General features: G+C 41.3%; 2 protein-coding genes across 2 annotated transcripts in view; both read left to right on the forward strand.

Annotated features, from left to right (window-relative positions):
* The window catches only part of TBCA (tubulin folding cofactor A), a 110,289-nt gene extending 95,262 nt beyond the window's left edge, over nucleotides 1-15,027 (forward strand). Inside the window, exons 3-4 of the mRNA XM_079702370.1 lie at nucleotides 12,260-12,346; nucleotides 14,757-15,027. Of these exons, the coding sequence (XP_079558496.1) occupies nucleotides 12,260-12,346; nucleotides 14,757-14,837 (168 nt within the window). The 3' untranslated portion in view covers nucleotides 14,838-15,027. The remainder of the gene's footprint in view (nucleotides 1-12,259; nucleotides 12,347-14,756) is intronic.
* A 28,995-nt stretch (nucleotides 15,028-44,022) lies between these two features.
* On the forward strand, nucleotides 44,023-51,980 carry OTP (orthopedia homeobox; the record flags this gene model as incomplete). The annotated part of the gene is made up of 3 exons (XM_079702631.1): nucleotides 44,023-44,059; nucleotides 45,356-45,765; nucleotides 51,450-51,980. The coding sequence occupies 3 exons, from the start codon at nucleotides 44,023-44,025 to the stop codon at nucleotides 51,978-51,980; spliced, it is 978 nt and encodes a 325-aa protein (XP_079558757.1).
* Nucleotides 51,981-72,089: the final 20,109 nt, after the last annotated feature.

A 72,089-nucleotide genomic window follows, 5' to 3' on the forward strand; every position in this document is an offset into this window, starting at 1 on the left:
TTTCATACCACAGCAGCCAGGTTGATCTCTTTAAAAGGTACATCAGATTACTTAGCCCTTTACCTAAAATCCAGTGTCCAGTGCATTTGGAATAAAATCCAGATGACACTAGGTAAAAGGAGAATATAAAAGAGCTTATACAGATTATATCTCAAGACTTATTTTTTAAATCAGCTTTATGAACTCACAGTGGTTTTCATCATATAAATTATGTTACAGATGGTAATGCACACTTAACCCAGACTTTAATTAAGCAAAATTAATCACTTAAAGTGGATTTTTCTGTAGGTAGTTGCTTTCTGTTGTGCACAAGGAATGCAGTGGCACTTGAAATGTCTCCTTCTTCAGGTTATACAAGAAGAGAACTTTCTTATTTTCTTGAGCTTCCAGGAGAGCCTCCCTTCCTCTATGTATGATCTAGCAAAGGACATTCGTGTGTCAGATATTCTTAAATTGAGAGAAGATTTGTAAACAGGTGTGCAGATATAGTATGTCCCCCAAAATGTTGACTTTTTAAAACTAACTGCCCTTCATAAGGATTTACATATGGAATGTAACTTTTTGATTCTTAACATTATGTTAAATGCTTTTTTAACATATACTTCCATAAATATTCATATCACTTTTGTATCTCTCTCACTTTAAGGTACTCTATTTTTTTTCCCACATCTAGTGAGAAACATTATAACATAGTGTATCACTTATTTCACCCAGGTCCTTCTTAGACCCCATCTGGTTTATTTTCCCACTTGTGTAGTTAGTGACCTTGTTTAGTTTTTTCTTTGCCTTTTTCTTTTCATCACCAATAATGTATTTTAAAATAGTCCTATAGCTAGAATATGAGTTGTAAGTTACTTGGAATGGGGAATGTGTTTCCTTTCTAAATAAAATTCTACAAATAATGTCACAGATTATCACAGAATCTGTTTTATTTCATTTGTATTTATATATTGATTATCTTTCAGTAAAATTACTACTTGATAGGTAAGGATTAACTCTTTATTGAATCCTGTGTTCTAATTGTTACTTAAAGATATTAGCCACTCACATATATATGGAATCTAAAAAAAAGGTTCTGAAGAACCTAGGGGCAGGACAGGAATAAAGACGCAGATGTAGAGAATGGACTTGAGGACATGGGGGTGGGGGGGATGGTAAGCAGGGGCGAAGTGAGAGAGTGGCGTGGACATACACTACCAAATGTAACATAGATAGCTAGTGGGAAGCAGCCACAGGGACATCAGCTCAGTGCTTTGTGACCACCTAGAGGAGTGGGATAGGGAGGGTGGGAGGGAGGGAGACGCAAGAGGGAGGGGATATGGGGATATATGTATATGTATAGATGATTCACTTCGTTGTACAGCAGAAACTAACACACCATTGTAAAGCAATTATACTCCAATAAAGATGTTAAAAAATAAAAAACTTAAAAAAAATAAAGATATTAGCCACTTACTGGTTATATCATTGACTACATATGCAGATGTAAAAGGAGTTTGTTCAAAAACCCTTTCTAAACTCAACCATGTTAAAATTCTTTTGTCACAGTGGTCATGGTTTATAACATGATTTCCTAGATTCATAGTCAGCCTAGTACTTAAATGCAAGAATACCAACCCATATCTAATTACAGAGCAATAAATTTTTTTGTTTTCTGATATTCTCAACCTGCAGTGTATACAGTTGTCAATTGGAGTTTTGTTTCAGGGTCTCATGAAACCTTGTCTTTAGCCCAGCCTACATGCTTTTCTCAATTCCTTTTCCTAGCTTAGCTTTGCGGTGGCCAGCCTTACATGTTTTTTCTTATAGGGAAGGGGAGTGGCGTTGCCAGAAGCACTGCTCTTTTCCTAATTGACTGCTACTTTAAGGTCAGGAATTGTTTCGTGACATTTGCTGATGCCCCTTGTAAAAAATATGGAAGCCAAGTGCCAGATTTTGTGGGTTCTCTACTCTCCTCCCTGTATTTCCTCCTCTTCTGAGCTAAATGCCATTCCCAGTCACTGTGCACTACCTTGGCTTTTCTCTCACTTGGTTCCATTTTGCTTCGGCTTTCCTAGATCTTCTGAACCAGCCCTAATATTTTATGACATACACATACAATGCTGTCTCTTGGTCCCTGTCAAACTTACCTGAAGTTGATTGCCAAAATTGTTCTCTCTTGCACTGGGCTTAATTTTGGTTGTTTTAAAATAAATAACTAGGCAGAAGTTTCAGGACCCTAATAAGCCAAAATACCAGTCAAAGAGTTATTCTATAACACAACATTCAAATGTTGACTAAATATTGATTTTTAGCCTTCTGCTTATGATATTCCTCTTTTCCTCCAATATCCTCATCCCCCGATTAGGGATGGTTACAGAGGATTTTGCCCTCAACTGGTGAAGGTATTCTCGTCTTTTTTTGGTTTTTTTTTTTAAAGCCTATTCTGGAGCAGAAATGATTGGTAATAATGACAATCAAACATATCTCAGTTATTTTACCTAAGGCATGATGCATCTCTTACCTTCCAGAAGTAATATTAAAGGACAAGCTGGTACAATTTTCAACAAAGATTTCTCACAAAAACTTTACATTTATTACATATAATTGCAGTATTGTGAAATTTTGCACCACATTTTTTGTGATTTACTTGAAACATGAGTTAACGTTCACAATTTGATATTTCTTTTCCCTAAAACTGAAGGGGCAATTTTTTCATTAAATATATGGAAAATAATAGGAGGTTTCAGTCTACAAAGAGGAATTTGACCAAGGGTCTCTTACTAGGCTGCAAGAAACACCAGATTTTTTTTATCAATAACTAAAATTTTATTGTCTCTTGGTACATATAATCAGGTTTATAAATGGTGTTCTATTTATACACTTGCTTTTTTTGTTTTTTGTTACAGACTCACAGGGAGTTGCAAAAAATTTTCAGGGAAGTCTCATATACCCTTTACCATTCCTTTTATAATGTAGCATCTTGCATAATTATATTACAGTGTCCAAACCATGAAACTGACATTGGTACACCACAGAGCTTATTTACATTTCACTAGTTATACATGTACTCATTGTGTGTGTGTGTATAATTCTATGCAATTCCATTGCATGTGTAGCATGTGTAACTACTACACGATCATGATGGAGAACCATTCCGTCACAAGACTGCCTTTTGCTATCTCTTTATAGCCCCTGTCCTCTCCACCCCTTAAATCCTAAATAATTAACACTCTTTAAAGAATGTTATATAACATGGAATGGAATCACACAGTATGTAACCTTTTGAAATTGACTTTTTCACTTAATTTCTTGAGGTCCATCAAGGTCATTGAGTGTATCACTAATTTGTTCCTTACTATTGCTGAGTAGTGTTCCATGGGATGAATGTACCACATTTTAACCATCGAAGGACACTTGGATTGTTTCCAGGTTTTGGCTGATACAAAAAAAGCTGTTATGAACGTTCATATTCAATTTTTACGTGAACATAAGTTTTCATTTTCTGGGATAAATGCCCAAGCAATTGCTGGGTCATATTAGTACATTTTTTGTTTTAAAAAGAAACTACCAAACTCTTTTCGAGGGGCTGTACCATTTTACGTTCCTACCAATGATGTTTGAATGGTTTGACTTCTCCACATCCTCACCAGCATTTGGTGTTATCACTGTTTTTAATCTTAGCATCTAGCCATCACCTACATGATAAGTGTATAGTGATAGCTGGTTGTGCTTTTAATTTGGATTTCCCTAATAGCTAATAATGTTGAACATCTCATTTGCTTATTGCCCGTCTGTATATCCTCTTCAGTGAAATGTCTGTTCATGTCTTCTGCCCAGTTTCTAAATAGATACTTTATTTTTTTACTTTTTGAATTTTGAGAATTTTTAATATTTTCTAGATAAATGCCCTTTGCTGGATATGTGGTTTGCAAATATTTTCTTTTAGTCTCTAATTTGTCTTTTTACCCGCTTAACACAATCTTTTACTGAGCAACAGTTTTTAACTTTGAGAACACCTCATTTACAGCTAATGCTTCCTTTTGTGAATCATACTTTTGATCTCAAGTCTAAGGCCTCCTTGCCTAGACCTAGGTCCTGTAGATTTTCTCTTTTTTTCTAAAAGTTGTGTGGTTTTATGTTTTACATTCAAGGCTTTGATTGATTTTGAGTTAATTTTTATGTAAGGTATGAGGTTTAATTAAAGGTTCATCTTTTTGCCTACGAGTGCCCAGTTGTTCCAGCAGCATTTGTTGAAAAGGTTATCCTTCCTCCATTGAAATGCTTTTGTACCTTTGTCAGAAACCTGTTGGACTTATTTGTGTGGGTCTATTTTGGGGTTCTGTTCTGGTCCATTAATCTGTGTCTAACCCTTTACCAGTACCACACTATCTTGATTACTATAGCTGTATAGTGAACCTTAACACAGGGAAGACTGGGCCCTCTCAGTTGCTTTTCTTTTCTTTCAAAATTGTTTTACCTATTCTAGTTTCTTGGCTTTTCCATAAAAATTTTAAAATAAGCTTGTCTGTATCTGTAAAACACTTTGCTAAGATTTTGATAGAAATTGCATTAAACCTATATAGATCAACCTGGGGAGATTTGATATCTTTACCATGTTGAGTATTCCAATCAGTGAACATGGTAAGTCTCTCCAGTTTATTTAGGTCTGACTTGCATAAGTATTTTGTAATTTTCAGCATACAGATCCTGTACATGTTTTGTTAGATTTAAACCTAAGTATTTCATTTTCTTTGAAGCTATTGTAAATGGTATTGTTTTTAGTTTCAGTTTCCAATGCTGTATTTGTTGTTAGGTATAAAAGTGTAGTCAATTTTTTGTGTGTGGATCTTAACAACCTGTGACCTTGCTGACCTCACATATGAGTTCTGGGAGTTTTTGGTAGATTCCTTCTGATTTTCTACATAGACAATCATGTCATTTGCAAATAAGAACAGTTTTATTTCTTTTAAATTTATTTATTTATTTTTCACCCTTGGCTGCGTTGGGTCTTCCGTCGCTGCGCGTGGGCTCTCCCTAGTTGCGGCGAGTGTGGGCCACTCTTCGTTGCGGTGCGTGGGCCTCCCACTGCGGTGGCTTCTCTTGTTGAGGAGCACGAGCTCTAGGCGCATGGGCTTCAGTAGTTATAGCACGTGGGCTCAGCAGTTGTGGTTCGTGGGCTCCAGAGCGCAGGCTCAGCGGCCGTGGCTCATGGGCTTAGCTGCTCCGCAGCATGTGGGATCCTCTTGGGCCAGGGATCGAACCTGTGTCCCCTGCATTGGCAGGCGGACTCTCAACCACTGCGCCACCAGGGAAGTCCCCAGTTTTATTTCTTTTAAATCTGTATGTCTTTTATTTCTTTTCTTGCTTTGTTGCACTGGCTGGAACTTACATTGCTGTGTTGAATAGGAATGGTCAGAGTGGACATCCTTACCTTGTTCCAGTCTTAGGGAGATAGTTTTTAACATTACATAAATATTAGCTGTAGGGGTTTTGTAGATGGTCTTTTTCAAGTTGAGGAAATTCTCCTCTATTCACAGTTTTGCTGACTATTTTTGTCATGAATGGGTGTTGGATTTTGTCAAATGCTTCTTCTGTGTCATTTCATAAGATCACATGATTTTTCTTCTTTGGCCTGTTGATACTGTGAATTACATGGATTAATTTTCAAATATTGAACCAGCCTTGATTGTGTTATATAATTCTCTCTTTTTTTTTGATTGTGTTATATAATTCTCTCTTTTTTTAACATCTTTATTGGAGTATAATTGCTTTACAATGGTGTGTTAGTTTCTGCATTATAACAAAGTGAATCAGCTATATATATACATATATCCCCATATCCCCTCCCTCTTGCGTCTCCCTCCCACCCTCCCTATTCCACCCCTCTAGGTGGTCACAAAGCACCGAACTGATCTCCCTGTGCTATGCAGCTGCTTCCCACTAGCTATCTATTTTACATTTGGTAGTGTATATATGTCCATGTCACTCTCTCACTTCGTCCCAACTTACCCTTCCCCCTCCCTGTGTTCTCAAGTCCATTCTCTACGTCTGTGTCTTTATTCCTGTCCTGCCCTTAGGTTCTTCAGAACCTTTTTTTTTTTTAGATTCCGTATATATATGTGTTAGCATACGGTATTTGTTTTTCTCTTTCTGACTTACTTCACTCTGTATGACAGACTCTACGTCCATCCACCTCACTACAAATAACTCAGTTTTGTTTCTTTATATGGCTGAGTAATATTCCATTGTATATATGTGCCACATCTTCTTTATCCATTCATCTGTAGATGGACATTTAGGTTGCTTCCATGTCCTGGCTATTGTAAATAGAGCTGCAGTGAACATTGTGGTACATGACTCTTTTTTTTTTTTTTTGTGGTACATGGGCCTCTCACTGTTGTGGCCTCTCCCGCTGCGGAGCACAGCCTCCGGACGCACAGGCCCAGCGGCCATGGCTCACTGGCCCAGCCGCTCCGCAGCATGTGGGATCCTCCCGGACTGGGGCACAAACCCACGTCCCCTGCATCGGCACGTGGACTCCCAACCACTGCGCCACCAGGGAAGCCTGGTACATGACTCTTTTTGAATTATGGTTTTCTCAGGGTATATGCCCAGTAGTGGGATTGCTGGGTCGTATGGCAGTTCTATTTTTAGCTTTTTAAGGAACCTTTGTACTGTTCTCCATAGTGGCTGTATCAATTTACATTCCCACCAACAGTGCAAGAGGGTTCCCTTTTCTCCACACCCTCTCCAGCATTTACTGTTTGTAGATTTTTTGATGATGGCCATTCTGACCAGTGTGAGGTAATACCTCATTGTAGTTTTGATTTGCATTTCTCTAATGATTAGTGATGTTGAGCATCCTTTCATGTGTTTGTTGGCAATCTGTATATCTTCTTTGGAGAAATGTCTATTTAGGTCTTCTGCCAATTTTTGGATTGGGTTGTTTGTTTTTTTGATATTGAGCTGCATGAACTGCTTGTAAATTTTAGAGATTAATCTTTTGTCAGTTGCTTCATTTGCATATATTTTCACCCATTCTGAGGGTTGTCTTTTTGTCTTGTTTATGGTTTCCTTTGTTGTGCAAAAGCTTTTAAGTTTCATTAGGTCCCATTTGTTTATTTTTGTTTTTATTTCCATTTCTCTAGGAGGTGGGTCAAAAAGTATCTTGCTGTGATTTATGTCATAGAGTGTTCTGCCTATGTTTTCCTCTAAGAGTTTTATAGTGTCTGGCGTTACATTTAGGTCTTTAATCCATTTTGACTTTATTTGTATAATTCTCTTAATTGCTGAATTAGATTTGCTAATATTTTGTTGAAGACTTTTGCATCTAAGTTTATGGGAGATAATGGTCTGCAGTTTACTTTTTTTTATACTGTATTTGTTAGGTTCAGAAGTGTTCTCTCTTTTTTTTTCTTGAAAGATTTATGTAAAATTGGTGTTAAGTGTTTAAATATTTGATAAGGTTGTCCAGTGGAAGCATCTGGGCTTGGAGAGTTCTTTTTCAAGAACTTTTTAATTACAAATCCAGTTTCTTTAATAATTATAGAACTGTTCAGTTTATCAGTTGAGTTTTGGTGGTTTGTAGTTTTCAAGGAATTGGCCCATTTCTTCTAAGTGGTTGAATTTATGAGCATTATGAACAATATTATAAAATCACTTTCAGTATTTTTTCTCCTTTTGTTGGTTGTGGGGTCTGTATTGACATTCTGTATTTTGTTACTGATACTGGTGATTTGTGCCTTCTTACTCGGTATTTGTTAGTCTTAACTAGAGGTTTATCAATTGTTTTTCCAAAATAAAGCTCTTCGTTTCACTGCTTTTTTCCCCTCTGTTCTTTTCCTGTTTTTAATTTCATTGATTTCTGATTGTGTATTTATTCTTTCCTTTCTTCTGCTTGTTTTAGGTTTCTTTTGCTCTTCTTTTTCTAGGTTCATGAAGTAAAAACTTAGATTTTTAATTTGAGATCTTTCCTCTTTCCTAATCTAAGCAGTTAGTGCTCTGATTTCCCTCTCAGCAGTGCTTTAGCTGAATCTCACAAAAGTTGACATGTTGTATTTTCATTTTCATTTATCTATGTATTTCACTGTTCCCTTTGAGACTTCTTTGTTGACCCATCAGTTATTTAGAAGTATGTTTAATTTCTAAGTGTTTAAAGGGTCTCCTGCTATCTTTCTATTATTGATTTCTAATTTTATTCCATTATAGTCAGACATGTTCTGTGTGTTATTTCAATACTTTTAAATTTGTTGAGGTTTTTGTTTGTTTTGTGTTTGTTGGGTTTTGATCCAGGATATAGTGTACTGCAGAGAATGTTTCATGAGTGCTTGAAAAGCGTTTGTATTAATCTTTCATAGGTAGAGTGTTCTATAAATGTCAGTTAGATCTTTTGGTTGATGGTGTTACTCAGTTCTTTTATATCTTTGATGATTTTTTTCCTCTAGTACCTCTGTCAGTTGCTAAGAGTGGCGTATTAAATTCCTCAACTGTATTTGTGGATTTGTTTGTCTCTCCTTTTAGCTTTATCATTTCTTGTTTTATGTATTTTGAAGCTCTTTTGTTTAGTGTGTACACATTTAGGATTACTGTGTTTTCTTGGTGGATTGATCATTTTAATATCCTTCTGGGCCCCTCATAATTTTTTTGCTCTTAAGTCTATTTTATCCAATATTAATATAGCCAATACTGCTCTTTTTTTAATGTTTGCATGATGTATTGTTTTTCCATGCTTTTTTTTTTTTAACCTGTATTTCATTATTTTGAAATGAGTTTCTTTAGACTGGTTTTTAGCTGGTAAATTTAGACCATTCATATTTAAGTAATTATTGATGTGTCAGGGCTTAGAACCCAGATTATTTTTGACTCATAGAATTCTTCTTACATCCTTAACCATTCATCAATAACCACAAAACACAAGTCAAATGAATTTCTTTGTTTCTTTTTCTTTTTTTCTTCACGGCATGGTGACTGGGTCCTAAGAGAAGTGTTTCCCAAAAGTGATCAATCCAAGAGGCCCATGTGGAAGCTACAAGGCTTCTTAAGACCCAGCTTCAGGTCTTCAGTCCCAGAATGCCATTTATGCCACATTCTGTTGGTCACACAGTGCCAGACCAAATTCAGTGTGGGAGGTGACTGCACAAGGGTAAGAATACAAGGCGGTGAGGATCATTGGAAGCTGTCTTGGATACTGACTGCCACTACCACTAATTCACATGCTAGAGTTGAAATCAGAATCATGGACTATAACTCACCGGTTAGCTAGCTAATCACTTTGGGACTCAACTTTATCATTTGTAGGCTGAGGAGGCTGGACTAGATGACCACTTATGTCCCTTCTGACTTTATAATTCTCTATTTCTAAGAGTATCTTTATATCTTTTTTCCCCAGTTTTATTGAGGTATAATTAAAATTGTATATATTTAAGGTATGTAGCTTGATGGTTTGATATACATATACATTGTGAAATAAATATTCACCATGTTCAAGCTACTTAACATATCCATCACCCCACATAGTTACTGTTTTCTTTCTTTCTTTCATCAAATGGATTTCTTAACTTGTTTATTATCACATTACCATTTTGCCACCATGTAAAAGGAAAGACTTAACCATTGTTCCAGTAATCTCTGAACTACTCTAGATCTCAGTTTGACAAACTAATGCGGTTACCATTGGTTCCAGAAGCCGCCAGTATCTAATATTAGAGTGTTTATAGATTATTATAGGTATAGCCAGGCCTGGGTGAATGATCTGGATCACTAAAGAAGCTAGAAACCTTATCCCAGTTGATCAGTACCAAAAGGACTTGACATTGGCTAGATTATTTCACACACTCTTCTTTCTGAAAAAGTAAAGATCTGCCAATAAGACTTTTCCTTTCCAATGTATGTATGTTTTGATTATTAAAAAAAATTGATCATATTTTAGGTCAGTAGTTTATTCATTGCTATAATGAGCTTTGCTAAGCCTCCCCCAACATCAGTTTTACCTGAATAACCTGCCCCCCAAAAATCATAACTTGTTTTAAAAACAGTAAGATATCAGTAGGACTGCATCCTGTTGTGTTCTCCTGAGTTCCTTGTACCTGCATATCGGTGCCAAGATTCTTACTTAACCTCAGTCCTGTCGTAGTAAGCACTAGAATGAACTGACAGTTTATCCAGATATTTTAAACAGAGGCCCCATTCATTCGAATGACTCCTTCCCAAGGGGAACACTTTGAATGATAATACTTTATTTTAGTTTATTCAGGTATTTTGAAGGGTGTCCTTACTGTATAATCACACCTTATATACTGTCTTTTAAAATTATTCCTGACAGTTATAATTCATTGTAGGAAGGTAAAGTATATGATTTATGGCCTTGATTAAGGTGTGGTTTATGGATTCCAAATCATAGTTACCACTGTACTGTATGCCTTTGGCTCCCTGTGGCATGATCTACTTGAAGCAGTGTTAAGTGTTTATTTTCATGTTTATTCTCCCATATGGATTGGAGGATGAGACCTCTTTTTCGTGTTTATATCCCCTATACCTGGCATCCTGCAAATATATAGTAAGCTTATTGTATGAAATGAGGCTGGTGTATGGGACAGACTGAGCTTTGGCCCTACTTAAGTCAGAGTCCTGTTTTGATAGACTAATTGAGGAGTTTTGCTCTATAATAATGGATAGAACAATAATGACTAGAAATTATTTTGGACAGCATTGTTTAAAGTTCATTTCAGTGACAACACTAAAGCTTGCCAAACAAATTTTACAAGTGTACCTTTTGGCTTATCATGTGTTTGACCAAATTCTTTATATTCATTTCATCTTGTTTAATTCCTATAAGCTATTTTCAAGTGGAGTCCATAGGGGAGGAAATATGAATCGCTTACCCAATGAAACGTCCCTGTCACTGATTTTTCACATGTATTCAAACTAACCAGTTACACAAAAATAAATTAGTGGCAATGATTGAATATTTAGGCATAGGATGAATAGCTGTAAAATAAAGTCCTGATCCTGTGTTTGAAATTTTCAACATGTGCCTTATTAGTAAAAGAATTACAAGTTCAGCAATAGATTTCACCTGAGAAAAGAGATGTGGATAGAGAGCATCCTTGTATATTATAATTTTGATTTTTATTTACATTGTGAACTATGACAAAACTTTTGGGAAAAGGAAGAGGTAATGGGATTTATTAAAGTTTCTATTAGAATGTAGTATGATTACCATTAAATTATGTCTTTTGTTTTTATGTGAGCTAGGTAATAAAGCTTCTAGGTTAAAGTTTAGATTTTGCACTCATTTAACCAAACATTACTTTTTGGAAATGTTTTAATGATTACTGTGTCTCTTTCTGAGACTAGTTTAAGGAAATAAAGCTTCCTACTTCCTTAGAAAAAAGACTTATTTGAGGTCTGACATCTTACACTAATGTATTTACCCTCTTATTGATTGGGTTTCCCAGTCATCTCTTTGATTTTTTTTCTTTTTCTGTGATTTGATATGTTACAGTCCTTCTTCAAACGATGGATTTTTAAGTCCAGAAATATCCTCCAAAATAAAGATTCCTGTTTTTAATCCTGTAGTGTTTGTGTTCAGGAGGAATAGACAGAGGTAGAAGTTCACATTCAGAGGGGTGCCAGGTTGGTAATTTGGATCAAACTGCATGGGGAGAATAATCTCTCTCCTAAAATGAAGCACAAGGATAAGTAATAACTTTTTATGCATGATAAGCATCAAAAATATGAGCCTGCTGGTCTTTGCTTTTCATTTTTCTTTACCTCTGTCTTTCAGTGAGAACCTCCTGCAGTGTGCGCACGATGTGATCAATAACTCAATAACTTTTTTCATGCAGTAATTATCTCCGTGTGATATTATCTGAACACTGTTTTTCTTTATTACTCAAAAGATGCAGGAGATATTTATATAACCAGCTGATCCCATTTTGGATAAAGGTGCTTTGTGACAGCAGGAGAAATAGTTTATTTTAAATAGCCTTTTTAAATAAATGCTCTATGAAAAGCTTTTCGAGTTAATTTTTGCTTAGCATGAGAAGGTGATTACCAAAAAGGTTTAGATGTAAAACTTGTACTTTGTATATTTTACATTATGATAGTCATTCTTTCTAACTTATAATAAACACAATTAAAATTAAAATATTGAACAATTTAACATAACAGTAATTTTTTTCTGATTCCTCTAAATCATTTTATATATTTTCAGAGGTATGAGCTAAATGCGTAAGTTCTACCATTTCTGCATGTCTCACAGAGATTCTCATTATAGGCAGAGATCCTGCAAGAGTCCCGGATGATGATCCCAGATTGCCAGCGCAGGTTGGAAGCTGCATATACTGATCTTCTGCAGTTAGTAGTAAGTAATACTTATCTGTCTTATGTTTCAATTTTTTTTCAATCTAATACACGAAAGGCCAAAATTTTAAATGTTTAACACTGAAAGCTAGTTGGTGACATTTTGTTTACTTGCTCAGTGTACCAGTTTATTTTTAAATAATTAATGGAGTTTAAGTGGTGTTTTAAGTTATACCTCCAGTAAAAGTTCTGTGTCTAACATGTTTATTTAAACTTAGTTAATTAAATATATTTGAGTTATCATGGTAGGTATTCATAGTACTAATACTGTCCAGCAATATCTTAAATGATTTGGTTTTCACACATAAAGATCTTTTTTGACACATTAAAGGTGAGTAGTCTGTTTGAAATTTTAAAAGATCCAAATGTTTCAAATGAATTTGGGCTCTTTTAAGAAGGATTTGGAATTCTTTCCAATTCAAACCTAAATCGATTTGAGAGAGTAAAGAAAACCCTGTACAGTAATATTTAGGCAGTCCTCTCATATTAACTTGGAGCTGTATAACACTCTTATCATACTTGCTGGTATAAATGTCTTGTGATACAGTGGCAGAATCATTTTAAAAAGCGTTCTAAGAAAAATGCGAAGTCATCTTCTTTTTTATTTCTTAATAGAGATAAAAGCATAACACTATATACCAGCCGATTATTATTGCTGTTTGATGATAATTTGATGAATTCTATCATTTCCTTTATTAACCTCATTTTATGTTTCTAGTTCTTGAGCTAATATCAATTACCAGCTACATAGCTGTCTCCTGATTCATAGTTTTCCCTATATAACAAAAGTAGTGTGAGGCTTTTTCAGTATGATCATGTATATGTATTCTTGGAAAGAGTGACATTTGTTTTCCCACCGAAATAATATTAGGACTAAATCTGTAGGAAAAAAGAGAGGAATACTTACATTTTACTTTACTTTTGACACAGAACTCATATTTATCTATAGGAACATTTTAAAAGCAGGAAAACTCTCTTTAAAGCCAAAAATGAAGCTATGGTTAAAAGACAGATGAAATAAAAGATAGATGAAAGCAGGAAATAATTACTCTATTAAAATATTACCTAAAACAAAAGCATCATTTGTATTTCCTGAAAATTGAAATGCTTTTTTCTCTCATGAATGTAGTAGCTGAGAAAGTAATAGAAACTGCTTGAAAAAAATAATATTGTCTTTGGATGATATATTTGTGTGTGTGAAGATATATTCAGCAACGTCTGTACCCTCGAAGAGCTTATATATATATAGTTTTTGGGTTTTGTTGTTGTTGTTGTTGTTTTGCGGTACGCAGGCCTCTCACTGTTGTGGCCTCTCCCGTTGCGGAGCACAGGCTCCGGACGTGCAGGCTCAGCAGCCATGGCTCACAGGCCCAGCCGCTCCGCAGCATGTGGGATCCTCCCGGACCGGGGCACGAACCTGCATCCCCCGCATCAGCAGGTGGACTCTCAACCACTGCGCCACCAGGGAAGCCTGAAGAGCTTATATTTTCTGACAGAGAACAAAGACATAGTTTAGGTGTAATACAGAAGTTTAAGAAATTCTTACTTGTAGTCTTAATTAAGCAAATCCTCAGTCTTTTTTGCTTTAAAATTTCATACTAAATACATATACACACACTTTATTCCCTCTGCCCTGTAACTGTTTGTATATATCCATCTTTTATTGCCTTGAATTGCTATCGCTTTATTTATTTATTAAAAAATCAAAATTTGCTATGCACAGTGACTTAGATGATATTATTTCATTTCTCTGTTACTGTTACAATATGTTAGTAAAAGTTTTCTGTATAAAATACCAAGGAAAGACTCAATCTTTAATTGAGTCTTCAATCAGAAAATGAAAGCTGTCAGGCTGTTTCCTTGTAGTAGTGTATATAGTACTCAATACCAAGCAGACAGTTCACTTTTCTGCTTCAAAGATTGTACTTAACTCTGGTGTGACACCAGTAGCCTTCTTTGTCATTGTGAGTAGTTGGAGGATTATTTTGGTCTGAATGTCATCATATATGTAACACACTAGTAAATAATTTTTTACTTTTTGTGCATTACTAATAATAACTCCATTTGTATGGTGGTGTGTTGACAAAGTGAGAATACAGTGTTTTAAAATTTTTTCTGAGGTTTTAATTTAATTACTTAATGCCAGTAGCTTTAGATGACCGTGTTTTTCACTTATTGTATGAGTATATACAATGAAACAAAAGCAAACCTGTTATTTCCTCCCTTACCTGTAATGAAAGAACAGAATTGTTCTTCAGAAATCTGTGGAATTATACTATATTTAGGTGAGGCTTGGGATCCGTTTTGTTTTAATTTTTGAGCTGCTTATGTTGATGGTTTCTAATATCTGAGTAATTAATGTACTGAAGTTCGAGAAGAATAAACCTAATTTTTATTATATTTAATTTCAGGAGAGTGAAAAAGACTTGGAAGAAGCTGAGGAATATAAGGAGGCACGTTCAGTACTGGATTCAGTGAAGTTAGAAGCCTGAAGGTTTTCTATACAGGGTGTTTTTTTGCATTAAGTCCTGGGATCCATTCCACAATTCATTATTTTTGACCACTGCTATGTGTTCAAGTAGTATGAGAATGTAATTCTTTTTGTGCAGTGCATATGTTTTTCTTTGCCTGATTTAATGTGTCAAATAAATGAGTTCATCTAATAAAATTGCTTCTTTCCTACTTTACAGTGTATTTTAATGAACCTTTTATCATTAAGTCATAGCCATTTTTGACAGAGAATTAAAATCTGTTAGGTCCTATTTAAAGTCTAGATATTTTGCTGCTTAAGCATGGATTAAGTTAAAAATAGGTTACTTTTTTTTTTTAAGATAAAAATCCAAACTTTGAATATTTTATTCTGAGTAGGATACAACTCCCAGGTAAGAAAGTAAGAAGCTCTCTGTGGATACAGCCTTACATATTTATTTCTTCACAGTGAAAGTCCAACATTTCCATCACTATGAACTAATGAGAAACATATAAATCCTCTTTCAGAAAGTCAGATTTATACAGAAAATACCAACCATTTAGAGCTTCAAGAATAAGATTCTTATGAACAATAAAGAATTGTATTTTAAAGGAATAATGGCTGTTATCAGTGGTGTGCTGGGAAATGTTTAATGCCTTTTCAAAATGGGAAGGGAACCTCTGGTTTGTAGCTTTTGCTGATTTCTGTAGTGTAAATACTCTCACTGTGACTGATTTCAAGCGACTGATGTGACATCAGCCAAACAGAGCTGGGAAGATACAAGTCAGCTATAGCATGCACTGGCCATAGCCAAACCTGGATTGTCTTGATTGACAAGAAAAGGGTATTGTTGCGTCACAAAGCTTTTTCCCAGTACTACTGTAAATCCATAACCTCATCATTTGAGTTTATTTCCCAAAAATAAATGACGACTTTAGTTTTCTTATATTTCTAGAAAATGTATATGAGCTTTATGTCACCAACCTGAGCCATGATCTAATGAACCAAACTAGTAATAATAACATTTAAACTTTAAAGCTCATAATTGAAAAAATAAGAGAACTTGAATTTTTGCTGCTATAAAATACATTCATGTAGTATGGTGGGTCTGATTTTGGAAATTGCAAATGATCACTAGAAACTATAACATTTCTTGAATCTGTCCAAAAGATCAAAGAGAAAAATACTACTATTCTTTCCTAATGTTATTTCCGAAGGCTACTCTGTTTTAAAACACAGAATGTATCATTTATAAAATAAAACTTTTACACATTCAGAAAATTACTTCATCAGAGAATAACATATCTGAAGCATTTCTAAATTGAAATGTCATCATTTAAAAACATGTTACAGGGGGCTTCCTTGGTGGCGCAGTGGTTGAGAATCTGCTTGCCGATGCAGGGGACGTGGGTTCGTGCCCCGGTCCGGGAAGATCTCACATGCTACGGAGCGGCTGGGCCCGTGAGCCATGGCCGCTGAGCCTGCACGTCCAGAGCCTGTGCTCCGCAACCAGAGAGGCCACAACAGTGAGAGGCCCGCGTACCGCAAAAAAATAAATAAATAAATAAATAAATAAATAAAAACATATTACAGGGATAGAGACAGTGGGAGGGAGACGCAGGAGGGAGGAGATATGGGGATATATGTATATGTATAGCTGATTCAGTTGGTTATAGAGCAGAAACTAACACACCATTGTAAAGCAATTATACTCCAATAAAGATGTTAAAAAAAACATATTACATGCCATTTTTAAAGTATTTGAGGTAGAAGAGGGGACAAGTGAGGAAATAAAAATTATAATTACAATGTAAAATTTTATACTAAGTTTCACTATTAGAGATTTGAGTACCAGGAGAATTGAACTCTTCAGATTTAGATTATTTTGTGGTTGGTATTAAGAACAGAACAGGTGGGCCTTTTCTGGTTTGTGGCTTATTTTTTTGTTTTTGGCATATTGAGTTTTTAAATATTTTATTATTTTTCGGGCCTCCCTGGTGGCGCAGTGGTTGAGAGTCTGTCTGCCGATGCAGGGGACACGGGTTCGTGCCCCGGTCCGGGAAGATCCCACATGCCGTGGAGCGGCTGGGCCCGTGAGCCATGGCCGCTGAGCCTGCGCGTCCGGAGCTGTGCTCCGTAACGGGAGAGGCCACAACAGTGAGAGGCCCGTGTACCGCAAAAAAAAAAAAAAAAAAAAAAAAAAAATTATTATTTTAATGTAAAATATCTCATTTCATCCTTCTGCCAAATACATGAATATCATATATATTCATAGCAAATGGTTTCCTTATCAGTTAAAACTTGAAGAGAACATATCTCCCTCCTGAGAAAAGTAATACTGAAGGGTAAGTTTTGCAGCCATGACCCAGATCTTGGTTACTGAAAAAATTATTGTCTTGCCAAAAAGCCTAAGAAAGAAGAAATCAACAAGGTAGATGAAAAGAAATATATCGTTAGAGAATTCCTATCTCAACTACTATAGATTTTATACTGGCTCTCTCCAGGTATTGATGAGAAGCAGCAAGAAGCTTAACATTCTGGGAAGGCTTATTCCTGAGAATTTTGACACATTCCACTTGTTTTTGTGGCCAAGAGGCACATTAAGAACAGTTATAATCGATTTAGCATTGATTTGTTTTTTAAGCTTTTATTTAGAACCTTACACTGTGTAACAATAAGTAGAAATTCCCTAAAGTAATGTTGCCCTTTTTCTCCCTGTACCAATACCTGACCCCCATTAACATACAGCAGTTGCTCAATTAACATTTGTAGAATAAGTGAAAAGCAAAAACATGTCTAACTTCTAGAGTGAGACAAAGAATGCTGTGAAGGATTCCATCTCATCACAAACAAAATACATTTAATACAATGCTTTTCAAACTGTTTTGACCACAAAGCATGATAAGAAACACATTTTTTATTGTGACCCAGTGCATATATATATGGGGGTCCATATATACATAAAATAAAAAGCATCCTTAATATGTACAATTCCTCAGATGTTTTCTATTCTCTTTCATCTGATCATGACCACCTGCTACTGGGTTGCCTTAATATAATAAAGTAATATAAAATTTATATAAAATTCTCATATATATAAACTCATATATATATATATATATATATATACCATATAGATATAGATATATAAAAACTTCTTTGATATATAGCTATCAACTTCTTAGGTCTCAGAGCAGTTGTCTCAGTGAATGTGTGCAAATTTACACACATTGCAGGCATGAAGTGTCATGGTAATATGTAATTATTTAACATTTGTTAGGTGCCCTTAGTCCTTGCACAGACCAATACAATGGCATCCATAGATTAGACAGGCAAAACAAAGACAAATGGCAGAATCAAGTAGTAAACCTAATTTTTCTGTTTTTTTTTGTATAGCAAAGGTCACATCATTTCTAAGTAAGTAAGAATGTACATAGGATAAACAGACATAACATATGGAATGAGTAAAGTGACCAAATCCAGGCTGATTTTAATGCCATTGGGAGGATTCCCAAGTTTCGGCATTTTCACTTGGACATGTCTAATAGGGATTCAGTCCTAGTAAATCAGAGTACTCTCCCAAAGTCCTGGAGCTTTCTGGCTGGGTTTTTGGGACATTCACATTTTGGATGAGTATTAACATCTCCAGAACTAGATTGTCCTTCCTTTATCCTATTTTGTACCATCTGGATAAGTCATGTAAACAGCTACTTGGGAGGATTAAAAAAAAAAGTGATAAGCACGTGTTTATGAGTAATGAAAGCTGGTTATAGCAATATATTGAAATGTTCATTTCACTTTTCTTGAATTTCTGGTGAGGAACAATCAAAGCCTAATATTTAAAAATTGTCTGTATGCCTGTACCTGTGCACTGAATCACTTCCAAATTGAGCAGTCAAACCTGGTTAATCTAAATTACTTTGCAAACTTCATTACATTACTTGGCTTTTAAAAAATCCTATCAAATTTAATAAGGACATATCCTACAGCTGGTTATCACTTTAATCTTATTATTTGGTCATTTAAATAAACCAAGGACAGATTAATCCTTTCCTTGATGGTGAGTTAGGGCCTTTAAATGTCAGTGTAAACTTGATAGTATGTGAGCAAGAGCTGTGAAGCATTTGACATTAAAGGGTTAATCAGATAATTTAGTCCTTGAGACTCGTTTGAGTGCTTTAGCTGGAAAGAAATGGAATGGTTTAGAAATGGTGCAGTATGAAACAAGTTTTAAGTATTAGAGTACTTGAAATTTTCAAGAGTGCTTCTACATTGCACTTCACTGTTAGTCTTATTGCTCTTATGAGAGGTATTTGTTCATGTATTAGACGGTTGCACAGAAAGCTATGATTAATTTATGTTACAGTAGATCTACACCCTTATATTTTTTGTGCTTTCTGTTGACTGTTGGATAGGTGACAAGGTGCTTTCAAAGTCTTGGGGGCAATATATGTCACCAAAGATTAATATTTTTAATGCTCAAAAAGACTTTTCAAATTAATAAGAAAAAATTCCTAGTACAAAAGATAAAGGATGAAAACAGAGTTCCCAAAAGAATAAGTGCGAATGAATGGGGTTTTTTTAAAGATGAATACCTGTTGACTACGTATGATAAGGTACTAGCCAATGAGCTTAGATAAAAGGATGAAATAAATAAATTGGAAAAGAGGCATTATTTACATGATATGCAGTTGATAAGATATGTATTGATACCAGGAAAACACAAGGACATGATCTGTAAAATAATTAGAAGCATTGAGGAAATTAAAGTGGGTAGCTGCACAATGAATATATAAAACTGTAATGGGTTGAATTATGTGCTCCAAAAAGATACGTTGAAATCCTAACCCCCGGTACCTCAGAGTATGACCTTATTTGGAAATAGGGTCCTTGCAGATTTCATCAGTTAAGATGAGGTCACACTAGTGAGTAGGGTAGGCCCTTAATCTAGTATGACCGATGTGCTAATAAGACAACTTGAAGAAACAGTGAGAAGGCCACATGACAACATAGGCAGAGGGTGGAGTTATGCAGCTACAAGCCAAGGAATAGCAAGGTGGCACCAGAAGATATGAGAAAGGCATGGAATAGATTCTCCCTTAGATTCCTGGAGAGAGTATGGCTCTACCAACATGTTGATTCAGACTTCTAGCCTCCAGAACCGTGAGATAATAAATTCTGTTGTTTTAAGGCACTTAGTTTGTGGTACCTTTGTTACAGCAGTCTTAAAAAATGAATACATAGAACCCAAAAGCTTTTCTATATGCCAGCAATAACCAAACATAATGGAAAAATAAATCCCTAAGAAGAGTCATAGAAGATGACATTTTAAAAAATGACTTGTACTACATATGGAAAGTTGATATTGTCAAAATGAGGTTTCTCTCTATGTCCATCTGTAAATTCAATGAAATAAAATACAACATGGTTTGGAGAGAGGAGCGGAATGTTAGGAAATGATTCTAAAATGCAATTAAAAAAATTTTAACAGGAAAGAATATCTGGGAGGGGGATATGAAAAAATAGTAATGAGGGAAAACTAGCTCTGCTCAATATTAAAATTTACCAAGTTGTGATAATTAAATGTATGGTAAAAAATCAAAAATCACAGAGAATATAGTCCAGAAGCAAGCCCAAATATATATATATATATATATATATATATATATATATAAATTTAGTATATGATAAAGGATATTTCAGACTTATCAGAAAGATAGATTATTCAATAAATCATATTAGGATAACCAGCTAATCATTTGAAGGAAAAATAAAGCTGGATTTCTATTTCACCTCTCACACCAAAGTAAATTTCAACAGATTCAAAACTTTTAATATAAAAAAGAATGGGTGAAACTAATAGATTAACAGAATTTTTAATTGATACTAGGCAGTAAGAGTATAGGGAAATAGAAAATCTAATACGCTGTTGGTGAGAACATTTTAAAGATGGCAATTCGCCACAAATTAATATATAAATGTAATGTCACAATTATCAAAATAGAGAAAAATAAATGGTGAGACTATGCAAGAAAATCTTGAAAATTGAGAATTGCTAAGGGGTAGAGGGGATAAGTGTAGCAGGTAGTGCAGTTGGATATTGAAACTTAAAATGACTGCATTTGAAACAGTGAAACCAGCACAACGTTAAACTGTCAGTCAGTAGAATAGACTAGAAAACCCAAACCCACCCTAAGTATGTGTATCAATACATAAGTACCTGAGAGAGGTGGCATCTCAAGTTAGTGGTAAAAGGATGGATACTATATAAATGGAATTAGGAAAGCCTGAGAAGAATAAAAATCGATTTCTGTCTCATTCCACACAACAAAATACAGCTTAAATAGATTAAAGAATTAAACTTACCTAACAAGCATTTCTTGAGCCTGTACTATTAGGCACTATTTTGAAGCTAGGATGCCATGGTGAGCAAGACAGACAAAGATCTCTGCTCTTGAGGAGCATACAACTCATGGATACTGACAATAAGTAACCAAGAAAATAGCAGTAATGTGTTCTGTGCATAGAATTAACATTAAATGATGCGCTAGAGAACAATTGGGTGATCAGGGAGGGCTTCCTGAGAGGTGACATTTGAGCTGAGCTCTGTATCAGAAAATCATATCCCAAGCAAAAAGGAACAACTAGTGTGAAACCCAAGACAAAAAGGTGCTAGGGGTATTCTAAGAAGAGAACTAGTGGGGCAGGAGCCAAGTGAGTGATGGGGAAAGTAGTAGAAAATTTTGTGGGGCTTTGTAAGCTAAGGAAAGAAATTAAGGTTTTATTCTAACGAGAGTCCACCAAGATTTTAACCCAGGGAGTGACATGCTTTAATTAGTATTGTTTAAAGATCTTGTTGTTCTGTAGAGACTGAGTCATACGAAGCAAACCAGTTTCTCCCCGGACTTCCCAAGTGTGCAGATCTCCCAGCAGGCTGCTGACAGCGCCCCCAGCTGGGCAGATTCCAGGGAGAAGCGCACAGCTGGCCTCTTCTACCCACCGAGGAATGTGGCTGTCAGCCCCACAGCCTCCCTTCCCCATCAGAAAGCCCCGAGGAGATGTAAAGCAGGGCCCCTGTAGGTGCTCTCATGGGTGGCCTCCTTTTTAAAGATTTAAGCTGTGAGTATCCTAGACGTGGTCACTCAGCCTTGGGTTGGCCTTGGGATGTCTGTGGCCTACTCTCCAGAGACTTATCTCAGCCTCGCAGGGCAGCTGGCACCACTGCGCCGATTCCTCCACCCTCCCCTCCCTCCAGACCCTTGGCAGAACATAGTTTAGTGTTCAGGTTAATTCCAGTTAGGGGTTGCTCTCTTCTGAATATCCACCTTTCACATCCACTTTCACCAAAGACAGAGATGTGGACATCCCAGGGATGGTGGGAAAATTATGATTTAGAGCCAAAGCTGCATACTTCTGTCAGGGGAAAGGCTACATTGAAAATGAAAGTATTGCATTGTTTATAAATAGGGAATTTAGCAAACTGTGTGGAGAGGAAATAGCTGGGCCTCTAGACAAAATGAGAGCAGTAGCTGCACGCTGATTTGTAACACGGGCACAGAATTAGAACCTATTCTTCATCCATTCATGACACAGCCATGCACTCAGCACCTGCTGGGTGCCAGGCACCATGCTAGGCTCTGGGAACGCAAAGTTGAGAAGCTCATGATCCGATAACTAATCCTTACAGTGTAGGGGACCAAGTGCTGTTATAAAGATCAATGTGATATTGAGATTTATAATAAGAAATACATATTCAAAAACAAAGTCATAGAAAAAGAGATCAGATTTGTGGTTACCAGAGGTGAAGGAGGGTGGGAGGTAGGGGTGGGGGAAGAGAGAATTGGATAAGGACAGTCAAAGGTACAAGCTTCTAGTTTATAAGATAAATCAGTGCTGGTGATGTAATGTACAACATCATTAATATAACTAACATTGCTGTGTGTTATATATGAAAGTTGAGAGTATATCCTGGGAGTTCTCATCACAAGAAAAAAGATGTTTCTATTTCTTTAATTTTGTACTTGTATGAGATGATGGATATTTACTGGATTTAGTGTGATGGTCACTTCATGAAGTATGTAAATCTCATGCTGTATATCATAAACATATACAGTGTTATGTGTCAGTTATATTTCAATAAAACTGGAAGGGAAAAAAAACAATCATTGTTCTACCAAAAAAAGAAAGGTAGGAGGGAAGGGAGAGAGAGAGAAGGGAGGGAGGGAGGGAAAGAAAGAGAGAAGGAGAGAGAGAAAGAAAAAGAAGAAAAGAAAGAAGAAAGAAAGAAAGAAGAAAGAGAAAAGAAAGAAAGAAAGGAAAGAAAAAAAGAAAAAGAAAGAAAGGAAAGAGAAAAAGAAAGGAAGGAGAGAGGGAGGAAGAAAGGAGGGAAGGAAGAAAGAAAAAGATTTATTTGGTCTTCCTCCTGTTTCTGGCACAGAGCTCCTGAAACCCTTGTAATTCCCTAAGTGATAAGAGGGATAATATTCATAACAAGCCCCTTTCAATCACACCTGAGTTTGTGTTACTGCAGTGATTTTTGGAAAGCACAGACAGATGGGGCTGGTGCCAGGGGAGCCAACTGTGTGATTGGACAGTTGGAAATTTAGTCCCAACCCCTGACTTCCAGGGTGGTGAGAGGGGCTGAATGATTTAATCAATGATGCCTGTGTAAGGAAGCCTCCATAAAAACTCAATAGGAGGAAAAAAAAAAACTCAATAGGAGAGCATTCTGAGAGCTTCTGGGTTGGTGAGCTCTTGGAGGTTGGGGAGAAGGCATGGAAGCTCTGAGCACTTTTCCCATACCTTGCCCTATGCATCTCTTCCATCTGGCTGTTCTTGAGTTAGATCGTTTTACAATAAACCACTAATGTGGTAAGTAAAATATTTCTCTTAGTTTTGTGAGCCACTCTAACAAATTAATCAAACCCAAGGAAGGGGTTATTGGAACCTCCAATCTACAGTCGATTGGTAATAACCTGGGCTTGCAGTTGACCTCTGAAGTTCTGGAGTGGGGGCAGTCTTATAAGACTGAACCCGTAACCTGTGGGATATAATGTTACGTCCAGGTAGATAGTAACAGAATTGAGTTGAATTGTAGCACACCCAGCTGGTATCGGAGAACTTCTTGGTGGTATGTGTGGGGGAACCTACACATCGAAACTGGTGCCAGAATCGGAGTCATAGAAGGTCTTATTGGAGCCCAGAGGAAGGGACAAACAGAAACCTTTCAGTCTGGATTTTGTTTACTACACCACAACTATCCAAGTCATCTCAAGCAGGAAATAAAATGAAAAAACTGAAGAGAGTTTTCAGAAGAGCCCTGGGTCACATAGCATGTGTTCAGCTGCCAGTAACAGAACACCTGACCAATATTGATTGAAGCAATAAAGGTGATCAAGAGTCCCACACAACTAGAAATCTCGGGGTAGACGTTTCTGAGCTCAGAACAGCAGCTCAGTGATGTGATTTAGGGCTCAGGCCATCTCGGTCTTTTTGGCTTTATCATTTTCAGCTGGTAGGTACTGTCTTCCCTCTGGTATCAGGATGGGTGCTGTCACCCTGGTAAGCAAGTCATTTAAATTTCCTGGGTCTCCATTTCTCCTCTATCAAAATGAGAGATGTGATTAGATGATGAATAAGATGCCCCTCCCTTTTTTTTCTTGGCTGTTAACTTTTTTTTTTTTTTTTTTTTTTCTTTTGCGGTACGCGGGCCTCTCACTGTTGTGGCCTCTCCCGTCGCGGAGCACAGGCTACGGATGTGCAGCCTCAGCGGCCACGGCTCACGGGCCCAGCCGCTCCGCGGCACGTGGGATCCTCCCTGACCGGGGCACGAACCCGCGTCCCCCGCATCGGCAGGCGGACTCCCAACCACTGCGCCACCAGGGAAGCCCTGGCTGTTAACTTTTTAAATTTAATTTTTATTTTATATTGGCATATAGTTAATTTAAAATGTTGTGTTAGTTTCAGGTGTACAGCTGATTCAATTATTTATACACATATATCATTTTTTTCAGATTCTTTTCTCATATATGTTATTACAGAATATTGAGTAGAGTTCCCTGTGCTATACAGTAAGTCCTTGTTGGTTATGTATTTTATATATAGTAGCGTGTGTATGTTAATCCCAGACTCCTAATTTATCCCTCCCCTCCACGTTTCCCCTTTGGTAACATACATTTGTTTCTGTGTCTGAGTCTGTTTCTGTTTTGTAAATAAGTTCATTTGTATCATTTTTTTTAGATTCCACATATAAGTGATATCATATGATATTTGTCTTTCTCTTTCTGACTTACTTCACTTAGTATGATAATCTCTAGGTCCATCCATGTTTCTGCAAATGGCATTATTTCATTCTTCTTCACAGCTGAGGAATATTCCATTGTGTATATATACCACATCATCTTTATCCATTCATCTGTCAACGGACATTTAGGTTGCTTCCATGTCTTGGCTATTGTAAATAGTGCTGCAGGACTTCCCTGGTGGTGCAGTGGTTAAGAATCCACCTGCCAATGCAGAGGATATGGGTTCAAGCCCTGGTCCAGGAAGATCCCACATGCTGTGGAGCAACAAAGCCCGTGCACCACAACTACTGAGCCTGTGCTCTAGAACCCGTGAGCCACAACTACTGAGCCCACGTGCCACAACTACTGAGCCCACATGCCTAGAGCCGGTGCTCTGCAACAAGAGAAGCCACCACAATGAGAAGCCCGTGCACCGCAACAAAGAGTAGCCCCCGCTCGCCGCAACTAGAGGAAGTCCGCGCGCAGCAGCTAAGACCCAACACAGCCAAGAATAAAATGAATAAAATAAATAAAATTTTAAAATATAGTGTTGCAATGAACATTGGGGTGCATGTATCTTTTAGAAGTACGGTTTTCTCTGGGTATATGCCTCAGAGTGGGATTGCTGGGTCATATGGTAGTTCTATTTTTAGTTTTTTAAGGAGCCTCCATACTGTTCTCCACAGTGGCTGTACAAGTTTGCATTCCCACCAACAGTGTGGGAGGGTTCCCTTTTCTCCACACCCTCTCCAGCATTTATTGTTTGTAGACTTTTTGATGATGGCCATCCTAACTGGTGTGAGGTGATACCTCACTGTAGTTTTGATTTGCATTTCACTAATCATTAGTGATGTTGAGCATCTTTTCATGTGCTTTTCGGCCATCTGTATGCCTTTGGAGAAATGTCTATTAAGGTCTTCTGCCCAGTTAATACAAAAATGGTCAAAGGCTGAGCCAGAGAGATAGAAAGTTATGGAGAAGCAGGCAATGAGGCAGAAGTGACATGGCTCTTGGTAGGAGTAGGCCAGAGCTTATAAAAACAAAGGTTAGAAACGCTCTGTGTTTGCAAAAACACTCATTGCAGTATCATCATGGATGGACGTAGGCAAGGTAAAATGTATTCGTTAGAGGTAGCTTCCTCATATAGCCAGGAGTCTGGAGGTACAGTGAAGGGCTGAGACAGCCACTCAAGGAAGCCACCCAGGGTCCAGGCACCCTGTCACTTCCTGTTCCACCAGCTTTTACCTGTGGCTTTTGTTCACGTGATAACAAGATCCACCTGTCTACAGGCACCAAGTCCAAGTCCCGAGCAGGAAGAAAGAGAAGGTGAAATGACAGAAGGCAAATTTCAGCTGACATTACCCCTTTTTATCTGGGAGACAGTAGCTTTCCTGGAAGTCCTACCTTATAGATTTCTGCTTACATTTCATTGACCAGAACTGGGCCACTTGGGTTTACCGCAAGAAGCAAGAGTTCTGGAAGAGGTCATTGTTCTAGCATTTACATTGCTGCCTCAAGCAACACAGAGGTTCTACTGGTAAGAACGAACCCATATGTGAATGAATTCTATTTAGCAGTGTCCACCAGAGAGGGAAAAAGAAAATATGAGCTTGTCTCCTTCTACTATTTGAGACAAACCATATAAAGGATTTAGCACGATGCTTAGCTTAGAGTATGTATTCAAAAGAAAATAAATTTGCTGCTTCTTCTGTTGCTACTCGTACTACTAACGTTAATAAAACGTATTACTTCATCATCTTGATTTTTCAGTCCCATTCATTCAACAAATGTTTATTGGACTTTTACAATGTTCAGTCTTTAGGAGCTGCGGGTCGAGAAAGGGAATAAAATCTGATTCCTGCCTTCTAAGAGCCTACATCTGTGTAGCTAAATGCACGATAAATTGAGGGAAAAAGAAAAGCTTCAGCAGAGACAGCCTTGGAAGTTACTGGAAGTGGATGGAACTTGTGATCACGTGGGTCCACATGAATCCCTCCTTTCACAGATGAGGAAAGTGGGAGCCCCCAGGGACATGATGGGCTGACTGCAGTCACCCTGCTCTCTGCACAGATAATCAGGCCTGAACCCAAGCCTCCTGATGCCCAAGCTGGTGCCCCTTCTATTACACTGCCCTGTTGGAAGTGATTTGAAAATGCAAAGCTGGATAAAGAGACTAGAATAACCTACCCTTGCCCTTTGTGGGGGCGGGCGGGGGGGATGGCCATGCCATCTCACGGAAGCGTAGCCCTTGGCCCAGGAGGAAGCATGACCAGCAGGAAATTAACTGAACTCCCAGGATTGTGATGATGTGTGTGTGCTGGCACGAAAATGAAGGCCCCTCTGAGCTGCAGATAGGAGAATTCCTCTGGGTCAAGACTTTTATTCACTCTGTGGTTTTTAATTAGCAATCCTGATTTTCCCAAGGATTGCATTAGATCAGCAAATGCTTCTTGCACAACTCTCTACCCACTGAACTACTATTGGACAGCCCAGGTCACAAAAATGTAGAAAAAGAAGGGAAATTTGGGATCCTGGTGCTTGATGCAAGATTAGATGAGGGAAAGAGCCATGAAATGTCATTCACAAATATTTTAAAGATGTTAAATGCACTCTGTTCACTACGATGACCACTGTATTTGTTTAATTAAAGAATACTTTGTCCTGCTTGGCATAAAGTATAGCACTAGCTTTTGCGGGGGTTGTTTTTGGCTGTTGTTGTTGTTATTTAAATGATGAAGTTAATGAAAATCACAGACTGCCTGCAGAAACAAAATAAAGTCACATCTGGAAACAACTGCACTAGTAATTAAATGGCATTTAATGTGACTAATATCAAAAGAGTAGGTTTTTCTCCCCCCTAGCATTAGGGATGCAAAATTCAAGCTTCTGAGCTGGTCTATTATAATAGTTTTGAGTCAGTGGGTGTTTAGAAGTCATTCTGATATTTATGAAGAAAAACCCCCAGTGAGCCACAGAAGGGGAAAAAAAAGGGACAAGATCTGCGCAGTTTGAATTTTGAAAACTGGCATAAATTTGACAGTATTTTTTTTTCCCCTAAGCATTCAGTGTTTCAGTTCAATGAAATAAAGGCCTCTTGTTTCCCATACCAATCAAGTGACCTCCTGCCTCGCTGTAATTACTGGTAAACTTCAATATGCAAGCTAAAAGACCACCTAATTAAAAAGTGTAATTAATTTACATAGATCATTCAAAATGGCTAGATTAGATAGCTTATGGAGATAATGTAAAACTCTTTGAGATGCTTTTATTGGCTTCTTTCCCTGCTGTTCCTCAGGTTCTGAGAATTTTAATGGGAATGAGTTTATCAAAGTGGGAAGGGCTTCGAGGTGATGGTTTTAGCTAATCACTGCTAAACGTTTAAAGCTTTGCAATTATTTTTATCAATTACCCAAATATAAAACAACCAAAAACGATGGCCTTATCTTCCTGCTTGGTGTTGAGTGGCCTAATGTTATTAGTGAATATTTATTAAGTGCCTATTGAGTGCTAGATGCCACTCAAAACACACAGTTATTTTAGAGCTTGCCATGATTAGCAATGACTCTTCTCTCTGGGCTAGACAGCACTTTGATTCTTCTGATCACAGTGACATGGCTGCAGGGCCCAAAAGAAAGATACTGGCCAAAGGGTTTCTCTCTCCCTTTACTCACAATTCACAATGCCAAGAAATGTCCTCTATCATCTACTCTTCAGTATAAACAGTGTTGGACTCCAGAGCTTGAGCAGGTCCCTGGGTGACAACCAGGCAGCTGTTCCAATGATGAGATAGATAGGAGAGTTCTTCTTTCCATGGTGCAGAAAATGGGGCCCTGAGGTGATATCCAGTTGTAAACTTCTCTCCTTTTACCTGAGTTACAAAGGAAGAAGTTTCTCCCCAATTTATGTATGGAGGCAATATATCAGAAAATTAATCCTGCAGGGGACTTCCCTGGTGGCGTGGTAGTTGAGAATCCTCCTGCCAATGCAGGGGACACGGGTTCAAGCCCTGGTCCGGGAAGATCCCACATGCCGCAGAGCAAATAAGCGCATGCGCCACAACTACTGAGCCTGTGCTCTAGAGCCTGTGAGCCACAACTACTGAAGCCCGCATGCCTAGAGCCCATGCTCTGCAACAAGAGAAGCCACCACAATGAGAAGCCCGCACACCGCAGCACAGAGTAGCCCCTGCTTGCCACAACTAGAGAAAGCCCGCGCGCAGCAACGAAGACCAAACACAGCCAAAAATAAATAAATAAAATAAATTAATTTATATTAAAAAAAATTGATCCAGCAGGGCTTCTAAACAAAGATGCTGCAGACAATAGATCTGTTAATACAGCCTGTTTTGTGGGGGAGAAGTCCAGGGACGTTGGCAGCACCTTGCCAAAGAACAACAGATACATCATCACCCTTTTAAAATTTCATCTGCTTCTCCTAGGAAGGAAAAATTGTCATGGCGTCAGATGATCTTGGCCTAACTCTACAGAGTTAACCTGAGTGCGTCTCATAACAAGAGCAAATGCTAATATTTTCCTCAATATACTTCACATGCCATGTCATTGTGAGATGAACTCTACTAAGTCCTTAGTATTTGGGGGCTTTGAGTCATTTGACGAGGAATCTTCCCCTCTCCATGAGATAAGATGTTGTATTATTCGTGTTGGGACCTGAATTCTATAGCTTGACTGCTTATGTTGATTAAATGTGTAGCTCCTAAAATTTCACCTTTCTGTTCTGTGTAAACATAATCCAAGTTCCACTTCTCTTTTCACCTCCCTCAGTTTCCTCATTATTATGCTTCAGATAATTGCATCATAATTAAGCATCTCAAGATTTTGACACAATCAGTTTCAAACATTGCTGCACGTAAAAATTTCCTGCAGGGGCTTCCCTGGTGGCGCAGTGGTTGAGAGTCCGCCTGCTGATGCGGGGGACGTGGGTTCGTGCCCTGGTCTGGGAAGATCCCACATGTTGTGGAGCAGCTGGGCCCGTGAGCCATGGCCGCTGAGCCAGAGCCTGTGCTCTGCAACGGGAGAGGCCACAACAGTGAGAGGCCCACGTACCACAAAAAAAAAAAAAATTTCCTGCAAAGTTTTGGGGAAAATATCCATATGCCCAAGCTGCCTCCCAGACCAATTAAATCAGAATCTCTGGGAGGAAGGACCCAGGTAACAAGATTATTTCTTGTGTGACTGAGCAATAAAAGCTTCTTGTTATATGCCTCTGAGTTTTGAGATGGTTTGTTATGAAACATTATTGTGATTGCAGCTCTCTGATACACCCACTCATTTGTTCCTTTATTCTTGAAATACTGATTGAGCACCTACTATGTCCCAGGGGCTTGCTAGTACTAAGGATACAGTGGAAAACAAGAATGGCCAAGATCCTTGCCCTAGTGCAGTTTATGATCTTGTGCTAAACAAAAAACAAATGATCAAACACATAACTATATAATATCATTTCAGGTATCAGTTAGAGCTGTGGTGACAAATACTTCCATAGCAATGTGAGATCAAGAAAAACAAAGTGTATCCATACCCCATATCTTACTCAGGGTAAATTCCAAATAGATTAAAGACTTCAATTTTAAAAATGAAGAAACCGGGGCTTCCCTGGTGGCGCAGTGGTTGAGAGTCCGCTTGCCAATGCAGGGGACGCGGGTTCGTGTCCCGGTCCGGGAAGATCCCACGTGCCGTGGAGCAGTTGGGCCCGTGAGCCATGGCTGCTGAGCCTGTGCGTCCGGAGCCTGTGCTCCGCAAGGGGAGAGGCCACAACAGTGAGAGGCCCACGTACCGCAAAAAGAAAAAAATAAAAAATAAATAAAAAGACAGGCTTACCCCTAACATTTGCAGGATTTGGAGCAAGAGCCCCAATAGGAGACCAAATACTATATGTCTAAGTATTTTAAAATTATCAATCAAGCTAACAAACTGTTACATGAAATATGTTCTATCTTCTTATCTTGACAAATATATCTGCATAACAACCTATGAGTTCAAGTTCAAATTTATAATTTTTGGAGTCTTAGCCCCCAAGCTCTGGGCTTGCCCTGTCCTCCCTTCCTACTCACCAGCTGCATCCAGTGCAGCAAGGGGCCTCCCACACGCACAAGCGGTCACCCTCGCCCCGTTGTCCAAGCTCCGGCAGCATCCCACCACAAACAGCTGCCCCTCAGGCCCGGGAGTGAGCATACTGCAGAGGGACTGGCATAGGAAGAGGCCCACACAAGACCTGGAAGCAGGAGCAGGACTGTTGGGCAAGGAATTCTTTAGCTCCAGGTGGTCTAGAGGGAATAGAGCAGGCCCTGCCTGGGCTGCGGCTGGAGAGGGTCCAAGGGGGCCATTGAAAGCCAAGGTCCAAGGCAGGGGACAGCTTCTTGGCCAGGTATAAGGGTGATACTGTAGGTGGTTCCTGAATGATTATTGTTTTTTAAAAAAAGCATCCTTCATGCAGAATCAAGCTGGGAACCAGGGAATGAGGGATGTGGTCAAGGTGTCAGAGAAGGCTAAACCTTTGGGACAAGAGTGAGGAAGAGTTGATAGATATCTTGGACTTTTTAACCTGAGAAGTTTACAAGTTTCTTAGATTCTCTGTGTTTATTTCTTCTTTGTTCTCTCGACACCTATAGTAAACTCTTTGAAAGTTCTATTCAGTCTTGGTTAAGGGAACCCAGGGAAAGGTTTCCATCTTTGCTTGAGCCAGAATATTTAAGGGAGCAGCACCATCTGGGGGGATGACAGGAACTCAAGTGGAAGACCCTAAAGAAGAAGGTGAAGCTTGTGTGTGTCTCCCAACCCCTGACCTCCACACACACTCCTGAAAATGTTCTTTCCAGCACTTACCTTGGAGATGCTAAGAAAAGGGACCCTTAAGTGCAGTGAGACTACTAGAGGCTCCCAGCGTCCTCTTCCTTTCTCTCTCTCAGTAACAGAACCCCAGTGTTACCTGGAACACTAGTGTCCAGTATAAAGACTCTGTTTCCCACCCTTCCTTGTAGCGAGGTCTGATCATTTGACCAAGTTCTAGTCAATGGGATTGAGTAGAAGTGATGTGCACAACTTCAACTTGTTCTTCTTTTTTCTTTTTTTTTGCTGTACGCAGGCCTCTCACTGTTGTGGCCTCTCCCGTTGTGGAGCACAGGCTCTAGACACGCAGGCTCAGCGGCCACGGCTCACGGGCCCAGCCGCTCCGCGGCATGTGGGATCCTCACTGACTGGGGCACGAACCCGTGTCCCCTGCATCGGCAGGCGGACTCTCAACCACTGCACCACCAGGGAAGCCCTCAACTTGTTCTTTTAAAGGAAAGAGGTTCCTCTCTTCTTCTTCCTTCTCCCTTCTTGCTGGCTGGAATGCGACATGGTGGTGGGCCATCCTGAACAACATCGACAAGGGGACACCCTAGCAGTCAGAATAAGAAAGAAGGAACTGGGTCTCTGACACCATAGACCTACCAGCACAGTCTTGGCTTTCTTACATCTGGACTACTAAATGAGAGAGAAATAAACTTCTATCTTATTTAAGCCACTGTTGGTTTTGCTGTTGTTGTTTGTCTCTTTTATAGTCGCTGAAGCCTCATCCCAACAAAGATAGTACTTTTACCACCTTTGGGAGGAAACAAATTTCACAAGTCTAATTTCCCCTGTATAAAGTACTTCCTTTTATTTGTCTTGAAGACTGTGGGTTGTCTCCTAAGTCATGTTTATTCTCTTGTAATTCTTCCTGAATTATATAGACTTTGATCACATCACCCCTCAGCACATGTCTTTCTCGTTGACATTCTTTGAGTTTTAGTCTGACCTCATGGAGAATGCCTCTGCATTTCCTAAAATTCGATGACTTCCATTTTATTATCTGCTTTCAGTAAAATGGTACCATGGGCTATTGTCTTTGGGCTGGAAATCTGGCCCAGAATCGACAAATGATTATTGAATTGAATTAAGTTGAATTGAACTTCAAAAAGCAGTTTCTCTTTAAAGAAACAAAATGAACTAAGTTCAAGTTTCCAGACTGCATAGTCCAGGTTTTCATATGCTATCTCAAGTAGACAACATGAGGCCATGGAAGGAATTAGGACATGGAGAAAATTCCTTTACAGGAACACTCTTCATCTTCTGCCCCCAGCCCACCTCCATTTCCTGGCTAATTCCTATATACCCTTCATGTCTCAGCTTAAATAGCACTTCCCAGGCTCCTAGACCGGGTTGCTTTTCTCTGTATTAGTATCTCATAGCCTCTGATACTTGCTCTTTATTATATAGATCATGTGTGTATTTATTCCTCTGCTGGCTATCATTTTTGGTCAACTGTAAAGGCATGACTACACCCATTGTGTCCATAGGTCCCAGCCCAGTGCTTGGCTCCCAGTCAGTGCTCAATAACAATTTGGGGGACTTCCCTGGTGGTGCAGTGGTTAAGAATCCGCCTGCCGATGCAGGGGACACAGGTTCGAGCCCTGGTCCAGGAAGATCCCGCATGCCACAGAGCAACTAAGCCCGTGCACCACAACTACTGAGCCTGCGCTCTAGAGCCCATGAACCACAACTACTGAGCCCACATGCCACAACTACTGAGCCTGCAAGCCACAACTACTGGAGCATGTGCTCCGCAACAAGAGAAGCCACTGCAATGAGAAGCCCATGCACCGCAACAAAGAGCAGTCCCCGCTCGCGGCAGCTAGAGAAAGCCCACGCGCAGCAACGAAGAACCAACAACAGACAAAAATTAATTAATTAATTTATAAATAAATAAATAAATAACAATTTGGTAAATGAATGACTGAATGAACAGCCAGTGAATGAATAGATGAGCGATGAATAGCATTATCCTGACTCCTCTCATACCCTATATCTAGAAGCAAATCCTGGGCTCTTCCTAAGAAAAACGTTTAGATTCCAACCACTTACCACTTTCTCTACTGCTCTCATTCTGGTCCAAGCAACCATCATTTCTCCCTTGGATTATTGCATTAGGCTCCTAACTGGACTCTACTTCCACTTCCTTTCTCTCCTCCCCTCCAAAACACACACCAATCTTTCAGTACAAATTCAGAGGAAGTGTGACGATGAGGGGCAGGTCATAAGTGAAGGCCATGTTGAAGACAGCAGTTATGTGCCTCCCAGAGCAGGAAACCCATAGAGCCACCTTTTTAATGTTTTAACTACTTCCGGTAAAGACTACAGTTCTCGGTCTCCATTGAGATAGATTTTGGTCAATGCATTGTAAGAAGAAGTGATAGATACATTTTTGAGCCATACCCTTTGTAAGGGTATGAACCTTCCTCTTCATCTCCCTTTCCAGCTGCCTGAAATACAGAGGTGATGGCAGGAACTGGAGCAGCCATCTTAGACCACAAGATGAGAGCCAAATGTTGAGGAAGACAGGACAGCAATAAAGAAGGCTGTGTTCTCAGTCTTTTGGAGCTGCTATATCAGCCTTGGAATGTGAGAGAGAAATAAAATTCCATCTTGTCTAAGCTACGGTAATTTGGGATGGCTGTTACAGCAGCCTAATACGTATCTTAACTAATACATCTTCCTTTCCCTAATGCAGCTGTTTCATGAGAGTGAAAAAAAGATTATGTTAGGAAAGTGTATATGGGAAAGTCAGTATCCCTTCTAATGGGTAACTTGGGGACCTCTTGAAAATTAAGGGAGAGGTGGAGAATAAACCCTTGCTCTAAAGCAGCCAGATGAGAACTACCTTCTGCCCAGAAAAGACTCTCTGGTTCCATATGTTAGCATCTTGGGAAAGTGTGGGAGGGCGGAGAAGGCAGCTCTGCTGCTTGGTTTCAGGCCCTAATGTGTAAAATGCCTTTGGGGAGTGAATAAGAGAATTAGCTTAAGCTCTGGATTCTGGGGCTTTAGTGGGCTTAAGACAGAGTTTTAATCACCCGTCACTCCCTGTGGTCCCAGCGTGTGAATTTTAATCACATTCACTTGCATCACCACCCAGGACAAGGTCTGTGTATTCATGACCCACCATTGTGTGAGGCTGCTGCCCTCCCCAGCCAGAGTGCCAGCTGCCCAGGACCTGCATCTGGGAAGGCAAGATGCTGCCCACAAGAGCTGCCCACCGACAAGGTAGTTTTCCTGACAATTCTCTACAACATGAAGACATTGTGTGTAAGTTTGGATTAATATCAACCTATATTTGAGTCAGATGGAAGATGTGAATTTGTTATAAAGTTGTTAAACTGCACACATCTGCCAACCAGTTGCGTTCTTGGAACTTACTGGTCTGGCAATTCATTTTTGATTCTTGACCCAGCTTCTCCCTAGGTTCAGATTTATTGATAGAACTCCTCTGGATACTTGTATTATTTCTTCTCCAAAAGTCTTAATCACAAATATTAAGGATTCACCTGCATACCACTCTTTCACAAACTGGGGCAACTGGGGGGCCTGAACCCCCCAAGTTGTTTGCAAATATATGCCTTTTAATGGGAGCCGGTGCATAGCTTTAATCAGATTCTCAAAGGGATCTGTGACCCGAGAAAAAATTTTCTTTTAAATGCAAGAGTTACCATCAGAGCTAGTGAGCTGATTAGGAAAGTAGTAATTTTGGAAACCCCCAAATCCTCCTCTCTCAAGCTTCCCACTACCACCAGACAGATATGGAAGTCGTTTATCTAGGCAATTTGCCCTGCCTTGCATTCCTCTTTTAAAATGGGAACATTCTATAAAGGGTATTACATTAACTCCTAACACCTAAGAAAGTTAATTTATCAAATTACTTTCTTCCTCAGGATCCCAGGTTCCTGGGTAGAAAAAGAATATTGATTGAGAAGGTGGGAGGGTCAGAGCACATTAAAACAAGCTACTTCTCGGGTTTACCTCTGCCTCTCACAGGGTGTAAATGCCTGATGGCCACAGTCCACCAGGGCTGAAAAACTCAGTGCAGGGAATGCTGGACTGTAAGCTCCACCAGGCCAAGGATGCATCTCTCTGTTCACCTCTCACTCCCCAAGGCCCATCACCGTGCCTAGCTCATAGCAGGTGCTCAGCAAATACTGGTTAGATGAATAAGGAAAACTGCCTCAGTTGCCTCATTAGTCGCTTTGTGTGGATAATGTGTTTCCTTGTCCAACTGAGAATGGTTCTAAATGATAAAACTGAATCAAGAAGGTTAACAATCTAATTAGAAATAAGTACTGAAGTATCACCGCTTCTGGACATTGGGAACATGCATGTGTACACACCTTGATGTAAAGAAGGAATTCAGAGGCTGTCCTAAACCTAATAAACCAGAAAGGTCAGAGCTACCCATTTAAGAAATCTTTGGAACAACTTATTCAAATCTTTTTTTTTCTTTTTCTATGAGGCGCTTAAAACAGAGTTGGTGCCTTTTCAGTACTTTAATAAAGTTTGGAAACAATATGGAGAGACTGAGAACCCCAAGGCCCTTCCTCGCCAGGACTCTAAAGTCGGTGAAGACGCAGCGTTTGCCGCGTGCAGACGCGCCCACGGTGATGCTCTCCTGCCCCGGCACACACGAAGTCACGTCCACCCGAGAGGCTTCTACCTGCGCCCACAGGTTCCCTGGACGGCGCCTCGGCCTCCGCTGCAGCCAGGGGCTCCTCGCTCCGACCGGCTCCTCCAGCGACCGTTGTCCTCGGAGCAGTTGGCGCAAACCCGGCTCCCGACGCCGATCGGGCCGGACAGCCGGGGCCTCGGAGCAGCCGGCCGCACCCTCACCTCGCACGGCCGCCTCTGTCCGCCCCGGCCTGCCCGACGGCACGGCGGGCCCGAGAGAGGAGGCCGCGCGGCCGGCGCTGCGCCCCCTGGGGGCTGGGCGGGACCGGCCCGGGTGCCCCTCCGGGACTGCGGGACCGCGGGACGGAGGCCGGGCTTGGCGGCGGCCACCTCGGGCGAGCGGGCCGGGCCTGCAGAGGAGTTGGGCTATTTTGTAACTGCACCATCCACCCAAGCCTCATTACCACCTCTTAATGAGACCCCTTTACTCCGTGACGTGCAACCGCTCCATCTCATTAAGGAAATCGCTCTTCAATGCTGATTATTTTATTTGCAGCCATAATTATATTTCTTTCAGCTAAATCACGGTTTAATCGAGCCCACATGGAGGGCAGCAGCACTAATTACGGCGGGGGATGCGGTGGCGGCGGTGGCGGACGCCGGCCGGCTTGGGGGAGCGGGTAGGGGGTGCCCGGGCGGCGGGCGCGGCCGGGGGTCTGCGGGCGGGGAGGGGCGCGGGCGAGGGGCGGGGGCCCGGGCGCAAACACAACAACTTATTACTTCTAATTCCCCAACTGTCACCAAATCACCTGCACGAAACAAGAATCTAATTTGTTAAGCTGGCATGTCTGCAGATGGAAGATCGATCTTCTCTGTAGATTTCTCTAATTGAGTGAATATAGACGCCCGGAATTAGCTGCACTCGGGCCGCAGGGAGGGGGCAAGGGAAGGGGGGGGGGGGTAGAGAGAAATGGGTGGGGGGGAGGGAGGGAGAAGAAAGAAGAGAGGAAGGGGAACAGAGAAAAGGGGAGAAAGAGAAAGGGGGAGAAAAAGTGCGAGAGGAGACTGAAGGATGGAGGCAAAGGGTGAGAGAGAAAGAGAGGAAGGAATGGGAAGACGGAAAGGTAGAGAAAGAAGAAAAAGAGAAAGGAGGAAGATAGAATAAGGGAAGAGAAAAGGGGGAGTAAAAGGAAAGAGGAAAAAGGAAGCAAAAGGAAGAGCAAGGCCAGGACGGTAAAGGAGGGAGAAGACCGAAGAAGAGAAAATTCTACTTGAAGAAGGCTCACTCCCCGTAGAATTGTATCTCCCTCCCCCAAACCTTCCCCCACCGAAGTGTAAAATAGCTAGAGAAGGCTTTCGCCGTGTTCGTCTTAGGTCGGGACTAGCTGCTTGTGAAAAGAAAAAGGTTGGGACGGTGGAACAGGGCGGGGAGAGAGTGGGGAGGGGGCGGGCCCCGGCGGCTCCGAGAAATGGCTCACAGAATTACATTTGTTTTTCTTGTGATTTTATTAAAAGTCACTCCTCATCTCCAGAATGCGTGAAAATATCTACTTTCCACTCAGATACACCGCATTAACTTGTTGGAGGCGAATTTGTTTGTTTGTCTATTTTATTTATTTGCTAGATAAGATTGATGCAGTCTTATTAGCGCTATATCTAGTTATAGAAAGAGATAAGGATGAGATGTTTTTCTTTTTATTCCAATTACTAGCCTTGTCACCTAACTGAATAACTGATATATGATTATTTATCCTGAGTAAATAGAAATCAGAAAAGCAGAGAACTTAACACATACAAACAAAATCTCTATGTCACTTATTATATGCCGTGTGGCTGATTGGGGCCATTAAAATTACAGGGCTAAAGGCAAAAAAGAGGAGATACGGAGTCAGGGGGCGGGTACTGATCCGTCATTGTTTTGTGCCGAGCTTTCGGCGTTGAGGGCCACGGATGCTAGTTGTTAGAAGGCAAAGATTGAAAAAAATAAGCAAGGGAGCGGTTCCAGCGCCCACGAAGAGTCATCAGGTGGACTGCATGGCTGTAGTTTGCAAACTCGAATGTATGGGAAACTGTTTACTGCAGCGGAAAAAAAATTATGTTGACTCGTGTATCGCCACAGGCTTCTGGGAAGGGTAGGAAATCAGACTCTTTGGGGGCGAGTTTTCGTCCCCTCCGCCAGCGCCGGTACAACCCGCGGTTCGCGTGAGCAGGCAGTGGGCACACACTGTCCACACAAACACGCACACAAGTACACGTGTCAAACACACGCAGCCCCCGCTCCCTATGCCAAAAAAAAAAACAATGAAGGCTGGAGTGTGGGTCCTTGGCTTTTATTTTAGCTCCCAGGCTGGGGAGCCAGGGTCCCGTAAGCAAGGAGTTTTTTCGGCCACAGGCTCCGTGGCGACATCAGTGGGACAACCCTGGCTGGAGCGGCCCGGAGTCCCGGCACTCCTGGCCCGGAGAGGACTGGAGAGTGCACTTGGGGGCTGGGCCCAGGTCTGTTCGGCTAGGGGTTAGAGGTGCTCACTCGGCCCCTCGGGAGCCCCGGCCCGAAGGCGAGCCGAGGGTGCTTTCGCAGTGGCTGGGCCAGAGTCCTCAGCCAAAGCCTCTGTGGCTGTGGTCTCTTTTGCTGGGGACCTCGAGAGTGTTCTTTTAGGCAGAGAAGTGTGGAAGCGCCTGTCACCTCTTCCCAGAGACTTGACTGCCCTCCCAGATCCTTTTCCTTCCACTCACCCCATCCTCACATCGACTCCCCCCAGATGAGACATCAAGCCGTCCCAAACCTCAGTGTGGCCAGAAGTGGACCACTGACCCCTTTCCGGGAAGGGGGTGGGGCGGTGAGGGTGAGGGCCGGCAGAGCAACGGTTCCAGGCACCCGGGGATGTGAAAGCTGTGGGAGAAAGTGGTCATCATTGTTTCAAGCACAGTGGACTCGAGAGCTTCCTGGGTTTTTTTCCTCGAGTATTTGCCCCTACTCTTTATTCTGTTTGAGGTTTTAAGGTAGGCCTGAGGAACACGATCTGATTTGCCATTGCGTTTGGGTTATTGCATATCTAGAAAAGTAAACAGGAGTGTTCAAGTCACTTGATTTGTTTTCTGTAAGCAAATAATACCCAAAAGCATGGCTGTAATTTACCACGAATTAAAATTGATTCTTTTCATCAGGCAAGAAAATAGGAAAATGTGAGATCGTTAATTATTGAGGGAGGCACTCCTCATTAAATGGAACAATGTTACAATTCAGCATTTAATAGCAGGAATGTGAATAATAACGCGCCATATTTCATCCCACTGTCTGCAAAGAGAGAGAGAGAGAGAGAGAGCAGTTTACAAACAGCTCAAGCAGCCGAAAGTTACGTTTAATAAACACCCAAGGCTTCTGTAAGTGGAAAAAGCAATTAGGGCACTGGGCACACTACCCAATTCTTCTGGAGCATCTGGTATATATTTTTATTCGCTCTGTGTCTCTACAAAGGATTTGCAATGAACACAGAAATACAAGTAGAGAGAAAAATCAGAATTACAAACCTAATCAGCATAAACCCATCACTAAAGCACTTGCTGCATGGATCTCCCATACCATCCCACCTCTCGATCCAGCCACCGTTATGTTTCTAAATCTTGCTCTGGACCAGGATGGCAAAGCAGGATGAAAGAAACCGATTTTGTAGTTGCTGTGTTTGTAGTTTACATAATCAGCCTTCAAGGTTTTGTTTTGTTTTGTTTTAAAAATATATATCTCCCAGAAAGCCGCCTTCTTTCAAAACTACAAAGTTCTCTGGCTCTGTCTGGGCACGCGGCCCGGCGCGAGTGGAAACGGATTGCCTGGCCTTTAAATGCTCTTTGTGCTTCGTTAAAAAGTAGAAGGGGGAAAAAAGAGAAAGAAAAAAATGATTTCCCTGTGCATTGCCCCTTGGCAGGCTCTTGTACAAAATTCAATCTCTATTTTTTATGAGAAGTAAACTGTCTAAATAAATTTTATTAGGGGCAACCAATATATTTTCTAGTAGTTCCCTTTGTTCCGCTTCTACGTGTGTGTAACAATCTAAAACCTATTTATTGAAGAAAAATCACTGGATCCGTCATAGAAAACCCTTCTACTTTGCTTTGAAGTGATTTCTGAAGACATTCTTGTCATTCCGAAGATTTGGGGGCCATTGCGCTGAAGCCTCGCCTTGTTAGGGACTCCAGTTCCCATGATCGTGTGGGAAATGCCTTAAATTATCAACAGCAATGGGCCTGACCGGCACTTTCCCGGCTGCCCGAGGAACGTGGGAAGATGACGAGGAATAAAACTCTGTTAAATACATCTCAGGCGCTGCCCAGGTGGATTCAGACATTGGCCAAAATGAGCTGCAGAGAGGGAACCGGGCGCGGGGGCGAGCATTTTACGTCCAGACTATTGTCATTTTCCTCGCCACGCCTGCTGGCAGCAGGCTCCTGACTCGCGGTCCAGCTCCAGCTTGAGCTCGACGCCCCCATAACACCCCCGTCACACCCTCCCACTCTCAGATTTCCCTCTTTTTTTTTTTTCTTTCCTTTTCCCCTCTCCCCCCACCCCTACCCCCAGATGCTTATGCTCTGAAGTCTTGGAAGAAATGATTTAGTTTGTTTATACTGCTATAAAAATCAAGACCAATAGAAAAGTCATAAAATGAAGCGAGCTATCAATCACGCCGCAACATTGTTATTCAGCGGTTACTAACAGAGATGGATAATCCTTTGATTTCGTCCCATTGTTATTACTCTGATGTGTCTTCACATTAACTATTACACATTTATTTATCGACTTGAAAGATGCAACAAAACAGAATATACGAGCGTGTGCGTGTGGGAGAATGCTGCATGGTCCGCGGCTGTTCTGGGGGCGGCTGTGGGATGAGGACACGAGCGCTTGTGTGCACACACGTGTAGGCCCCGCACCCGTCTCCTTCTCTCTCCAGGTGGCGGCCTCTCCTCCCTCCCTCCAGACAGGGTGCCCAGCCAAGGCTGTGCCGCCTTCCGCGGACCTGCCGGTTTGAAGGATCGGGGTGTTGCCGCCAGGCCTCCAGTCTCTAACTCTGACACTTCTCCCCACCTCTGCCCCTGCGTTCTGGTCTTAGATACCCCCAAGCCCCACCCCGGTGGGCACAAACCCCCTGCGAGTCCTCGGGAGCTCGCAGCCAGGTGCGCGTTCTGGAACCACGTCCAGGGAGCACGCCGCCCCGCCCAGGTCCGCTATCCTGCCTCGTGCCGCGCTCACCGCGAGCCGTAGCTTCTAGATTTGGGGCTTTGTTTGGGGAAGGGAAAGCTTTTATTGGAGGGACTCTATCTGCTTTAGGTCTAGGTATTCTCTTCCCAAGCAAAGCCTTTGTCGCTAGGACACTAGGAGCTTGCCGAACACCCTCAAGGCTCCCAAACTAGCCGCCGCCGCCGCTCGGACTCCGCCGAACCGCAGCTGGTGGTCCTGGAGCCCCAGTCCCACTTAGACCGCTTTTGCAGCAGCTTCGGCGGCCGCTGAAGCTCGGCCAAGAGCACAGCTTCGGCGGAAGCGGTCTCCGCTGCTCGGAAGGAGCCGCTGTGGCTGATTCCCGACACTCACACGTGTGTGTGGATGTGCGCGCGCGCGCACGTGTGTGTGTGCATGGGAGGAGGGGAGTGGGCTGCAGGAGAGAAGAGGAAGGAAAACTGCCCCAGAGTTCGCCTTGTCGCCTCCTTTGTCTCCTTGCTCGGTCCCTGTCACATACACATAGCTAAGGACACACACACACACACACACACACACACACACACACACACTTCCTCTCGCATCTGCTCTCAGGCAGCATTTCCAATGTTTTGTGTAAGTCAATTGGACGGCGAACAAAAAAAGCCATTTGCTCGGTATTATTTAAAACAGACTTCATAGGGCCACCCTTTTGTGGAAGCTTTATTTGCACTAAATGAATAATCTTAATTGCATCACTCTCGAATTAAAAATCAATGTTAATCAAGTTGAGAGTAGTAAACATCAGTTTTCATTGTGCCTGGGAAGAGGGCATTTTTCTTGTGTTGCAAATAAAAATACAAGTCAAATAACTTTAAAAGGGCATTATGTTCTGCTACAAATACAATTGAAACGGATTGTTTAGGAGCAGATCAGAAATGGTACAGAATTTTGCACTTAATTTCCTCAGTTATCATTTACAATAAGAACCTCCGGTCTTGACAGCCAAGTCTAAACAGTAGTAAATTAGTACAAATTTATACTGATTTTACTCTAATAATCGTAATAAAAGCTTATAGATTTGGCACTAATTACATAAATGCCTAATGATCTTGAAAATTACTCTGGTTAGAAATATATTACTAATCTAAACTTTGTTGTTGGCTGGCTCTGAAAAATCAGAACATTAGAAATGGTTCGCTTCACTTGTGCAAAGCACTTTAAATTGTTCAAGTAGTTTAACATATTCGAGAGGAAAATAAAGAGCATTTAACTTTATTTACAGCCTAAAGTGGAGTTGGGAGCCGAGCTGAACTCAGAAACTTTGACCAAAGGAGCGGGCTGTGGGCCAGGATGCAAGCGTGGGCCAGGCGGAGCAGCAGAAGCCGGGCTCGAAAGGCGCAAAGTGCAAGAATCGGCACCGCGCACGGGTCCTTGAAGCAGACATCGAGGCCTGGCAGCGCCGGGGGAGTCGACTGCTGTTTTGCTCTCTAGGCCCTGCCGCGGGGCTGGGACTCTGTAGGCCCAGGGTCCCAGCCAGGGCGTCTGGACCCTAGGCGCAGGCCTGCTGGGCGGCAGCGAAGTCTAGAGGCGGTCTGGAGGGCGCGGCGTGCCCTTGTTGTGCTCGGGATCGACAGGCCTGCGCCAGTGGCAGGCCAGTGTTGCCCAGCGCGCTGGTGGGGGCTACTTTCGGGTCACCAGGGGGTCATGCCCTGCTCTGTCCCCTGCCCTGCCTCTGCCCCAGGAAGACCCTAGCTCAAAGAGACAGAGCTGCGCCTTTGGAGCGAGCAGGGCGGGACGAGGAGAAGGAAAGGTGTGCCTGGAGGAAATCCCAGGGAAGAACTATCGGAGGTCGGGCCGAGAAGCCCAGGGCGAGGGCTAGGCGGCCGCCGCTGCTTTAGCAGCTGCTCCGGGCTGGAGCCGCCGCCGCCGCCTCCTCGGGCGAGCGCGGGCGGGCGGGCGAGCGCGGGCGGGCGGGCGGGCGGGCGGAGTGGGGGACTCTCCGGGCGCTGACATTTGCAGGCTGCCCTCCTGATTGGTCCCCTCGCCGAGCTGCTCACGGGTTCATTCAACTGTTAAGCACCTCCCCGTCTCTCTAAAGGACATTATAATGCAAGAAGCCCCCTTTTTAACCACAAACCGAATTTTCTTTCATTTAGGTGATCTATATATATCTATATCGTATAGCTTATAGCTTATATCTATTTTAAATAACTTAAAGCCGCTAAAATTTGGGGGGGAACAGCTTTCACCCTGGAGCGGTGCGCGATGCTGTCTCACGCCGACCTCCTGGACGCCAGGCTAGGTGAGTGCGCGTCTCTCGCCCAGGCAGCCAGGAGAAGCCCGGGCAGGAAATTGTCAATTTGTTCCTTATTTTACCTTAATGTGCCCTAAATGGACTAATTTCTTTAAAAGTAATTGTGCTGCATTAAAGTTTAATTTGATTTAACATCGTCTTTTTAAAAAATCTATGGAATATGTAGATCCAGAGGAGCTGGGAAATGTTGTTACTTTTTGTTTTTCTTATTTTCTCTCTTTCCCCCTCCCCCTTATTATTTTTTTTTAAGGGAACGACCTACCCCGTGATAATTTGTTTGGAGGCATTTTTCTTTCTCTCTTTTCCCCTCCTATTTGCGTTAATTTGAGATTTCTTTCTTCTTTTTCCCTCTCTTCCTCTCTCCCCACTACCTCTTTCTCTCTTCCTCTTCTGAGTATGGTTGAATTTGTAAAAATCGGGCTTGAAGGAGAAGCCGCTGCAGTAGAAGCGGATTTGCTAAGTGTGCTCACTGAGAAAGGAGAAAAGCCAGATTCATCCTCACGGGCATCCGGCCTGCAAAGGGACTCGTCATTGCCAGTGGCCGAGAGGAATGCGCCTTTTATTTCTCCGGAAAGAAAAGTTGAATTCTCTAAAGCTTGATTCACTGTTATGTCTAGAGAGTTTACTTGAGTTTCCTTAATGCTGTCTGGGTTACTGGGCTCAGGGTTTCCGGTTTGGGAATCTTTGGTGATGGATGTGACTCCATTTTCCAAACACTTTCTCTGATTTGAGGGGGAGGCGGAGCTGATTTGGGTTGATTTCGGGAGGTGGAAAGCTTGGAGACTTATTCATCTTCCGAGAAAGTGAGAGGGAATCAGCTGAGGGCCGGAGGTAGAGTTCGTCAGGCTGCCTGAGCGCAGGTGGGGCAGCAACGAAGGAATCGTTTAATTTTTCTTCTTTCTTTTCTTTTCTTTTCTTTTTTCCCCCCTGGTCGAAGGATGTGCTCTCGGGTTGCTGGGGCACCAGGGGTACGGTTCATGAAAGGGACTCCGAGACATGTTTCATTGCCGGGACTGGGAGTGTTTCATTGTGGGAGAGAAGAAAGCATGTGCTGTTTACTACAGGACCCCGCGGCGGAGAGAGGGGAAAGGGCCGGGAGACGGTATTACAGCCTGGCTGTCCAAATCCTGGGGAACCCAGCTGAGCATCTCGGGAGATTGCTCCGTAGGGCGACCGCGGGCTCAGAGGGAGCCGAGGATGGGGCTGAAAAAGGACCGCGCGGGGAGAACAGTCCCTCCTGGCATGGCCAGGACAGTAGTGACCACCATCCCCTTGCCTCCTCAGGTATGAAAGATGCCGCCGAGCTTCTGGGCCACCGGGAGGCGGTGAAGTGTAGGCTGGGCGTGGGGGGCTCCGACCCCGGGGGCCATCCGGGGGACCTAGCGCCCAACTCCGACCCAGTCGAGGGAGCCACTCTGCTGCCCGGGGAGGACATCACCACAGTGGGCTCTACGCCGGCCTCTCTGGCGGTGAGCTCAAAGGACCCGGACAAGCAGCCGGGGCCCCAAGGTGGCCCGAACCCCAGCCAAGCAGGTCAGCAGCAGGGCCAACAGAAGCAGAAGCGCCACCGGACGCGCTTCACCCCGGCGCAGCTCAACGAGTTGGAGAGGAGCTTCGCCAAGACTCACTACCCCGACATCTTCATGCGCGAGGAGCTGGCGCTGCGTATCGGGCTGACGGAGTCCCGAGTGCAGGTACGCTGGGCTTGGGCGCCAGGGCAGAAGACAAGGAGGGGGCGGGTGGACTTGGGCAAAGGAAGCAGGGTCTTTCCTTCCCTTGCAGGGGTCCTGGGCTGCGCTTCCTCTACCTATGGTTTCCTGGGTCAAGTTAGCTCCTCTGCCCGCAAACTGGCCCCATCGATGGACAGGCAGTGCCCCCATCTCCTGCCAGTATAGCCACATCCCCGCAGAAACTCCTCAAAAGCGAAGCCGGCGTCGTTCAATTGCTAGGTCTCTTCCTTCCTCCTGAGAAGGGAACCTCCGGGTCTCCCACCTTCTGTGTCTCCCAGGCGGCTAAGTCCAGCACGCGATTACACTCCAGCTCTCGTAATTGACAAGCATTTCATTATCCCCTAATGAGTTTGTGTTAAGAGTCTGGATAAATGGGAGAACGCAACAATTATACAGAAAACATGAAAAGGGAGAAAACAAGGCGAAATGGGCACATTTCAAAAAAGATCTACACCTGGGTTTTACGGTGTAGCTTTATTCTCCTGCTTATCACACTCCTGCTGCTCTCAGGCAAAACACCTCTAGCTTTGATGTTTACAAAGGCTTTGAACTTGGCGGCCTACCAATGCGCTGGGAGAGGCTGGAGCGATCCCCCACAGACTATGAGTCCTGGTTTTCCCTAAGGTAACTTGGGGAGTGGGGAGGAAAGTGGGCTTTCTTGTACATCTCCGATTTGAAGAAAGGACATTTGGGGCAGGAAAGATTGACCGGCAATAGACAAAATCCTTACTGACCCCTTGTTCTCATCCAACCCCCCTCCAAGTTGTAAATTACATGTGACTTAGAAAACCACACCTGTAAGTTTTTTGAAAATCGGGGAATAAAAGTATAAGTCCAATGCATCTCGGATTTTTTCTGCTTTTTAGAAGAATGAAAACATTATGTCAAATATTTTATGGACAGGTGCTGGAGCTGAAAGTACAAGACGCGCGCTTAGTCTTGAGCTATCCAGGGTTCTGAAAACCTTCCTTTCCTGTCTTGGACGTGGTATTTTCTGTTCCTTACCCTGGGTGTTGATCTCAGCTCTAGCTGCTTTTACAAATTTTAAATATCTTCGCTTTACAAATTTTAAACATCAAAGTTTAAAGATCTCAGTTACTTTACATTTGATCTAAGAAGAGACAAGAGTGTCCTTAATCACGGTGTTGAGTTTTTCTGTCTCCATTCTGCATTTTAAAGATAGTCTAACCTGGAAAAATAGCATATGCTTCTGTTTTAAATAGTCAGCAAAAACTGTCATTAGGGACTTAAAGTGGTCAAATTAATATAGTAATATTCAGGGTATAACATAGATTAACATTTTTACTCAGTGTAAGTCTGGGTGGTTTCCTTAGTGAACTCTGGAAACCCTGAATCATGGGCCATTGAAATTAAGCATCAAAGGCATGTTAATTGCATTGTGCAGAAATATATTACTAGTGCTCTTAAATTTTTTTTACCTCACACCTCTTTTAAATCTTTTGAAATTGAGTTCAAATCTTAACAGAAATATACAGTTTCAATATTTCCATTACCGTTCATAATAGTACTGGCTTGTTAAAATCCTGTCGGTTCAAAATTCATAAATTTTTTGTCACTCAAGAGAAATGCTATACAATAATTTTTATTTTAAAGACTAAAATGCTGTTGCTTAACCTAGGCTTACTAGTAATTAGTTTGAATTAAAATAGAACTTAGAACCACAAATAAAATATAATTGGACAACTGACTTTATGAAAAAAGAAAATGAGGTCTATTAAACTTTATTAGGTCTTCCAAAGGTTAATGGCAGTGATTCTTTTAATATAAAAAGTTGTAAATGAAATAAAACACAAACTATGTAATAGAAACAGTAATTTTCAAGAAGTACACAAAAGAATAATCAAGAAGAATAGAGACAAAGTACTTTAATTGTTCTAACATAATGTTCAACCGAAGATAATAGCTTGATGTTGCTGATAGGAACAATTTAATAGAATGGCAATTTCAATATTTTTAAAAATAATGTTCCATAGTTTAAAAAGTAATCAGATCAACATAACCTTCTTAATTAACATTTCAAAATGATTAACATTATGTAATGTAATGCAAAAATAATTTATGTAAAATGTATTTACTTCTCAATTCATTGTATGGTTGCTCCTTGACCAAATTCAAATTAAATAGTAATTGGTTTATGTTCTTATATGATGAGTACTTCATAGTTTTCTATATAGTTAACAGATTGCCACACATTCTTTTCAGTACGTGGGGCCACTGCACTGATTAAAAATGATCTAAACATTTAATTTATTGCAATTGTATGTTTTTAAAGATACTTTTTGATTCTAGACTAAATGATCTAAAATATGTATTTTTATCTATATCTGGCATATATCATACTTTTAAGTATTTATTAAAGCACCTCTACTCACACGGAGGCCAATTCCATGTCTGATATCGCTCCTCTTTTCTGGCTAGTATAATAAAACCATTCCTTTTATAGCATGCCATTATTAGAAACCAATTTCAGAATTATTTATAACCTGGAATGGCTTATTAAGCAGCAATGCGAGAATCATGCAAATTACACGATCAAATGCAATATAATAAGCATAATCATTAGTCTCTAGCACGGATTAATTAACTTTCAATATTTTATTTACATAAAAACCAAATCAGTGAAATAACTTCTGCACAGCCAGGCTTGCCTTTCAATATTTTATACGAACAAAAATAATGTGCTGTAATTCCATTGACCGTGTCCCCCAGAATGGCCCTGTCACCTGCCACATCTTAATAGGGGGACAAGCCAAGAGTATTTTCTAGTTTTCTAATGGAATGAGAAATTGCATTTTCTTCCTCTCCCAGCACTATTAAAGTGTAATGAATTCGGCCCAGAGTTCACGGCTGGCTGATCGAAATGAACCTGAGATCTAGGCTTTAATACAGCTCCCCAGATTTCCTCCCAAATCTTCACATTAATCATTTGCTGGATTCCAATGAGATCTTCATAAAGCATTTGCTTCGAGGGGGAAAAAAGTAATATTCTCTCTTTCTCCCTCTCTTTCTCTATTTCTGAGCCATTTATAGGTGGGGAATTAAACGGGCTATATATTTTAAAATACATTTACAGTATGTCTATATTACTGTAAGAGCAGATATCATGAAAGTGGATTTTTAAATTCCAACCTCCATTAGATTCTCACTGTTGTATTAAGCATTTTCTGAGAAGAGCTGCATTTCAAACTGAGTACAAAGTTGGCCATGGCTGCGGTTAATATATTTCCTGGAGTTGTCATCTCTGCATTCTCAAAATCTCCCTTAGGTTTTACCTGCACTTTAATCTGTCATGCTCTAGTTTTCAAGTGGAAACATTCACATTTTAAAAACATATGCATCATAGCTTGGAACGGAGGTGCTCAGACCCCATGCAGATTTTTTTCCCAACCGCAGTAAGCCATGAAACATAAAAAATTTTGTAGCCATTATTTGACTACTAACCCTCAAACATAATTGAGCACGATTTTTCGATTATTTCTATAATATTTAGTTCTTCAACAGCTGTTCTTTTCTGCTTGGGCTTGAGATTCAGAAACCTTTCTGGCAGGCGTGTTTTTTACTGAGATTCTTCAGGGTAATTTCTCCCCCCTTTCTTCTGCTTTTTTTCCCAGTCCCCCACCCCGTGCCCACCCCAAACATTCAGACATTTCGGGATTCACTGACATTAGCAGGGTGATAGGAACCGGTATTCATAGATATCTTTCAAAATGTATCCGGGTGCGGAGTGTGAGGTGTGGGGACCGTCTGGACTCAGACACCGTCCCTTGTCTAGGGCTCCATCCGGTCCAGCCTTGGATGGGTAATGCAAAGCGACCTCTGGCAGCAGTTCTCGCTATGCTTTCCTGGGCTCCTGCGGGTTGCTCTCCGCAGAAGGCCGCTAACAGCTCAATCCGCGGCCTGCCACGTTGATCCCAGCCTGCACCTAGGGTTCTGCTGCCTCATTAATCCGCCGCGCCACCAGCTCAAGGGGCTTTAGCAGGGAAAGGACCCAACATCTTTACCCAATCCGGACACTGGAGTAGGCGGAAACATGGGAAGTGGGGTAGAAACCAGAGAAAGATAAGGTGGTGGGCGACGGGGTAGAAAGGCCAGAGCCAGCCCAAAAGCGGGAGAGGATTCTAGATTGCAATGCCGTTCACATTGGTAAATAGAGAGTGCACGGGTGTGAACAAACCATTGTGCATAGCCGGTTTACCGGGAAAGGCGGTCAGGTACTCATACTCATGATGCTTTAGTTTGCGGAATAAACACTGAATAGCTTGGATTAACGCATTACCTTTTGGCCGTGAATATGGTGGTCAAATTGCGTTGGCCAAATTATGAGAAAATTCAATCAGTACCTGAGCTGTGTCCCACATCATTTATATTTATGCATAGTAAGCCTCCAACTGACTAATGTTAAACTGTAAACCTGCCAAGTGGGCATGCTGGTATTTTTCTTTAAATAAAAAGATCAAATTTAAATATGGGACAAGGGGATGTTATCTTGGTCAGGCAGTTTACTTGATATCTTTCAGGAAGAACCCTTCCTTCCCCTGTGGTGGTGAATTTGACATTCATAGACAAATTTGTCTGGTAAGGTCTGAACTTCCAGGGTCACTGTTAAGAAAGAACTAATAGGCTCACTTTGGAGTATATTTTATAAAACACATCTCCTTTAAAAAGACATCTGGGTTTGTCTAAGCAAAATTAAATTTGATTCATACCTAGTGTGAGCTTTACACTTGACTTCTTTTAGTTTGTAGTGGTCAGAAAATTTGCTTTTAGTTTATAGATGAAACGAGGGGTGGGGTGGGGCTGAGGGAATTGGAGGCCTTGTTATTTGGGATCCTCAGTAAGTTCCTGAAAATAATAGATTTGAAGGCCTTGAGGCTTAGGGCTCTGGCAGCAGGTTCCAGCACACTTGCTCAGCCCAGATAAAGGTACCCTTAGAGGGGCTTGAGAATGAGGCACGGACTTGTGGCAGCAGTACCAGTCGCTATGAATCAGAAGTCACGGTGGCGACCCAAACAACACTGTAACTCAGTGGCGCTCGCTTTCCCACACGGATCACTATATTTACCTCTCTGCTCTGTCATCCATGGCGTTAGGGGTTCTCCTTTGTCTTTCGATTTTGGAACTGGCTATGTCATCCACGGCCCTTCATCAATTTCCAAAGTTACAGCGTTTCAGAAAATTCTATACCCCATCATTGTTATAAGGCACGCTATTAAGCCACATGGGTACGCAAGTTTATCTTCATTTGTACACCTGTGGGTCCAGCCTTGACACATGCCTGCCTGCAGACCTGTGCATCTAAGCAGCGAACAGAAGGTGCCAGCGTGCAGGGGCGTGGTGAATACTGCGCATGGTATATGTTTGCACCGTGTGTAAGCGCTCCGGGGCACGATCACTCAGGACCCCGGGAGTTGGCGCCCGGTGGATGCAAGGGGCGCCGGTTGATTCCAGCTGGTGGAGAACCAGGGTCAACGGCTGGGTGCGGGGGCCGTGCCGGGCCGATGGCCCTTTTTCGGCCTGGAGCTGAGTGGGTGGACCTGACGCGGGTTTCTAGGGCTCAAGCCCCCGCCCCTCCTGGCCCGCCCGCCGGCTAACAGCGCCCTGTGTGTCTCCCGCCCTGCCCGCTCCAGGTCTGGTTCCAGAACCGGCGCGCTAAGTGGAAGAAGCGCAAGAAGACCACCAACGTGTTCCGTGCGCCGGGGACGCTGCTGCCCACGCCAGGCCTGCCTCAGTTCCCGTCGGCCGCCGCCGCCGCCGCCGCCGCCATGGGCGACAGCCTGTGCTCTTTCCATGCCAACGACACCCGCTGGGCGGCAGCCGCCATGCCGGGAGTGTCGCAGCTGCCGCTACCGCCGGCGCTGGGCAGGCAGCAAGCCATGGCACAGTCGCTGTCCCAGTGCAGCCTGGCGGCCGGGCCGCCGCCCAACTCCATGGGCCTGTCCAACAGCTTGGCGGGCTCCAACGGCGCGGGGCTGCAGTCGCACCTCTACCAGCCTGCCTTTCCCGGCATGGTGCCCGCCTCCCTCCCCGGCCCCAGCAACGTCTCCGGCTCGCCCCAGCTCTGCAGCTCCCCGGACAGCAGCGACGTGTGGCGGGGCACGAGCATCGCCTCCCTCCGCCGCAAGGCGCTAGAGCACACAGTCTCCATGAGCTTCACTTAATGCAGCCGCGCCCGGCCCGCTCCGCCCCCGGCACCGCCCCCAGGTCCGCCCCGAGGCCCTGGCGGCAAGCGCTCGGGCCCCTGCTCGGGCCCTGGCCCGGGCGCCCCGCCCCCGGCCCCGGCCCCGGCCCCCTGCTCCTTCCCCCTCCAGGCCTCTGCCACCTCTCGCTTGGTTCTTTCCCTTGTCCTCCACTCTCCCGGGCTCACCCCCAAGCCCCAGCCCGCGAGGCCGCCCCTCCGTCTGATTTCGCTCCCCCCAGCCTCCCCAAAGCCCCCTCCGCGTCTCACGCAGCTCCTCCCTCCTCCCGGTCTCTAGCGCCTCACCCCACCCTTTCCCGCTACCCGCGGCCTTCCCGCTCGCACTCTTCGTGCTCGCGCCCTCCTCACGGCCTTCTGACTGGCTGCATTCCCATCCACACCTTCTACACAACGCCTGCGGCCCATTCGCCCACCGCCTCCCGTCCGGTCCCTTCTTTGCCCGCACCTCACGCCCCTCCTCCCGCGCCCTGCAAAAAGCATCCTTCCCGTCATTTTACTTACCAGGGAGTAGACTCAGGATCTGAAATCAGACACCAATGGACTGGTTTGTGGGCAGAAATACACACACTCGCACTCTCGCTCACTCTCAGACACTACACACACGCGCTTACACACACATACACAGTGCACCTAGGTCACACACGGACGTGTTCAAGGGACAGCACAATGTTAGGGATTTTTGTCTTAAAGGAGGACAAGCATCTACTACCAACCGCCACATCTGAGGACCCAACAGATTACAATTTGATTTATCCTTGTATTCTTGCTCCGAACTCCTTTCTTTCTTTCCTCTCCCACCACCCGTTCCTTGCCCTGTGTACCCAGTCACATCCATGCAGCCCTGTACTGGCTTGCAAAAGAACGCTTTTATTTCATCTTTCTTTTATTTTCTTAAGCACAACTGTGTGCGGGTATTGAGGGAAAGGCTTCTCAGGAGGAACATAACAGTGGATTGGGTGGCTGGAGTAGACTAAAGCAGTCATGTGATGAAAAGGTGATCTTACCCATTTTGATAAGTCTTTATAAGGAAGAATAAAATAAACATGTAAGAAAAATTTCCTTTTGTAAAAGCAAAAGCCACATCTCTTTTCTGGATCCTTCAAGACTGGGGTTTGTTCGCTTCCTTTTTCCGTTTCTCTCTCCTCGCTGCTCTGTGCCCTTGGTTGTTTTGTGGTCGTCCTGTCGTTCCTCGTGCCCCTCGGCCACCCCTCCCCCCGCCCCGGCCCCTGCTGGCCGCCGATGGGTGCACTCGGACATCTACAACCCTGCAACTTTGTACAGAGAAAACACAATCAGCTTTTTCTGCATGTGCTGGTCAAATCCAAACCCAGAGAACAGAAGCGCTTTCGAAGAATGAACAAACATGTGAAATAGGATGTTTTGTGTAGATAAAGCATTCTTGTTACATACTGGTCAATTTGTGATATGTTTTAACTTATTGTCTGTGCTTATTTATGGAATCTGGTTTTCTTAATAAATGTTTGAGCTAATATAAAGCATATTATTTGACTTTTCCGGACAAGTTTATATCAACTTAAATGTAAATGGATAAAATAAAATCATTTTCAGTATGTGATATGGAGAATAATGGGCTTTGGTGTGACTTTGAATGGCGGAAGGGTCTCGTGGTGGGGGAAGGGAAGAGAACTCTTCCAGGAGGTTCTCAACTCGCGCTCAGTCGGCGGGATCCCCACTTTTGGGACGCGTCCTCTTTTCAGTAGGCTTGGGTTCAGTTCCCTGGTTGCCCAGCAGCCTAGGCAGCACGCACCCACACGGCGTTCGGCTCCTCAGGCCCGGCCTGGAGTCGCGCGGCCCGCAGGCCGGAAGTGAGAAGCCGCGCAGTGATCTCCTCACGCGAGTTCGAGGCCTCGCGAGGCTTCGGGTCGACCCCGGTGCCTCCCGAGCCCGAGATGGGCCTACGGGCAGAGCTGCCCGCCCTAAACGCAGGGCACGAGAGTTGATATGCTTCTGGCGTGAACCGTTTCCCTCGGACAAAGGAGCTGACGGCAACCCTCGCCGGGCTGCGTCCGGAAGGACCACCGTGAAGGAAGCGTGGAGACCGGGAGCTCTGCCGTCTGGCGTCGCCCAGAGCCGCGTGTGGCCCCAGGTACGCTGTGGACGAGAGAGGCCCGGGGCTCCTCCCTTGGCGCCTAGGCCTCGAGGCCGTCCGAAAGAGGCGGCCCGGCCCCTTTGCTCCCGCGGATCCAGGTGGGGGCAAACGGCATGGCGGGAGAAGGGTGTCCAGGGCGGCCTGGCAGCGGGTCGGAACTTCTCAGGCTTTCCCCTGCGAGACTGCTCTGGTTTTCTCAGGGTCCATCTTTGGGTCGAGCTAACCTCAACTTTAGCCACGTGCTCAGTTCAAACTAAGTGGTAGTGAAAAATGGCTTTTTTTTCCTGTATAATGAGCTGGAAGGTTGCAGGTGTGTTTTAAACTTGGAGGCGAGTCGATATCACAGGTTTTCTTTGGAAGAAATCAACCTTGTGGTGTGAATTTTAATGGTTATTATAGGCATTAGAATGCACCTTTTCCCATGGGAAGATTTCTCAGTTGGTTGCCACAGAATGGAAACCCTAAAAAACACCCTTGTCCTAGAATACAATTTCATACCATTGGGAGCCGTTGTAGTTGTTACTCAACTGTTTAAGGAACTGTTGTAATTGTTACTAAACTAAGAGAACGCAGTGGCATCTCCTAGAAGGTGAGGACAAAAAGGCATGATTTTCTATGGTAATGAAAAATCATTTGTTCATGTTACCTTAGGAATTTTAATTAGAGATATTCAATAAAATTGGTGGGTGGGTTCACAGAATATTTCAATTCTACATTTTCTAAGGGTATATTTAATATAATGTTAAAATATTAAAGAGGATAAAAACAGGCTCATTTGGGATTTCATATAAAAGTGGAACATTTCTATGTTTTAGAACTCACCCTAGATTTTAATTTAGCAGCATAATAACCAAATTTCTAAAATATCTGTAGATGAAAAATACTTTTCCTTGTTTTTACATTTTGTCATATTCTCCCTTGGCTTAGATTAGTGCTCTTTTTTTTTTAAACTTGAAATTGTGGAAACTGTAATCTCAAGTCCCATTTAAGAGGTCAGTACAAATCACAGATTGTTTCACCAGTGAGCATGGAAGGTTGTTTACAAGGATGCTAATTTTACAGCTTTTTTATGCTGCTATAAAACATAACTTTATGATGTAGGAATGCAATAAAGGATGCTAAGTGGGATCTTTAAAAATCGTATTTCTGAAAGGCAAGGGAAATGGGATCTTTCATTTGAAAAAAAAATGGGCCAACTCAGAACACTGATGAGAAGTTGCAAATCAACTGAAGTGATAGATGCCTTCAAAGATACTTATATTTCATAATATAGTGGTTATTTATCAATATTATAATGAAAGTATACAGAGTTTTTCACTTGACCTGACTCTGGAAATTTGTTTCTATGGCAATAGATTTTTGTATTAAGAATTCTGAACATTTTAATGTCATATATGCCGTTAGCATAAGGGAAGGCAACCTGGTCTAAATTGTTAAGGTTGACAGTTTAGCAAAGATAAAAAGCAGTGAGAATCACAATCACAAGCCTGAAAGATTTCTATATTTTGAGAGAGAAAAAAAATAACAACAGAGTGATGCTTCATATTACTTTTTTACTCCTTATCAGCAGCAATTCTGACTCAAAACTGTTAAAGTCATAAAAATAACTAATTACATTTAATAAGGTAATAAAGACAATAATGATGAATAATATCAGAGTACAGGGTAGATAAGTACAACATGTTAGATGTCCTGCATCTAATGAATTGTACTTTTTACTGAGTAGTCTTTTTGGCATTGAATACTGTCACCACCACATGCTAGCTAGAAAAAGTCAAAGGCTATTATGATGTAATTATATGATTGATTTATTTGAGTACACATTTTCATCCTTGTATCTTTATTTTCTCCTCAATATTGGTACTAAATATCATACATGGCATGCAAGGGATGTCATAGTAATGATGTTGCACTTAGTTTACCTTTTGTTGATGGTGGAAGAAATAGGTTATAGGAATTCAACCTACTAAAGATGATGTTAGGGATTGAATAGAAAATAGGATGCAGAGCAATTTGGGTAAATCAAGGTAGACATAAATGGAAAATATTGAGGAAGTTCTAACTTTGGGGCAGTTTATGTTTGACGTTGTCAATGACTGCTTACCCTGAAAATGAAAATGTTTTTAATTTGTGTTGTGGACTTTACGTATTAATTTTTAGGATAAAGAAAAAACTTAGCCCACAAAGATGTGTGTTCTAGTAATGGTAGTAGTTAACCTGTCAGTTGAAAGAATGTAACCTTCCTTTTCTCCCTTTCATGACATAAAGGTAATCTCATCTGAGGGCATTTATGTGAAGAAATAACAGCATGGCATAGTGAAACTACTGGCTCATTAATCCTGGCATCTACTTCCTACAGGCTTCTTGATTAGTTAGATTCATTCATCGGGCATTTCGGAGTTTTTGATTTGTCACCATTGGCTAGGTTCACTGACTTCAGGCTAAATTGAGCCAGAAGCAATGTTTATTAGTAATTTTGTAGTACAGGCTACCCTAATAATTCAGCCCAAATATCTCATCTGAAGAATATCCATTCACCCTCGCCTTTAATGTGGGTTGCAGCTGTGTTCATAAGGAATTGAAAGAACACAAGTGATTGGGCATGTATTTTCTAAATTAGTAATATGATGGCTAATAGCTGTAAACCCATCTTCGTATCCAGTGCAGAAATTATGATTCATTTTTAAAATGAAAGCAGCAACAAAGGCGGGCACCCCCTGCCTGGCTCTGTGCTAACTCTCATCAGTGCAGAGCATTTGGTACGGGAACCATGGCCTATTTACATGTGATCATTACAGAGAGAACAATGCTTTTCGCTTTTCCTCATGCATGCTCTATCAAAACAACGCATGGATTTATAAGACTTACTAGAAAATGCTTTTAAGGAATTTCAGGCATGAGCTACACAGAGGGCCCTCTTTTGATTTTGACGATGTCATAATCAGTCTATAAGGGGGCATAATTAGTTGTTTGTGCAGTTAAGCTGCATCTTCCATCCACATTATCAAATATCCGATATATCCAAGTTTCCATCTTTAAAGCCACCTTGGATTTGAGATACACTTGCTGCAGTCGCTCCTGCTGCCACAATTCTTCTTAATTCTGAGTTGAAGTAATTCACAAGTACCAGGAAATATATAATTAACCCACATGACACATGTAGTATATGTTCTTTATATCTTTCATTGAAATATCACAGGACTTTACATGCTTTTATTCACAGTCCTTATTGAATCTATTTAAGATGAACCCAAACAATGTCTGGTTAAGAACCCCTAGAAGCCCTTAGTAGTGAAAAGATTATATGTGATTCTTATGAAATTAGAAATACTAAATTGTAAAACAGAAAACATAGGTATACTAAAATTAAATAAGTTCTTTCTAGATTTTCTAATTGCAGAATTCTGAATGAGTTCATTGAAGCTGAATTGGTCTCTCTTTTTGCTGCCCTTGCTTTATTAGTTATCACATGCTTAGTCTGCCTAGTTAGGCAGCTACTCCAACACTGATTTCAGAAATAATGTTTTCTGATGGTATTTATTACTTTTCCTCCAGTATGTTACATTTGAACCCCATTTTTCAGTTTATAGAGCACATTATCTCATTTAAATCATCATGGCATCTTTATGAAGTAGATATTCTGTATTTTACAGATGAAGAAATTGAGACTCATAGAGGTTAAGTAACTTGCCCAATGTTACATACCTAGTAAGTGGGAGAGATCATTCTTTTAAGGTGGTCTTCAGATCTTTTAGCAATAATATTGTGTATGTAACATGTAGATGCTGCTCTTATTCTTAAGGGAAGAAACTAAATAACTTCCCTTACTTAGAAGTTTAACAATCCACCCTTGTAATTTCAACAGGACAGATGCTTTTTGATGGGACATGATAACTGCATTAAAATTAAACATGGTTTCAAGAGTCTAGAAACACTCATTTCCTTCTGAACTTTACCCTCTCTTTAGTGATTAATTCAAGATAGTTCTAGTGTGCCACTGAGAAGGCTCTTTATTGTGTGAGCAATCTTTATCAATGGAATTGTCTCCTTGTGACATGATCTCTGGGCTGAGGTGGTAAGAAACTTGAGAACTAGCTCTGGGAGTACTTTGATGTGGGTGGCATTGTACATGGAGAGGGGATGGTTTGACTGTTCACAAGGGAGAGGATCCTTGAATCCCTTGGTCCTTCAGATGTGTTTCTTGTCTGTCCCTGCAAGATTTTATGGGAGATCTTTTGATGTTGCTTCTATATAATATTAAGTAGTCACAACACAAGATAAGCTATTTCCCATTTTCATGTTCTCCACATATTAGAAACACTCAATCATAGAATTATAAAATCTTAGCATTTGAAGGGATCTTTGAAGTCACCTCATTCAAATTCCCTGACCACAGTTGTTCCTTTTTCACTTCTCACCAAGGGGACTGACAGATTCTGGTTGAACACAAAACCTCTATTATTGGTCCAACTGCCCGGAAGTACTTCCTTTTATTGAGCCTCGTCTGCCTCATGCTCTTCCTTCTATAGTCTTGTCTCAGTGGGGACTTTATATTACACCTCTTAGTGCTAAAATAATTTTTCTTTTTAGTCTTCTTTTAGTATATCAGTCAGTATAACACCAGGCTATGCTGTGGTACCAGATAAACCTCTTCTCTCTGGCTTAACATAACCGAGCTATGTTTCTTGCTTACACAGATTCCACTGTAAGTGAAGTGATTCTCCTGGACACCTTCCCTTCATGTGTGACTCAGTGATCCAAGCTGTTTTCATTTTGTGGCTTGACCACTTAATTATGGGGTTTCCATCATCTTTGGGGAAGGAAAAGAAAGAACTGGAAGGTGTGAATTGACTCTAATGCATTGGCGCAGAAACTTAGGCTCAAGGTCCAATAAACAAGAAATAGTTAGATGGCTTCCTTTAATTGCAAGAGGGCTGGCAAATGTAGGGGAGCACATGGATAGTCAGTGAGTAGAAAATATCTCTGCCATGATCTTATTTTCCCTGTGATAAACACCTCTAGTTCCCTTATTTAATGTGTTTTTCATACTTATAAGTCAACAACTGTTTTTTTGTGTGTGCTTATTGACAAGGCATGGAGGTGGGGGTGCTAGAGAAGTCGATGATGTCCAGGCTCTTGAGGAACCCACCATGTAATTAAGGGGACAAGACAAATATATTTTGAAAAGAAAAATGTATAAGGCAGTTTTTAATGGTTTGATCAAGCGTTAAGTACTGTGATCCATATTGTAAATGAAGTGGAAATTCAAAGAAGCAGGAACTCATTGGGGATAAAATTTCTGGGCAAGGCTTCCTGAAGGAACTGGGCCTTAGAGGATAGCAGTGTCATCCTTAGGATTTTTTTGTCCGCTTTAGTGGAATTGTTTTGACCTTTCCTGTGACTCTTATTTTTAAATCAGTAAACTGTGTTTGGTATGTTTATATTATTACTAAATTCTTCACTTGCCTTCTTAAATTTGAAGCCATTGATCAGATTCAGGCCTCTAATGACCAGGACAAGTCATGGTGGACCATCTGCCATACTCATTAATAACCATTCATAATCTTATATAGTGTTATTGGAGTATCACTGATACTCTCTAATTGGATAAATTTTAGCAATATAATTCCCCAACATCTAGCATAGACTCTGGCACATAGTAGGTGCTCAATAGATGTTTATTAAGTTGAATTTCAGATGTGTTGGTGTTAAGGCTCCCAGCTTATTGCACTTGCTACTTATCTGTTATATCTCAGGGAGTAGTTACCACTTTTAAAATATCATATATTAAAGGGCTTACATTAAGGTGAAAAATAAACGAATTACTCCTGACAACAAGCAAAATAATATATTCTTTCCCACCAAAAGAGACCATGCTCATCCTATGGTGAGCTCATTGCTCACTTGGAGTAAACTAGTCACCCATGGGAGGCTAATTACCTTTTCCAAAGAACTGGGGAACCACATAGCATCTTCAAAAAGATAATTTAGTAAATGGTGCTCAGGTACATTGGAAGAGTTAATATGCCACTCTTAGAAACTCCAGTGACTGGATTGTTTCCTACAATAGAGGGAGGATCACATGCTTGCCAGGAAACCAGCCATCTTAAATTTCCCTGTTGGAAGACTTAAGAGCTTCATTTTCATTTTAAACTCAGTGGCTTCTCTGAGAACTGGTTGTATGCCATGAGACATTTCAGACTTGAAGAGTTACGATGAGAATTTTCTCCTTAGGCAGAAGAACTCCAAAGGAGGACCGTCAGGTTCTGGTAGGGGTTGCTTGTTAGGAGATTGCTGCTTCTCAGGGAGATAGGTTTTTTTTTTTTTTTTTCCTCTTTGAGTTACAGAATAACAATCTTTGTCCTGTTCCTACTCTGTTATAGTTGGGGACCTTGAAGAAATGCAGCATGGTTTGGAAAACATAGTTGTAATCCTTGGTCAGCCAATATCTGACTGTATGGTCTTGGTCGAGTCACTTAACAGCTGTGCGGTTCTGTTTCCTCCTATAATATCTGAAGTTCTTTCCCAGTGCTAACCATTTCTAATACATAATGTTATAACTCTGTATGGCTGACTAGTGTGGGGCAAGTCAATTAAAAAATACCTGTTAATCAGAGTCCTAGGCTGGTCTTTGTCTAATCTGTTTCTTTTAAAGGTATTGTCCTTTTATCTGGCAGGAGGGGATCTGAATCTGAGTCAAGTCAGCATTGTGTTAAAGGGAGTGAAAAGGTAAGCACAAAAACCTCAGTGTTCTGCTGAAGAGTACTGCCACTGACAGTAACCTCCTTGTAACAGGACCAGGGAAGAGGTTGGGGCTGCAGTGGAATTATTTTCCAGTGTGGGAAAGGAAGATTGGAACATGCAAGAATTTAACTTTCTATAGACAAATATGGCTGTGCAAAGGAATCCTCATCCCTGTCCTTAAATCATTAGTGCCATGGGGTTTGTATATCATCCAATAAAGTATGGTTATCCCATGCACTTAATTGAAAGGGAGAAATGAGAAAAAAGACAACCAAGACTTAGTCTCCTATAGGAAGCACTCTGTGTTGTTTTGGTTGGATTGATTGGATTCAGATAGTGCTAGTGTCTTATGTAAAGTTAGCAATGCAACTGGACAACTACTTAGAAGCTAGTGTGAGACAGTGTCAGCATATTTATTCAATTGCCAAGGAGATGCCTCGTGTTTATAACCACATGAGAGAATGGAAAGAATGGGCAGCCTAGAACTGTTCAGGTGAGCAAATGTACATAGGCCAGGAAGTGTCTCTGTTCATAACCTCTTTTTATGTATGGATGAAGGGAAATAATTCAAGTCCGGGGGAAACTGGTAAAGTATGTTGAGCTTTTTGGGAACCTTTGGCTTTCTTCCCTCCTCTGATACTTTTAGAGTCAGGACCTTGTCTTTGAAATCCTTTTCCCCATTCAGAATAGGAAATGAGCTGGTAACATTTACATTTTGACTGACTAGATTAAAGCAATATGCTAACTCATTCATTCAAAACCCTTTAATTTTATTGGAGAAAAAATGTCTTTATCTTAATCCATCTAAAAAAACTTAAGCATTAGGAGACAAATGAGAATGTTTTTGGAGATCCTTTCCTCTGGGCATTCTGCAATTTAAGGAAGTTATACCACACCTGAGACTGGCCCCCAGCTAAATCTACTTTAGTTTTTTAGGGCTCCTCCAGGAATTGGAGAAAAAGGAGTAAAGAAAAATAGTCTTCATTTGGGAGGCAGGAACACAGGTGTTTTTAAGTTATTCTTCAATGGCATATATACTCTTTTCTTTGTTGGACTTATTTCCCAATAAGAAAATGACGACCAAAGTACCAGTTGTAATTTTCTCCCTCCCTCAGTATCCCATCTTCAAACATCAGTTTTTTTTAGAGTTGCCAAGATTTTACAGATTCCCTTAGAGATTGACTGCCTAAAAGCTTGTAAGTACACAGAGGTACCTTCTACATTGTTGGTTTCTCCTAGGTGAAACCCTGAGCTCCAGTGTCACTTCAGTCATTTACCTGTCTCCTGGCTTTAAAGAAGTCCTCTTCCCTCACCTGTCCCTTGGAAAAAAAAAAACCCTCACCTCTTTCTCTTCCTTAATTTCTCGGCTTTGAAATCCCCAGAGTCCATTTTTTATTGTGTAATATTCTGCCCTGAGTTTCCTTCTTCCTTCCCTATGGTAATCCTCTTGTTTCTTCTAGACAGGCAGTACTTATGCTCCTGCCCCCAAATTTCTTCTGCCTTAGGGACACATGGAGTTGGGGTCAAGGTTGGGGAGAAGCAACAGCTGGACATGTTGCCCAATTACCTCAGGTAATTGGAGTGGGGAGAGGAAGGAAAATGGAGGCTTCATTGAGTGTAATACAGGAAAGTATGACTTGGAGCATAGGGTAGATTGAGATAGTGCAACCTGAGTTTGCCGAGAATCAGATCCAGGACTTTTGCCTCTTAACCTGTGCGTATTGATGATTAGTTTAGCTATTTCCTGGCCTGAATGCATGGTTCCTGACACTTACTAAGTGGCAAAAAATATTTGTTGAATAAATAACACTGAGGTGGTAATGAGGAGAAAACACCACATTGACTTTGATTTTAGGTACAGAAAAGTGAGAGAGGAGTCAAATGATTTTCAGCATAAAAGGGAAAAATCATATTGATGTGAGCTGCTTATCTAATTATCATGAGTCACTGAAGCAGTTATACATCCAATAAAATACTTCTAAATGAACTTCGAGTTCTCTTTTGTAACAGTGGTAGTCTACTAGATGTTAGGTAGGCTGTATCAAGGTAGGAAGGTCAGTCCCTAGTCATTTAATCTTATTATTGCTGGTTAAATTATTCACATAGATTATGTGAATGACCAAATGGTCATTTAACATCATCTTCGACATCTCCAAGAGACAGGAAACTCACCACCGTTTATGGATCCCATTTCTTCTAAAGCATTCTTATATCAAACTAAGAACATCCCCTGTAGGGATTATCCTTCATGTCCCACAAAACAGGTCTGCATCCTTTATTACTTGACAGGTCTGCACATGTTTAAAGAGAGCTTTTCTATTCCCCTTCCTTTCCTAAAATCTATGGAAAGATTAGAGGCTGTGGTCAGAGATGCTAGGGTTTCCCAAGTTATCAAAAAACTTGCTTAGCCGTCTTTATTAAATAGAAGACAGATTTTATCCATAAGGAGCATCAGGAGTCTTTATTCTTTTTCCCATCCCAGACATTTAAAGCAGGGTTGTTGTTTTTTTTTTTTAAATCATCATTTCTCAGTCTCTAGGGATGGGGTTTAGGAATCTCATTTTGAAGTTTGAGAACCGCTGTTTCAGTCACTGAAGCTATCCAGGTGAATTAAGTGTAATTGATGCTAATCTCAGGAATGGGTCACACCTAGAAAGCAATGTTGAGCCTTTCTGGCCTCTCACCTAACAGCCTTGGAACAATCTTAAGTCTTTTACTGATTAAATATTAACATCGACCTGCATTAGCTCTTTTCTTCTCATTTACAAGCTTGCTCTTTTCCCTCTTTCCCTCAGTCGTAGATTTCTCAATTCTAGTTATACCTTCCCCCCACAGCACACAACTTGAGTTCTGTTCAGTCTCATTATCCTTCTTATGCTGCTGGTATAGGATAGTCATCTGCTCCCAGCATTCAAGTTTTATGAGATTATTCCTGTGCTCTGTCCTTTAGAGCTCATTGCTCTTCAACGTTATTTTGTTTTTCTAAAGCTTTATTTGTATACAAACATTAATGCAACTCAACATGAATGAAATCCACTTATTATCCCTTCCTCCGTCTGAGTATTCTCATTGGTTTGTGATGCTTTTCATTACTTACATGTGTGCATTTAGTTTTTTAATATTTGTGTCCAAAAAGATAGATGATATTTTGTACTCTGCTTCTGTGTATTTTTCATATTGGGTTATATCTTCCTACTTATAGGTTTGATGACTATAGTATTATAGTCATTTTCTGATGATAAATATTACCTGTTTATTGTAAGAATTGTTAAGTATAAACACATATTTATTCATTCAAATATATTTGAATGCCTGATTCTGAAGCCCCATCACCCAGTTAAGCACTATTAAGATTTGATGTATGAATGTGTACGTGTGTGTGTGTGTGTGTGTGTTTATGTGTGTGTGTGTAGATGAGAGAGAGAGAAAGAGGATTTTTTAAAGATATATTTTAATTTATTTTGGTTGCGCCGGGTCTTCATTGCAGCACGCGGGATCCTTCTTTTTTTTTTTTTAGTTGCAGCATGTGGACTTCTTAGTTGCGGCATGCAAACTCTTAGTTGTGGCATGCATGTGAGATCTAGTTCCCTGACCAGGATTGAATCCAGGCCCCCTGCATTGGGAGCATGGAGTCTTATCCACTGCACCACCAGGGAAGTCCCCAAAGAGTCCTTTTAGATAAGGTTTTAAATTGGATCCATATGTAAATTTGGGGCTATACCTTGGTCATTTAGAGTGGGTATATGAGGGATGTAGTGAGGGTTCAGGAGTATATCAGCTATGGTTTGAAGCAGTTATATACACACTGAGATTCTCCTCCAGCTATGTCATAGCTGTTTGAGGAAAACGACTGTCTTCCCAGTTACAGTTTATCCAGTGCCTGATCTGAAATTAGCTGTACTTTCTCCCCAGGGTTTCTTCAGTTCCCTGCAGATTTCAAAAATGGTTATACATCAAACCCTGTGGACCTGGTCAGATGTGCTGTTACATTAATTATAATGCAGATCATGGTTGTGGATTCTGTATGCAGATGTGCATAAAAAGCCTGCAGATGTGCACAAAGGAAAAGCTGTTGAAAAGGCTTGAATACATTGCACTGGTGCCGGCATATTTATCACAGGGTTGTCACTAAGAATCCCGATGGATTTATTTCATGACCTGGGCAGTGTCAAGTACGTAAAGAGCAGAGATTCAGCTGAGCTAATAGAAAAAAAATGTATACATATCCAGTTCCTCCTCCTACCCCCCCAAAAAACAGAGTATGTTTAAACATTTTTTTGAAGTTTTAAATGGTGATTTAAAGGTAACCAATTAGTTTTTACTATGGGGACTTAATTTTAAAACTGAAACTTATTAAAATGATAATCTAGTATCTTCATTGCTGACAATATTGGGGAATCACAAACTCATCATTGACTTGGTTTATATAGCATTGACTGTGAAAAGGAGTTAGTGTAGCCTTTAATGTTTTTAAATTACAAAAAATTTCAAACATATACAAATGTAGAGAGAACAGTGAACTCCCATATATCTATCACCCAGATATAATAATTAAGATTTTTATTCCATCTGCTTCATTCATTCTTCATCTTTTTTCTCTGTTTTGTATTTTAAAGCATATTTCAAACATTGCACGTATTTAAATGTGCATCTCTAAAAATATGAACAGGTAAGCCATTTACACCAAAAAAAGTTTTAAGTAATTTTTTGTATCATCTAGTCTATAATCACATTTGACTATCTGAAAAATGTCTTTCTAGAGTTAGTTTGTTAGAATCAGGTCCAAACAAGGTCTATACATTATAGTTGGCTCTGTTTACTTCTTTTTAACTATTCAGTAATATTTAATGATTTTATGGAGTTGGGCAACCATCACCACGAACCAGGTTTAGAGTATTTCCACACCCCCCAAAATTTCTTCTAGACCATTTGTAGTCATTCACTCCTCCAACTTCCAACCCCAGGGAACCACTGATCTGCTTTCTTTTTGTATAAGTTGTCTTTTTCTGGACATTTCATACCTTAAGTCTTAAAATCTAAAGTAGTTTTCTCCTCTCTCTCTTTTTCCCCTGCCATCCACTTACTGTTCTGTAGAATGCCCTGTGTCTAGTCTTTTTGCTTCTTTCTAGTGTCATTTATCCCTCTCCCTCTCCATGTTTCTTGTAAATGGAATTTAGCTCCAGAGCAGCTTTATACAATAGAACTTACGCAGTGATGGGACTGTCTTGTACCTGCACTTTCTAATGGCTGCATGTGGCTTTTGAGCATTTGCGATTGAGAATTTTTAATTTTACTTTTTAAATTTAGCTACATGTAGCTAGTGGTTATCATATTAGTGCAGCTGTAGAGGCTTAATCAGATTTAGGTTCAATTTTTTAGGGCATGAATATTTCATAGGTGGTGCTGTATGCTTCATATTGGATCATACCAGGAGGCACACAATGTTTACTTGTCTTTCTGGTTGACCAGTGGGTTCAGGTGGTTACAGCCTGACCTCCATTGTACAGTTCCCCATCAACGTTTTATCTAATGATTTTGTCCATTTATGAATATTGCCTGAAGCAATTAGTTCACCAGGGCTTACAAGATGGTGATTTCCTAATTCTGTCATTCTTTCCACGTTTATGAGCTGGAATTCCTTCATCAACTACAGTTATTTGGTTGTCCTAAAATACATTTTTACAGAAAAGGCAAGATAAATGCCTAATTTTTTTGCCTTTTAACTGTCAATATTCAGAATAAGTCATGTATGCCCTAGTTGTTTCCAGTAGTGTTCAATGAGATTTTTTTTAGTATCGTTATGAACTTTAGGTTTATATATTCAGTGTTTTTTAATCAGTTGTATTTATATATTTTTTGATGCTCAGAGTATCCGATCTTTGGCCAATAGGAGCTCTTTATGTTGGCTCATATGTTCTTTTGATAAAACCATAGAGAACACTAACCATTATGGAAATGCAAATCAGAACCACAGTGAGATACCACCTCATACCCATCACGATGGCTACTATTTAAAAAACGAAACAAAATAACAAGTATTGGCCAGGATGTGGAAAAATTGGAACCTTGTATACTGTAGTTGAGAATGTGAAATGGTACAGCTGCTATGGAAAACAGTACAGTAATTCCTCAAAAACATTACTGAATGGTCCAGCAGTTCCTTTTCTGAATATATACCCAAAGGAGTTGAAAGTACGGACTTGAGGAGATGTCTGTTTACTCATGTTCATAGCAGCATTATTTGCAATAGACAAAAGATGGAAACAATCTTTTGTGTCCGTTGATGAATGAATGGATAAATTGAATGTGGTATATACATACAATGGAATTTTTTTTTTTTTTATTAGTTTCTGCTTTATAACAAAGTGAATCAGTCATACATATACATCTGTTCCCACATCCCCTCCTTCATGCATCTCCCTCCCTCCCACCCTCCCCATCCCACCCCTCCAGGCGGTCACAAAGCACCGAGCTGATCTCCCTGTGCTCTGCGGCTGCTTCCCACTATCTATCTACCTTACGTTTGGTAGTGTATATATGTAAATGGAATATTATTTAGATTTTAAGAGGAAGGAAATTCGATACTTGCTACATCTTGGATGAACCTTGAGAACATTATGCTAAGTAGAATAAGCCAGTCACAGAAGGACTAGTACTGTATGATTTCACTTATGTTAGGTACCTAGAGTAGTCAGATTCATAGATATAGAAAGTATTGGGTTGGCCAAAAGGTTCGTTCGGTTTTTTCCATAAGATGGCTCTAGTAGTGCTTAGTTGTCTTTAACTTCATTCAAAACAATTTTGTTAGATTGTATGTGACAACTGTCATACCAGTGTGCATTGAAAAAAAAGACATTAAAGTTGGTGAATTTTTGTGTAGCCATTTTAATATTGAAGATGGAAGAAAAAAAGGAAAATTTTCCGTGTACTGTGCTTTATTATTTCAAGAAAGGTAAAAACAACTGAAATGCAAAAAGATTTGTGCAGTGTATGGAGAAGGTGCTGTGACTGATGGAACATGTTAAAAGGTGTTTGCGAAGTTTCGTGCTGGAGATTTCTCACTGGACGATGCTCCACGGTCAGGTAGAACAGTTGAAGTTGATAGCAATCAAATTGAGACATTAATTAAGAACAATCAGCGTTATACAACGTGGGATATAGCCGACATACTCAAAATATCCATATCAGGCATTGAAAATCATTTGTACCAGCTTGGTTATGTTAATGGCTTTGATGTTTGGGTTCCACGTAAGTTAAGCGAAAAAAACCTTCTTGACCATATTTCTGTATGAAATTCTCTACTTAAACATAATGAAAACGTTCCATTTTTAAAACAAATTGTGACGAGCAATGAAAAATGGATACTGAGCCTGAGCTCTAGGGCCCACGAGCCACAACTACTGAGCCCATGTGCCACAACTACTGAAGGCTGCACACCTAGAGCCCGTGCTCTGCAACAAGAGAAGCCACCGCAATGAGAAGCCCGCGCACCGCAATGAAGAGTAGCCCCCACTCGCCACAACTAGAGAAAGCCTGTGTGCGGCAATGAAGACCCAACACAACCAAAAATAAATAAATATTTAAAAAAAAAACCACCCCCAAAACGAAGGCACTTTTTGGCCAACCTAATAGAATGGTGGTTACCAGGGTTATGAGGAGAATGGGAGTTACTGTTTAATAGGTATTGAGTTTCAGCTTTGCAAGATGAAAAGAGTTCTGTGGGTGGATGGTGGTGATGGTAGTACAACTATACTTCTTTTTTTTTTTTTTTTTTTGGCTGTGTTGGGTCTTTGTTGTGGTGTGTGGGCTTCTCATTGTGGTGGCTTCTCTTGTTGCAGAGCACAGGCTCTTGGCATGTGGGCTTCAGTAGTTGTGGCACGAGGGCTTAGTAGTTGTGGCTCACAGGCTCTAGAGTGCAGGCTCAGTAGTTGTGATGCATGGGCTTAGTTGCTCCACAGCACGTGGGATCTTCCCGGACCAGGGATCAAACCCGTGTCCCCTGCATTGGCAGGTGGATTCTTAACCTCTGTGCCACCAGGGAAGTCCCAACAATGTGAATATACTTAATGCTGCTGAACTGTACACTTAAAAATGGTTAAGATGGTAAATTTTGTTATTTGTATTTCACCATCATTTTCTTTTAAAAAGTGGTTTCATGAAGTTTTAAATGGGCAAAAGCATGGTTGGAGTGCATTTAAGTGAGAAGGGAAGGAGAATTGGAGACTCTAGATAAAGTCAATAACTTGAAACCTTAAAATATATACGAAATCAACAAAAAGCATTTAAAAATTCAGTTATATGCTACTTAAACTTAAGCTTTGTTATTTTTATATATTTTCTTCATATATGTGTATATTGTTAAAGAAATTCATGTCATTAAAAAATCCATAGGAAACATTTTCCCTCTTAGTATTCTTTTACATTTTAAACACATTTAAACCAAACTTATCTTGGAGTGTCAGATCTGGAAGAGTCATATAGAGCATCTAATTTAATCTCATTTTTCTGCTTATTGGTGGGTGGAGCTGGGGCTTGTCCCTCTGGTGGGCAGGGCCTCCTCAGAGAGAGTTTAATCCGCTTGTCTGCAGATGGTGGGGCTGTGTTCCTGCCCTCTTGGTTGTTTGACCAGAGGCGATCCAGCACTGAGCCTACAGGCTGTTTGGTGGGTCTAATGGCGGCCTCTGGGAGGGCTCATGCCAATGGGTGCTTCCCAGGACTGCTGTTGCCAGTGTTTTTGTCCCTGCAGTGAGCCACAGCTGCCCCCCACCTCTGCAGGAGACCTTCCAATACTAGCAGGTAGATCTGGCCCATTGTCTCTTGGGGTCACTGCTTTTTCCCCCCCTGGGTCCTGGTGCGCATGAGACTTTGTGTGCACCCTCCAAGAGTGGAGTTTCTGTTTCTCCCAGTCCTGTGGAAGTCCTGCGATGAAACCCTGCTGGCCTTCAAAGGTTTGATCTCTTGGGGACTCCTCCTCCTGTTGCCAAGCCCCCAGGCTGGGAAGCCTGACGTGGGGCTCAGAACTTTCACTCCTGTGGGATAACTTCCGTGGTATAATTGTTTTCCAGTTTGAGGGTCACCCACCTGGTGAGTATGGGATTTGATTTTATCACGATTGTGTCTCTCCTGTCAGCTCGTTGTGGCATCTTCTTTGTCTTTGGATGTAGGGTATCTTTTTTGGTAGGTTCCAGCATTTTTTTGTCGATGGTTGTTCAGCAGTTTGTTGGGATTTTGTTTTTTTCGTAAGAAGGGGATGAGTTCACATCCTTCTACTCTTTCTATCTATCTATCTATCTAATTAATCTCATTTTTAAGAAGAGGACATGGAGTCCAGGAGGTTGTGTTTGTTCAAGTTTATGCAGCTAAGTGGTGGTACAGCTGGCAGAGTACCTATCCAGTCTGATGTTCTTATCACTGCACCATAGCTGTTTCTAGTCACCCCCTTGAAAACTGGTTCTCCCTCTTGGTTTCCTTATCTCTGTCAGTATTGTCATTACTGCTCTAGCTACAAGGCTTGAAATACGGGAGTAATCATTAACTCCTATTCTCTTGTCTCCTCTGTCTCATATCCAGTAAATTAAGTCCTGTGGAATTTTTCTTTGTAGCATTTATCACACCCTCTATTGTCTCACTTTTAGTGATGCTGTAATTGATCAATGGGTTCAAGTGGTGACAACCTTACCTTCATTGTTTAGTTCCGTATTAACTTTTTATCTGACTGTTTCATCCATTGATGAATATTGCTCTTATCCTAATTCAGAGCCTTATTCCTTCTTGCTTGTCCTCCTGAGCTTTTTGGCTTTCTCTCCATCTGCACTACTGCTTGGTTTTTCTTCTTAATATATCTTTCTGATCCTGCTTCCTTCTTACTCAGAAACTTTTCTGTGGCCTTAGCAGAAGTCTGTGGTCTGCAAACTATTTTGTGACTGCAAAGTGCTTTTTGTTTTTGTTTTTAAATTTGAATACTTTTAGGCAAAGCATAGCCTCACGCCAGTTAGCATGATTCTATAGCTTTTATCAGCTCATTTCACTCATTTACACTTCCTATTTGTTTCGGTAGCCATTTTGAGTTTGCCACCCTTCTTGGTGTTTAGCATGGTCTTCAATGCCCAGAATAATGTCTGCAGTGTATTTTACCAAGTTTATTTCCTACTACTCCCCTATAGGAAACCTTTATCCATTTTTCTTATACTGTTGCTCCTTTTCTTCTCTCTTATCCTTATCCAAATACCTTGAAAATCGGCTCCTATCGTACTTACGACCAGTTTCTAGCACTGTGTGTGGAATTAATGGATGAATGAGTTTTTCTGGCACTAGTTAGTCTCATAAAATCTCTCTTCGAGAAACTCAGAGACAAGGGAGACTCTAGGACAGACTGGTATATAAACAGCTAACTGTAATAGTAAATAAAAAAGGACAGTTGAATTCTGCTTGGGAGGGCACGTATGGTAATTTCTACCTGAGAGAGCCACATTATCTAGCATTCCCTGACTACTCCAAATCATTGACTTCTTTCCTTGTCCTCTGACTATACACTTCATTAACATGTTTTTTTAGTTCTTTATGTCTCTAAAACTAGATTATAATCTCCTTGAGAACGATGATTGTATTTGTATTTTAGACTTCTGTATCTTTCCCTGTTCATAATAGGTACTCAAATTTTTGTTGAAAGTATATCAGTCAAGGTGTTTTATGGTAAGAAACAGAAAACTTTCTTACTGTTTTAAGTGAAAAGATTTCCTAGAAGGATAATGGAGGCTCACAGACATGATAGGAGGCTAGAGGAGTAGGCTTGGAAAATGGTCAGGAACCAAAAGGGCCCCAGAATGTAGGCAGCCATAACAGTCTGTCCAGCTAGGTGCTGTCGTCTCTGGATACTGCAGTTCTCACTGCATTCCTCCATAAGTCAGTCCTAACTGAACCTTTGACTTTGGGTCAGTTCTCCCAAACTTCAGAGTTCTGAACAGTTCTACCTTTCAGAGAGTAGAGAAAGGAAGGATCTATTCCCTTTGGCACCTCAGACCAAAATATCTCACAAGACTATCCAAAATAGATTCCCCCAAATAGGAAAAATAGGAACAGGATTGATGGTGGACAGCCACCCCACCCCCTGCCCATATTCCCACTCCCAGGGGGGAAAAAAACCAACAACAAATATTCAATACTAATGGATGAAGAATGTATGTAACCTTTGCCTCGGGAAATTTGGAGGGAGAGTGT

Source organism: Hyperoodon ampullatus, assembly GCF_949752795.1.
Source record: "Hyperoodon ampullatus genome assembly, chromosome: 4".
In the NCBI taxonomy this organism is placed as follows: domain Eukaryota; kingdom Metazoa; phylum Chordata; class Mammalia; order Artiodactyla; family Ziphiidae; genus Hyperoodon; species Hyperoodon ampullatus.